The sequence below is a fragment of the Lissotriton helveticus genome, chromosome 3_2 (genome assembly GCF_964261635.1).
Source record: "Lissotriton helveticus chromosome 3_2, aLisHel1.1, whole genome shotgun sequence".
NCBI classification, from domain to species: domain Eukaryota; kingdom Metazoa; phylum Chordata; class Amphibia; order Caudata; family Salamandridae; genus Lissotriton; species Lissotriton helveticus.
The window spans coordinates 397805303-397877391 of NC_136062.1; positions in this window are offsets into that span (position 1 = coordinate 397805303).

A 72089-nucleotide genomic window follows, 5' to 3' on the forward strand; every position below is an offset into this window, starting at 1 on the left:
AGGCCCAGCCCCAAAGTTGGCTGAGTCCTCACGAAGAGATGACAGGTGCAACGGGCGGAGTGGCACGGTGGAGGCTTTGTCGAAGTCAAACCCAGCTTTGGTGCTTGAAACCTTTGTCAGCATAAAGCTCAGGCTAGGAGCATGGCAGGTGCGGTAGTGGTCCGGCAAGGTCCATGGTGCAGCTTGCTGTTTGCTGTGTTCTCCCTCACCCTGGTCCTCGCAAGCAGAATTAAACCCCCTCTGCAGGCTGAACTTCTCTCCCGTCAAGGGTAATCCAACAAAAAGATTTTATACCAACAGGGAAAGAAAAACTCAGGAGGCTTGATACATTCAACCCAAACAAAACCATTTTAAGAGTTGCTACAGATCAGTCAATGAGCAAATATCAAACATCTAGCGATGGTAACACACTTGGTGTCACCGAATCAGAGGACATAAGAACAGGAAATATAGAGGTGGGTCCAATAAACACGAGGCGCAAACAGAAACATGCCTGTGATGGAGTAAGGACTTGTACAAAAGAGACTTGCTCTGAAGCAATCCGCTCCTTTAACTCACTAACAAGTTATTAGGAATGTTTGGTGTACAACTAATGCGCATCACATTAAGATGCGAGTTAGTGAAGCTTGCTTATGTGTTTACTAACGTGAATAACATGAACGAAGGACTAAAGCCGCTGTAAACGGGTAATCTTTACTGCGCATGCATCAACTGCATCTACGTAGTATGACGAGCTATCGCTTGGAGGGAAATACTTGCGCATCAGCAGAAGACACAAAAATGGAGTCTTAAAGACCCGTGTGCATGGCACCTGCTTAGCTGAAACAAAACGAGCAATTTTAATAACGTTAATGCTGGGAAAGTATTAATAAGTAAAGGGGAATAGAGTAGAGATGGGTGGTATACTGTGATACCATTTTGTCTGTAAAATTAATATTTGTCTTTCTGACTTTATCACTAGTGCACATTTCGGCCTCTCATGTATAACTGTAGTAAGCTGAATAGAGGGAAGACTGCGCATGTTCATTGAAAGTTAACCCGGAAGTCAAGTCAAGTCAGAGATATTTGTATCGCGCACATATCACGTCCAAAGTGTCTCATGGCGCTTGCAGACGGAATGATGACTTAAGATGTTGAATGGGAGCCAAGGTCGCAAGTGTTACACCCTAGTAACTGATGGTGAAGAGTTCAACGAAGTGTACTCGCATTCATACTGTATAAAAATTGTTGAAAATAAGATGTGAATGAGTGTGTGTGTACTAAAATTTGGAATACAAATTAAGGGGATGGTAAACAACAGTTAAACTGATTTAAGTGACATGTACGCATGGTGTGATGATCTTCCCCCCTTGCCTGACCAATTAGATTAAGTATTTTTATGATATTGAAACCTTAGTGGGTGGAACATGAAGAACGAAAGGTATAATTGAGATTGTTTTAGTTAGAAGAACAGAGGCTGCTGAGAGCTTGGAGCGGGAGTAGCTGATGCTGGGGGAGATGCTGTGAGATGCTGATGAAGAGCCGAATGCAGAACCTTCTATCCTAATTTATTTGGGTAAGAAGATCGCAGAAGAATCTCAAGGAGGAAGAGAGTGTCAGAGAAGGGTGTGATGCAATTGTCAGTATTCTAAAGAGGTCATCTATCCTGTCCTCATTCCTGTCCTGAAGTCTTTGTCTCCTGCCTTATCCCAGGGGACCCCTACCAGCCCTTTGGGCAGGGGGTTCGTCTTCACACCATTCTTGGTAATTATATTTCCACGTTATTTGCAGACATTCTTTTCTCTCTATTCTCTCTTTTTCTTAGACATTGATCATTGAGTAAGTCAGTGTTATATTTGTTTGATGCTTTAATTGAATTTTCTCTCCTAAGAACGATGGTGATTGCACTGTGTATTTGAGATGGTTTACATGCGTTTGAAATTTAGAAAAAGTTTTAAACCTTCTTGAGTTTGTGATTATTTGACGTAAAATTAGAAAAGTTAGAGTAATGTACATTGTCACAGTACAACTAATGGTCCATCGACCAGGGGAAAGAACTATTAGATCAGTGAAAGGGTGTGTTTGAGATGTACAGAGGTACCAAATAACTATTCATGATTTAGAGTGGAAATTATAGAAAATATATATTAACTTTGGCTCCAGCGGTTTACTCAACCATGTGTGTTTATGGACCAAGGTGAGTATATGGTAGTGTAGTATCTGTTGTTGGTACGCCGCTGGATCAGTTTCCTGCGTACTAAAAAGTAGCAACCTATCTGAGCCCACCATGCAAACTGCTTAGCAGGCTCAGCAGGAAGTCAGTCTTCACTTATCCCAGGGCCAAGCACTTTCAACAATTTAATTTCTTTTAAAAACCAAATGGATGCATTGTTTTCAGTAAACAAGGATACAAGTAAGTAAGTAAGTGTAGTGTCCCTTGCCTAGGCAATACAGGGACACGAGGCTAGGTAGGTAGAGCTCTCTATTCACATCTGTAAGTATACCTCCTTTCACTTGCCCACTCTACCCTAAACTGACTCCCCTCCATTCGAATCCTCCCTTTCCCTTTCCCATTTCCTCCTGCCAGGTTCCCGTCCCCAGGTCCTAGCATCCGTGGCTCTCCATCTGCCACAATACAGTAAGTAGGGTATTTGTGGAGCGCACATATGCCGAGGTAACTTGGCGCTGAGAGTAACATGTGTCGTATGTGCACCAGGCCAGTAGCAGAATTATTTAAGGGGTAATAGCCATGTATTAACCATTATCCTAAACTGAGGTCTATTAGGCTGTAGCCTAATAGTGGCAGGCAGGTTGTTCCAAAGTTAGGCTACATGGTGTGATAGGCTTCTCCCTCCCATCTAGCTCTTTGAGTTTTGGGGACCTGAACTAGTCCTGTGTTGGCTGATCTGAGATCCTGCCATGGGGAGTACCAAAAAAGAATTTCTACATGTCCAATGCTCCACCACCATACAGTGCCATATGTACCAGGCAGAGGGCTTTAAATTTGACAAGCTGTTGGACCGGAAACCAGTGAAGCTAGCTTGCCTGATGCTCCCAAAGATGGAGTGGTATTTAGGAATGTTGAGCAACATGCGCGCTGCGGCATTCTGTAAAGACTGTAGTTTACCTAGCTGGCACTTGTCAATGCCCAGAAACAATGTATTACCATAATCTATTTTTGAGAGAATTATCTTCTTATATCCTGGGGAATGAAAGGCAGAATCTTACGCAGGTTCTTCAATACTAAAAAACATTTGGAGGTTGATCTGTCCTGAAAAGTTTAATGGGTTGTCGAACATCACTCCCAAATTCCTAGCCTTAGCTTACGGGAGTGGACAGCTACCTGCCTCAGTTGGCCACCATGCTTGATCTCATATAGATGGACCTTTCACAAACTCCATGACCTCTGTTTTATTTGTTTCTGTTTGAGAAAATGTATATATTTATCCATCTCACAATGCACTTCAGACAGTTATGGTAGCTGCCGGCCATGATTTCAACACTCGAAGAGATGGATACAACTATCTGAGAGTCATCAGCGTAAGAGACCCACGAGAAACCATGCACTCTGATTAGTTTGGCCAGAGCGGTGGCGTAGATGTTAAATTAGGTCAGCGACAGTGCTGTACCTTGCAGTACCCTGCATGTGAGGCAATGTCTCTGATTACAAATTGTACCAGCAGACCCTCTGCTCCCTTGATGTGAGGAAAGAATAGAGTAGGGTTACAGCCATCTCTTTAATACCATTGCCTTCAGCCGCCGCGTTTGCACCGAATGGTTGATGGTGTCAAACACTGTTGATAAATCAAGTAGGATAAGGACGCCACCCCCCATCCAACTGTTTTCATATCTCCTCTGTGGCCATGATAAGAGTAGATTCTGTGGAGTGATGTGGTCGGAAGCCATGTTGGGTGGAGTCTAGGAGGTAATGTGTATCTAGATGGTAAGTTAGTTCAGTATTGACTGATTTTTCTAAAATTTTAGCTGTGAATGATATCGGCCAGTAGTTTTTTACATCGGTGGGGTCTAAAGAGGGTTTCTTCAGGATAGGCCTTTTACATACTTTCTTCCATGACATAGGGAAAATCACAGAACTGACCACCTTATTTAGGAGGGGGGTTAAATAGGTACTTTTCTTCTCTGATACCAGATGTAGTATAGCAGGGGGACACGAGTCAGTGGGAGAACCTGACTGTGTCAATACATCAAGTCATTTACTTTCCCTACTGTTAGGGGGGATAAACTGGACAAATGGCAAGGGGTTGGATTTTCATGAGTAATTTTGTCAATAAGTGTATTTTTAGTTGAGTTCAGGGCTGTCCCTAAAAGTTTATTGTAGACTGATTGTACTGTGATTTGGATGAAGTTTGCCATCTTATTGCAGAAAGCTTGATCTGGTATAAACTGGTACTCCCGTTGCAGCTTAGACAGGACGACGACTGTCTTAAAAAGCTCTCTCGACGACTTCTTATCCGCCTCTATTTTGTTTGTGAAATAGTTCATATTTGCATTTTTTATCGTTTCCTTGTATTCCTTTAGGACTAATTCATAGGGAAGTTTGCCTTCCTTGCTGTAGTCAACTATTCATGTATGTTCTTGTTGTCTATATTTTCATTTACTGATTTTAGAGGCCTAAACTCTTCTATACAGCTGCACTACTCTCCTACAACAGTCAACAACTAACAGGCACCAAAGATGACCCAGAGCTGAACAAAAAAGGTATCTTTTCAGTGGGAAGTGGGGAATTAGGAGGAAAGTTGCTAACCCTGGTAGCAGACAACCAAATGGTGACTGCCTCTGTAGTGAAAATACCGGGGTCTGGCTCTTCACAGGTAAATGTGGAAAACTTTACAGAAACAACTACACTTGCCACTCTGCTAAAGTGAATATGTTTCCGTAAAGTTTTCCACAGACACCTGCGAAGAGCCAGACCCCGTAATTTTCCCTACTGTGACAGTCACCATTGGGTGTCTGCTACCAGGCCAAGTCAAATGTCCTGTAGAAAGAAAGGGTCTCATAGTTATCGCTGAGCTGCACCATGCTCCAACACAAATAATACCAGCCACAGAACCCTTTAACTCTTCACTTGACAATGCGGGAAATGACAGTGGCTTCCCTCTCACAGGTCCACTGATCAGTCCCCTATTAAAACAGTAGCAGACTTCAGTCAGCAAAGGAGTTGGTCTCCCCTCCTATAAAGGCCATCAAACTTAGCAATATAAGCTACTCCCTCACTCCAGAAAAGAAGCCCGCCAGTATTCGATCCAAATGGGCTCCCAGTGAACCCTCACTCTTCTCCTCTCCCTAACTTTGACCTGCTTAGAATCAATTTGGAAGACTCCCATAGCTCGCCAGCATGATAAAAAGAGGGGCAATGTACACTTGGGATGTGCTGCTACACTCGTTCCAATTAGTAGACAACACACTAACATACCAGTCAAATAAGCAAGACTCGCAGGTTGACCTCCTACACACCATGGCAATTTATGTCATGGGAATTGAGAATTAATTGAGTATTAAGACTGCTCTCAACTCATGCTCGCTGGCATCTGTGAATCTTTGGCATCAAATGGTTTAAGCGGGATTGCTTTAGCCACCACACACATGATGTCTACAAATTCATGGTTACACTCCTCATCCCATACAAATGTATCACCTTTTTTGAGGAGAGCACACAAAGCATATGTTCTCTCTGCACATCTTCGAATGAAGCGCGCATGTAATTCCATAAGGCCCAAAAAGGATTGCAAGTGGTCCTTGCCTTCAGGAACAGGAGCTTGAACGATGGCCTTCACCAAAGTATCCTTTGGTTCCACTCCTTGCACAGACAACTTGGACCCTAAACACTCCACATTTTCTGCTCCAAATGTATATTTTTCTGCCTTCAAGGTAACACCCATCTCTTCCATATTAGTTAATACCTGAGCCAGCGTCCTGTCATGCTTAGTTCTGTTCTCCGCATATACCAGTAGATCGTTTTGGAAACAGGTAACTCCCCCCACTCCTCTAAAAATAGCATCCATTTAGTGCTGGATAACAGCAGTAGCGGAGGCCATATTAAGTGTATCAAGCTGACTCCAGTTGGCAATCTGGCAATGGCAAGTGGTACAGCTCGCTACGTGCACTGTGACGTGCACATATCACAGTGGTTGCCATCCTATGCACCAGGCCCAGGCAGCGGCATGGCTGTTTGTTGGCATATTGGACTCCACGGGAGCCTTACTGATAAACAGTTTTTTTTATTTTACATCCAACATCCAGTCTAAACCATTTAGCGATGAAACTTCTATGTTTTCCTTGATAAATCAGTTGCAATGCTCCACCAGACCATTGCTCCTGGGGTGATATAATTACGTTCTAATGTTCTTAATCCCAAACCCTTTGAGGAATTCTACAAACTCCATGGAGACAAATTGTGACCCATTGTTGGAGATGATTTCATCTAGCACACCTTCTCTCAAAAATACATTTTCCAATATACTCTTCACTGCACATAATGTGTTGTTATTTACAAACTCAACAGTGCCATACTTGACCTGACTGTTCCCTACACCTAAAAGGACCAATTTTAGCTAAGGTCAACTTGGACCATGCTTTATCAAGCAGAGGAACAGCACTCACGCCACTAGGAATTGTTATCTGTGGTTTTTCACTGGACACACAATCCATACATTCCCTGACAAAATGTTCCACCTCCCTTTCCATTCCAGGCCACCAATTAAATGTTTAGAGTTCTGATTCAAGACAACCTGGTGGTTAGCAGATGCCATATCCAAGGAAAAAATACTTTGGCTTCTTTTAAAAGGGAGAGCATCTAAGTGATGTTGGGTAAGAGATGTCAGTCAACCCAATCCCGTAATACACATACATGCAATCTGCCATTGGATTTACGAGCTAACACAACAGGAGACAACCACTCTGAACCCTCACTGGGCTCAATTATGCCCTGTGTGCATAAAATGTCCGACTCTTTCTTTATTTCCGGTCTAACCACCAATCGAACTCTTCCAATATTATACACTAGGGGGCAGATTTATGAAGGCCCTGCGCCGCCAGTGCGTCACTTTTTTCCATGTTAAAAGTGACGCACCGGCGGCGCAAGGCCTTCATAAATCTGCACCTAGAGGTTTTGCTTGTTCCTCGAGTTGTATCTTGTGACTGAACGCTTTAAGCTTTCCCAACTTGTCTGTGAACACTTTATGGATTCTTGGGTCCCATTCATTGGTAAATCATTGCATGGGACCAGTTGAATGTTAACAAACCAACATTACATATGGTACCTTTTTTTCTTCGTGTTCTTCAGCCTACCTCCTAATTGGTACACCAATTTTTACCAGTTTATGTGTGCATTTAAGTGCCATTTTTTGCCCATACACACGTGTCCCATTCACACTCTTCCAAAGCCAACATAGCCATATACTCCTTCTTCAAAGGCACCTGTTCAGACTTATTTAGATCCAAAATAATTTCCAAGCTTTCTTGTTCTAACCAACCCTGTAAAGATGGCCCATTCTTAGCTACATACACAGAGGCACTCAACATGACTCCTTTGAAAGATACTATTGTATCAAACTCCCCTATGGGCTTTCCACTTTACACTACTGGTATGATGTCAGGTTTTCCTATTACAAGATCCTTGTTCTGAAACTTTTTTACGTCTTTTTCTCCAATCAACGTAAAAGGTGCCCCTGATTCAGCCATCATGTTCATATACACAGACACCTCGAACATCCACCAGACAATAAGGTCTCCTGACCCCGGAGAAATCTGCAGAGACATTCTTAAACTGTTCTTTGATGTACAGAAGGGCAATTTCAACACTCGATTCCGAGGATTTAGATTCATCCACAGCACTGACAACTTTTTCTTCCTTCTTTTCCTTCTCCTTCCTTTTAGACTTGCATACTTTGGCGAAGTGCTATTTTCTGATATAAATGGCACCCAATTTGCCAATAGTAGGCCAAAACGTTGCATTTCCCAAATGGTTGGCACTCCCACACCAGTAAAATTTGAAATTCTTATACTTGACAATGCTCTTCTTACTGTGTTTGGTGCACAACTCAGCCACTACTACTTTAGATGAGTGGGATACAGACATTGGCGCCATATAGGACGCAGTGCTTTCAATGCCTCCAGCTAATTCTATAGCCTTGTTCAAGATTAAATTGGGCGTGGTTAGTAAAACTTCTGGAACCTTCCTGTTATTAGCAGTTTCACAGCAACTGGCACATATTCCAATGATAACATTCCACAGCCCATACTATGATGTAACAATTCCATACACAACATGTACATTCCAACTGAGAACCCAACACATATGTTCATCTAACTGCCAATACGAACACATTCGCTGCTCTCTACAACTGCCATGAAAGGACCATATGATATACAGTCAGCAGAGGTTCACCTATACTCCCTCTGCTATTTACATTACCTACTCTTTCATACCCTCTGTGTTTTGATTAACCAAGGTATAATAAATCCATATGCAGTATTCACAGTTCAATATCCTATTTTCATAGGACCTCAAATTTTGCCTGTCCGGTCATCCGAGTCAGGACTCCATTTTCTTTTGACTATTACCCTGTTTTGATGGACATCTTCCTTATCACAGATGGAGGTTGTTTAACTCTAAACAGGGCCATCTGCAATCAATGGATCCTGGCCCTGGTTTGCGCACCTGTCTGCACTTGGCTATGATTGCACTGGCACCAATCGGAAGCTGACACCCAATGAGCAAGCATACAATGTATTGGGGCCACGCTTTGATCAAACTATCGCAGCCGCCCATCAGAGCCACAGCAATGACACCTAGCAATCGCTGACTCGCCATGTGGGTGCGACCTAACCATTTGGAATATCACCACAACTACGGGGCACACTAATCCCCCAACATGTCGCATATTTTACGCTTTCTTACGGCTGGTCTAATCACCATCAGCCCAACATCAGAAACCAGCAAACCTGTGATTGCTCCAGACCACACACCTGTTACCAATCCTGACTCATTCATAAACCCTCTCTCTGACTACAATCACTACCTTCAGGCTGGCAGAGGAGGTTAGGTCACGGGTAAATTGAGTACTAAGAAACCAATACTACATATGTCGCCTTTTTTTCTTCGTGTTCTTCAGCCTACCTCCTAATTGGTACACCTATTTTTTACCAGTTTATGTGTGCAACTAAGTGCCATCCTCTGCCCATACCTAAGGAGCACAGTTACCATTCTAGTAGGGTGAGATCCCAATTCCTTAATTTTTGAAAAGGCACATTGTACAATGCACTATATATGTGTTTGGTGTTTTGTTTTGTGATATGCTATGTTTTCCACGTATGTCCATGCCTATTTGGCTGCTTTTATGTGTACACTTCACAACGGGGCAGCAAGGCATCCTCGGCATGTTTTTTAACTCAAATAAAGGCATACTACATGTACTAAAGGAGTGTCAGCCCATTCAGTCAGTGGTGACACCACCGATTAGTTGGCTCTTTTCTCTCTTATAGGTCAGAACTTCGCTGTCCTGTACAGTAGCAGTTATAGTTGAAAAATATTGATTTGGCACAATTACTTAACATGCCTTCTCTCCCAATCAGTTATAGGGTAGGTATCAACTATTTGGACCAAAAAAAAGCCCAAGATCCAATTGGGCTAAAAGGCATGTAGCATGTTGACCCTACGTCACATATTTTGAGCTGTCAAAGTTCATTGGCATCTGTGACAGCGCTCTTTTGTTTCTACTACGGTCAAGTGGCCCACCCTATTAAAACCATTAGAAGTACCCCTTAGACAGTTTTAAATCACTGAGCACCCCACCCTACACTCACTAAATCCTCACTAACATTCTTCATTGCGGATACATATCTGAAGATATCCAATAAAGAGCCCTGCATTACAGTGCTGGCCCAAAGAGAAGCCCAATGATGTAGCATGTCACCCTTCTGGTTGTGTAAGGGCAATCACTTCTAATCACACAGATCCACCATGTGAGCCGTTCAGTCCCTCTCCTGTTCCCGACTGACAGCTTCTCATTTCTTTCGTATGCCTTTTTTGGAGGAACAGCATCCTTCTTTTGTTTAACTATGATATTTAAGGAGCGTGGGTGCTGGAACTGCAAATCAGCTCCTAGGGCCAGATGTACGACCATGACAATTTGCAACTCGCAAATTACGCTCAATTGTGAGTCCCAAAATGCCATGTACAACAGTGTCTTAGACACTGTCTGCCATTCCCAATGGGGTCGCAAATTGCATGCCTCATAAATATTCATGAGGCACTCGCAATTTGCAAACCCATTGGGAATGGCAGGCCCTCCCAGGGATGGCAGCCTGCTGGGCTCAGCAGACCTCCATGTATGGGACTGCTTTTAAATAAAGCAGTTTTTTTTAAATGCAGCCCGCTTTCCTTAAAGGAAAATGGGATGAATGAAAAAAAAATATATATATATATTTTTTTAGAGGCAGGTAGTTGTAGTTCCTGGGAGCACTGCCTGCCCCCCAAAAATATTTTCCCCTGCATTTGCGAGTGCATTACCACCCTCTTGAAGAGGGCAGTTAATTGCAAGTGTTTTGCTACCGCAATAGCGGTTGCAAAACATTCATACATGGGGTAGCGAGTCACTATTAGGAAGGGATGCCCTTGAAACGCCCCTGCCTAATAGCGAGTCGCAATTCCTACTTAGTGAGTCGCAAAAAGATTGTGACTCGCTAAATAGGAATTGCACATGGCCCTATTTGTTTTTGCATGCGTAAACAGGTTGCTAACCATTTTGCGCATGCGATTTAGGGTCGTACATCTGGCGTCTAGTCCCTCTTTTGGTTTAGAGTCTTTTCAGCTGCACAGCATTTTTTCCTGGCAAAATCTTCCACAGGTCTAGAAGAGTACTGAAGAGTTGGTGTCTACGGTCTAAAATGTATACCTTGCACCTTCTTTGAAGTGGGAGAAGCTACTGGAGGTTTCCCTTTAAATTGTTCCAGTTTCCTGCTTGCCATTGCCCCAGACTAACAACAGGGGGTATGCAATCCCTTTGAGTGAAGGCAGGACACAGACTATTCAGGTGTAAGTGGGGCTGTGCACAGCTACATCCCCTCAAATCTGCCAGTGATGGCTTATCCAGGCACACCTTACTCTCAATTGTGTGGGGTTGTCTGGGAGGAATACACAAAGACCAACTGCCAACTACACCTAGCTAAGTGACCCAGAGACAGGCTAGGCTGCAGGCCCTAAATGGGTAAGTCAGGAAAATGGCAACTTTCTAAAAGTGGTATTTTAAAAATGGTATTACAAAATCCGACTTTACCATGAAAGAGGATTTTTCATTACAGTTCCAAAGACATCAAAAATGAACTGTTCACCTGTTTCCATTGGGAAGTTATCCTTACTAGACATAATGAAGTAATACCAATATTATCCTATGGGGATGATAAACCATGCAATAGAGAAAGATGAATTTAAGATATTTTTATTATCAGGATATGTAAAACTTAAAAGTACATGTCCTACGTTTTAAATACATGTTATCCTGCCCTATGGGCTATGTATGTCCAACCCAATGGTTGACTTATATGTATTTGAAATGAAAGTTTAGGACTAGTAAAAAGTTGAAATAGCAGTTTACAATTGCATACATAGGCTGCAATAGGCAGGCCTGAGACAGGTTTGCAAGGATACTTAAGTGGGTGGTACAAGTGCTGCAGGCCCACTAGTAGCATTTTATTTATAGATCATGTATACATATAACTCCACTTTTCTAGGGACTTATAAGTCAATTAATTTTGTAAATTGCAGGATAAGCCAATGTTACAATGTTTTAAGGAGTCAGCACTGGTTAGCCAACAGAAACAAGATGAGAAAAATATGGGGGAGAGGGTAAAACGTTTGGGGGTAAAGCAGGCTAAGGCCGACAGATTTAACATGTAGTAAGCACAGTACTTAATTCAGCGTGTCGATATATAGCCATTTTGAAGAAGGTACCTTTACAAGCAAAGGGCAACATTTTATAAGAGGGTTTTAACCTAAAATGGCAAGTGCATGTTTTTTGGAAGACCCTATTTTGAGGAAATAACATGCTAATGTTAAGAAAACAAAATGATTAAAAATACAAACCCTATGTAAGCTGCTCTATGAATCACTGTTAGAACCAAATTATAGGTTTTAGTATTTTCATAGGGGACCCCTACTATTGTGGTTGTCATTTTATTTGGCATCTGGAGGCATCTTATTATGATTCATTGTTTAATTACATTGCTGTTAGCTAACCCTTCTTATGCATCGGGTGGATGGTGTGCTACTAGAATGTCAATATACAAATACCATCCAGTCAACATAATGTATCAAGAATACAGACTAACAAAAAATCATGAGCATAAGTATATAATGGTAAGTCTAGTTTTATTTACGTTGTTATGTCCACATCTGTTTATCTGAAAGATATATAGAATTCCAAGATACGCAGTATTGGAGTTTAGCATACAGCTCTGTCACACATTAAGTGTTAGACTTACGCATTTTTGTTCTGGTGTACGCATCACAGCAATAAAATGCATTAGTCAGGCATTTAGGATTATGTGGGGATCATATGCTGTTAAATAATAGAAGTCCGGAAGCGCTTTGGCACTTGTGCAGAGGTGCGGTGCGTCCATTGGGGCGTAGGGGCGTAGCCCCACAGACCATGGACCCACGGCTGCAAGTAAAATAAATGTCACTGTACTTTTCAAATTAATTATCAGGATTATCCGAGCGCCGCCGGGAATCCGGGCAGCACCCCACTGAAACGGGAGTGTGCTGCGCAGGGGGGCGGGCGGGCCTGGTCTGAGTGACAGCAGGACGAGTCCACGAGACGTACATTTGTCAGACACTGCAGGCAGACCTAACGCGCAACTGCTGCTTGGGGCTGAAACTGGCCCGAGCATGCGCATGAAAGTTCCCCCATTACAGCTAGTGACCAGGGGGGTGCTGGTTAAACCGAGCGGTAGCCCCCGGCGTTAAAAAGGGCAACAGGGCGAGCAGTTAGTGTGCCCCCAAGCCAATCCTGGCGCTGCATGCAGTGCCAGGATTGGCCGGTCACCGCGCAGCAGGGCAGGGCAATCCATTATTGGATGCCGCGCGTGGGTGGCTCAGCCGCACTGCAAAATGGCCAATCCCTGTGTCTGACTTCATGTAGTCATGCAGTGATTGGTCATTCGCGGCGCTGGTGATGTTGGATCCGGTTCTGGGGCCCTGGGACTCGCCTCGTGGTGTGTGGAGTGGAGTGTGCTCATCACCAGCCTGTGCTTTGCTTTCTCGAGTCTTCTCGTCGTCATCACCACTACTTACAGTAGACAGACAGTACATAGTCCTAGTAGTCTCTTCTTTTAGTGAGTATCTTAGTTGTACTTGTTTTTTAGGAGGATAAATGTCATTAGAGGCCGGGGCCCGGGGTGTATGCAGTTCCGTCCTAAACTTCGGTCGTATATATATTGCGGTGCTATGGGGTTTTAATAGTGGAGTTCCACATGGTTTTGTGTCTAAATGTAATAACAGTCCGGTTTCAGATTTCACCCGGCAACAAGATCATGGTTCGTGTTCGGGCGAGGAGGTGAGCGGACTGAGGACCTACAGGGACAGGGGAGAGTGGTACAAACAACAGGCAGCACGCAGACACTTGTCATTTGTGCCGTGTTTAGTTTACTTTTTGTTCTAGTTTTCGTTTGCTTTGTTTGGTCGTTCATGTGTTGCGAATTAGTGTTTTTTTTTTTTAATAGCACACACTACGAACCGTACCGCATCTAAGCACCCTTTATTTAAGCGGTATAGTCATGTGTGTCGCCTTTCGGTTACAGAAGACACAAGTACAGCTTGATGAGAAGAAGAAGGGAAAGTTTAAAGTCCATATTTTATAGGAAATCTAGAAAACGTGAATGCAAAACTGTTAAAGTACAAAAATGGAGAAACAATGCCATGATATTTCCAAAAGCAAACACAACTCCTAAAATGTTTGCTCGGAAAGAGACTGAATTCGAATGAATGGCTGCCGCTTCAGGGTGGTGTTAATTATGTTCAACACAAACCCATTTAGAATACGGGGACTTTGGAAACGGAGTAAAATACACGAGCAGGGATAGTGAAATTATGGCTGTATTTTAACAGCACTCTTCGCTGCCTCTCTGGCCCACGAGGCCAGCCATTTGTAAGAGAGGGGGGCCGTGCCAGCTCCGTAGACAGGCAGAGAGAAAGGAAGGGCGGCAGAGCGGGAGGGGGCACAGTCAGTCACAATAACGCATAATGATGTTAGGCACTCTGCATGCTTAATAGCTGCGATGTGCTGCGCCGCACAATATCAGAGTGTGGGCAAGGGGCGTCGAGGATGGAGCTCGTCTGATTTTTACCCATGGTTAAGACTACACGCTGCAAAAAAAGATGTTTCTGTGCTACAGACATATGCTCGAGCGGGGCTAATTTGTGTAATGACCAACTGTGGATAATATTTTTAGTTGCGACCCCACACAGTATGGTCAAGTGGGAGAGCTGGGACTCCCCCTCCCCACAGCCGGTCCGACTTAATTGGCAGGGCTGTTTTGCATTCCCAGTTCGGTCGTAAGCATGTATGGCAGGATTGGGTACTTGTTGGCAGCATGGTTTCTCCCATGGGTCCGGTTTTTGATGTGTAGCTCCTCAGTGCACTCCTTACAGCCAATAATTTGGTTCAGTGTATCTCCAAAGGGATACTTGACCCAGCGTTAGAAGCGCGGCCCTTATCCCATCCTGGGGAGATCAGAGTGGCAGTATGAGCGCAGTGAGAGCAGATCCGCATTCACTCTTAAACATGGACCAGCCCTATTGCTGGCTGGCTGTCCTGATGTCTACATGGCACCTTGTTTTCAAGCTTTGCTAGTGGATATCCTTCTTAAACTCTTGCAGGTTAGCAAAAGTTTCTCAGGCATGGCTTATTAGATGTAAGACTGCTTGTCACCATCGAAAATGACATGAAAATTCTACCAGTCAAGTTCCATTAGCATTGGACCTAAGATTCATCATTACACATCACTTAAAGATAATAGCAACATGTTACATCAATCCGTCCAAACAAGTTACTCATTTACCCACTTCATCTCACCCATCCACCCACCCCAGACATCGACCCAACTCATTCATCCACCTATTCAACCCTCCTATCCACCGAGTCACCAATTCAACCAACTCATTCATTCATCCATCCTTCCAAATCATCTAACCACCCAACTCATCCAACCATCTATCCATCCATCATTCATCCATCCATCAACCCCCCCAGAGTTCAGTCTAACCACTCATTCATTCACATCCAACCTATCATCCACCAACCCATCCATAAAGTGTGTGTACATAGATAAACATGGATCTAATGACTACCAAAAGATTCAGTTAATCTTGTGCTCTGTCTCGGATATAAATTGTGGTGGTCTTGATACCCTTTATGCAGTGATTCATTTATATATATTAAAACAAAATAAGTGCAAGGGCCCAAATGTTTTCTAAGGAGTCCAACACTGGTGGTTTCTGAATGCCCGAGTTGCTGATTATCAAGACTGCCTATTCATGATTCCACTTCATGCCTCTTTTGTACACCTGCCATCTCCTTATCTCACACTTGGGGGTTCGTTTGCATCCCTGCGTTTTACCTTTGTTGCCAGTTTTCTAACTCTCTCTGCCTCAATCTACTGATTGAGGTACTCAGAAATGCATTGTTATCTCTGTTTTTAAAAGTTATGTAGTGTTTGTTCTATTTGGAGACTACACAGAATTTACTGATCAAATGGCATATTAAGTACACTTTGTTTCACCTTAACACTATCATCTGTGTGGAAAGACATGCGTGATAGTCACATGCGTTCTAATGGTAAAGGTAAGGCGTGGTTCCCAATGCTTTGTGAAGGCTGTTTCCCAACTGCTGTGCAACTTCTTCTACTCTGAGAGCTGAGATTTTCTCGAAAGTCTTATAGTCTGAATTCAGCACCTGAGCGTAATAGGACGGAATGTATGAAGCTCTGTGGTTATACTGAATAAGCAGCTACCTATGTTATGCCATCTATTAATGTAATAACTGCACTTTCACAATTGCTTTATTAATCTTCCTGCTTTCTCAAATTTGCTTGAAAATGAATGATTTTTCTTCTTTATTTTTCAAAATTTTCTTGGGGGGGTTACCCCCCAAAAAAAAACATATTGGGTTCGGGCTCGCTCGCTGCGCTCGCTCTCTACGGTGCAGTATGCAAATCACTTTGAGCCCCACCACTTTTAAATGTCACCAGCCACCCCTGCTTGTGTAGTGCTGCTCTGTCTGCCTCAGGCATGTGCTAGCCTGTTGGCGTTCCATCCTGGGCACATTGGTTGCTATGGTGACTGAGACTCTTCTTGAGTCTTGATGTTAAAACATAGTTTCTGGGAAGAACCAATAAATTTGATCTCTGGCAGCCTCTCACTCTAGGAGACAGCTGTAGATCTGGAAGCGGGCGGGACGGCTCTCTCAGGGAGAGAGAGAGAGAGAGAGAGAGAGGGAGTGTGCTCAACATAAACAATAGCGAGCACCGGGACCGAGTTCACGTGGATTCGTTGTTTTCAAGCACGCCACTGCAGGTCACTGGTCAAGGCTGCAGCTCTAGTGTGCTACAGCTGACACCTGACTGTGGACACTGACTCACTGATCAGAGCTTGCAGAAGGCGCTGGTAGGCCCAGCGCAGGACGTTTATAGGCACCAGGTAGAGGAGTCACTGGTTCTACCCGCTCTCTGCTCTCCCGACCTTTCCCCCAGATTTTACTGGCCTTAGCGTAAATCAACTAGACATCCTGTCTGCCGTTGTAGCAGTCCGGTGGCACCCCTGTTCAGCCCACCTGTTCAGCCCACCCAAAGTAATTGGGGTGGCGGAGTGAGCTAAAGAATGATGATAGATTAAACCCAGATTTTTTGCAAAGTAATTGGAAGATACTCTCAAGACAAGTGCTCAGCCTGCCACAAACACACCTCAGACACCTCTGGACTGCATGTCTGGTCAGGTGAGTCACACACACTTTATAACTCTACATTGAAGTACGCTTGTCTGATTTCTGCAGCATGTGTATTGATCTACTATGCCGTCCTTCCCATTAGGAACATTGTTAACCAGAGGCATGTTTTAAAGTTACTCACAAATGATCTAAAATCATGGAAATGTCACACATAAGCAATCTTAAAACTTGCCACCTATGAGCCCGCTTTCATTTCTGGCGCTTTGCAGCAGTTTTAAGATCTTCTTAGAGTTTCTCGTTGTTCAAGAGGGTGTATTATCTGATATTTATATGTTTATTTACCTCATCTTCATGGATTGATTTTGCTCGAGAGAAAGTGGCACTCATAGTCATTGAATTTCATTCATAAATACACTGAAAAATCACACATAAGAAATCTGGAACCTAGGCAGTTATGAGCATAGTAAATCTATACTTACCTGTATTTGTACCTCCACAGTGTTATATCAGTCAGCATTCTTGAAAGTATATTTTGGCATCGCACAATATGCTGATATGCCGCTGGGTGGTCAGTACTAACGATCTTGCAAGGTGTAGCCACTAATGTGATTGAAAATGGTTGCAATAGTGGCCACATCAGAGACAAAGTTAGTTGCTCAGGCCTATTTTCATCTATTTGAAGTAGCTCTTGTTACAGAGAAGGTTCTAGGTCCTTGTATTCCACGGCAGTGGCGTCAGCTTGCTTGTTGCCTGGTAATTTCGACCCACAACCAATAACAGTTCTGTGTGTACAGCCCTCTGCAGGGCATTCAGACTGGGAAGGTGGCTTCTAAAAAGTAAAATGAAATGGAGATATCTTGCCTGAGCAGACACGTACACGCCCACCTAGGCAGTAGCACCGTACACAAATCCTACATGTTTACAAAACGCTGTGATTGCTGGGTTTGTGTGCCCTAATCCTTCCTGTGCAACGTCTTCTGTGTCTGCAGGAATTACATCACTCGTGTTTACTTACCATGAGGCTGCCACGGTCAGCTTCTTCAACAAAAAAGAGGCAGGCAGAGGAGATTGAAGTTATGTGCACAGGAGGAACTGCATTACTACTTACCTTGCCTTTTTCAGGAAATCCAAGGTAACCAATACACATCTCTGGTATTTTTTTATTCTTTTGAAAACAACCTTTACAGTGTGGTACCTCTGTTAACTTTATGCCCTGCACCCCTCCTTTCGCGCATTCTAGTTGACAGCATAAAAGGGGCATTTTAGGCTTAGCGCAAGACCTCGCTGTTTGTCATTTCCCTCCTGAGGCGGAAGCCAGGAGGTTGCTGTGTTGTGCTACTATCCTTCGTGTGTCATCTCCCTGTTGTGTCACGGACCTGAAACCTTGTTTTTACTCACTTTGCACTTTGTTGAATAGTCAGCAATTTTAATTCCTAATATCTTTTCCCCGCACTCTGGGCCAGCCTCAGCCGAGTTAGGCGCTGAGTCCTTCGGTCCCAGGCAGCCAACTTTCGTAGCAGCCATCTTGGGTGGGAGGAAGCGCTTTCGCACATTCTAATTGACAGCATAAAAGGGGACGGGCATGCCTCCACGCAGCGGACGCGATCAGCGGACGCACCATACCTGCGCCGGAGTCGCGCCTGAGTCCAGCCCGTCTGCGCCCGTCAGCGCCATGGAAACGCCAGGAGCCAGGGAGGCTGGTGCTCCTTACACCCAGGTTCTAGTAAGTCCCCTTTACTCCCTATGCGCCCTTCAAGCACTGAGGCCATCCTGGCAGCCCTGTCACCACAGGTCTTTACCCGAGAGACTGCTGGGTACCTTTGAGTGCCGATGCATCGAGGGGGTAAATAATTCCACCTGCTCTGATTCTCTAGGTAATCCGGCTATGACTAAGGGACAAAACTCTCCTTCACTTAGTAAGTAAACGGGGTTTCCTATTAATGCCCGGTCCCTAGTTAAGAATAACATAGCATTTAGTGATTTCATCTTGGATAAGAAACCCTCATGGGCCTTTGTCACTGAAACATGGGCCCCAGAATCCACCGGGCCCGAATTTGTCAATGCCATCCCGAGGGATATGCTCTCTCAAGAATAGATAGAGTGGGTCGCAGGGGGGGTTATCCGCATACTACACAAAAGCTGCATAAGATGCCGGACCGAGCATCTCCCTTCCTCGCGGGATTCCTTCCAGGCCATGCACTTCATCTTAAATCCCTCCCCCACGGTGTCCTTTGCAGGTATTCTGATTTATAGAACTCCTGGCCCTAGGTCTGCTTTTAGCTGTGACCTTTTGGAAGTTTTGGAACCATATATTGATAAGCCAAATTTGACCATCCTTGGTGATTTTAACTTCCATTTGGAAAACCCGAACTCGGTTGACACAGTATCTTTGTTAGACTTGCTGGCATCTTGCGGCCTGTCGCAAAGAGTTGAAAGTTCCACACACTCTGCTGGCCATACCTTGGATGGGGTATTTACCCACGACCCCGGTAATAGATTCCCCTATCCTCCTATCCTGGTCAGACCATATGGCCGTCCCATTTGAGTTCACACCACAACCCCTTTTTGTGCCCATAGAGATCACCAACAACTGGGTTCTGAAAAGAAATTACAGGGGCCTGAATAATGAGTCCCTTGGCCCTGTGTTGGCCAACCTTAACCCCCCCCCCGACAATGGACATCGACACGGCTGCCCTTGATCTCACCAACACTATCTCGAATGCCGTGAGTCTGTTAGCCCCGGCTAAACCTCACTACTCCGCTAGGAAACAAACATCTGCCCCTTGGTATTCAGACTCCCTTAGACTGCTAAGGCAGCAGTGCAGGAAATAGGAGAGATTTTGGAGGTCTCATTTTGATCTGAATGAAAGGACTAAACATAAAAGTCTGCTTAAGGGATATAAAGCCGCGGTATTGGCAGACAAGAAAGCATATTTCACCAAATTGACTGCCTCCCTTAGCTCCCCCAGAGAATTATTTAAAATTGTAGATTCTCTGACCCTTTCGCAACCACCCGACCCTATTGTGGCATCCCAAGAACTGTGTGATCAGATTTCCAGCTTCTTTCATTTCAAGATTATGGATATTCACACAGCCCTGGAAGCCCTTAACCTAGATTTAGAGGTTGCGTCGCCCTCAGTCACACCTCCTATGCAGAGCCCGGCTAATGGACCTAGCGGTGACTTCTCTAGTTTCCCCTCTCTCACTCTTCAACATCTTAATTAACTCCTGGATAAGCTTAAATCCGGATCCCCTTTGGACCCGTGTCCTCTAAAGACTTTGAAGGAGTGTAGGGACGTCCTGCTACCTCCGTTTCTGGAGGTGATGAACCTGGCGATCTCCGAAGGTATCTTCCCTGCGTTATGGAAGATGGCGATTGTTAAGCCCCTTTTGAAGAAGGCTACTCTAGATCCTGCAATCTTAAAAAAATTTCGCCCCATTTCCCTGCTTCCTGCTCCTGCTAAGATGCTCGAGGCCCACCTCAACCACCACCTGAGCACCTTCCTGGACAACTCCAGCTTGCTTGATACTTCCCAACATGGCTTCAGGAAGGCGCATAGTACTGAGTCTGCCCTCACAGTGGTGGTCAATAACATCCGCGCTAAGGTCGACAGTGGCCAGATTACCCTTCTGGTCCTGCTCGACCTTACAGCGCATTTGACACCCAGTCCCCCACCATTCTGGCTACTCGCCTTAGTGAGATGGGAGTGGACGGGCCAGCGCTGAGCCTCCTGACGTCCTTTCTCAACCAGCGTAAGCAAAGGGTCAAGCTGGGTGACTTCCTCTCCCTCGTTAAGCCTGTGCAGTGTGGGGTTCCTCAGGGCTCATCCCTGAGCCCCGCACTTTTTAACATCTATGTGGCCCCACTTGCCCGGCTAGTAAGATCGTTTGGACTGGAAGTTTTGTCGTATGCCGATGACACCCAGATTATTGTATCCTTATCTCAATCAGTGAACATCACAGCCTTAAATTTCAGGAATTGCATGGAAGCAGTGGCGTGCTGGATGATTAAGAACTTCCTGAAATTAAATGGGGAAAAGACCGAGGTTCTCATCTTCAGAGCTAAACAAGAGGTCTGGTCGGTCGACTGGTGGCCTCCTGCTCTAGGAACTTGCCCCACGCCCTCTCATGCTGCCCGTAACCTGGGGGTTATTCTTGACACCACTCTCCCCTTTGACAAACAAGTCAACAGGACGGTCTCCACCTGTTGTGGTGTCCTAAGAATTCTGAGAAAAATCACGCATTACCTTTTCCCGGAAGCCCGGAAACAGGTCATGGTGGCCCTTATCTCTTCGCGTTTGGACTATTGCAACGCACTATATTTAGGAATAAATAAAAGACTAGTTCAACGTCTACAAATAGTGCAGAACGCGACAGCCAGGTTTGTTGCGGATGCCCCTAGACGTTCATCAGGCTCAATTAGAAAATACCTGCATTGGCTGCCCATGCAGTCTAGGATAAACTTTAAGGTTCTATGCCTTACCCACTGTGCCCTATATGGGTCTGGAGCAGAAGACATCAGGTCCCTTGTGTCTTTCTATGCTCCTAGCAGGGCATTGCGTTCTGCCAACAAGAACCTCTTGTCTGTTCCTCGATCTGCTAAGGCTAGATGGGGAGGGAGGGCCTTTTTCTCCCTTGCCCTGCGACTGGGGAACATGCTTCCCGCTGAGCTCAAGGGCCAGGCATCGCTCGCATTTTCCGTAAAGCCTTGAAGACCTGGCTATACACAGAAGCCTACCTGTAGTCGACACATGTTCTATATCTCATTCAGCTGTACCATCTTGATGCGCCTTGATGCCCTCGGGCTAAGTTCGCGCTTTATAAATCCTAGTTCATTCATTCATTCATTCAAATTTAAACTAGTTCAGCACCTTTCCTTTCTAGCCCAGTAGTTTTCAGTGCAGCACGTCCATTTTCTATTTCTAGTTTCGGATATTAAAAAGGGTTCATTGTCCACTATTAAGGGCAGAGCTATTCCCGAGTTTTCTCTGTTCTAGTGCATAGGTTGATCTGGCCTTACATTTTCTCAGCCTTACTCTTGCAGGCTTCTTCAGGACACTTGACCTCCACGGCTAGCTGTCAATAGAAGTTTTTATTCACTTCTTTAAACTTGTTTGTGCTTTTTAGATATGGATTGATCAACTGATGGTACTCCTTCTCTAGAAGACAACAGGGCCTAGAGGGCCAACTACCTCTTTCCCTCTAGCATTTAGAGGAAGAATTTTCCCCAACGTCCTGAGTAGTATAGAGCTAATTGACACTACTTAATTAACTTGCAAATTAACTATAATTCTGCATCAAAGGTAAACACCTAGAGATTGGAATTTCTGACATGAGATTAGGAATGTCCGACATAGATTATGTGCATCAAGGAGTGCATCCCACAAATGTCCTTTTGAACATTTAACGTGAGAGGGCTTCAGTTCTGACTACACTATTTTGGCTATATGTCAGTGCTTCTTCTTATTTTACCTTGACATGGTGATAAATAGAGATTTCTCACAGCCTGAGATCGCAACAGGTGTGATATCTGTGTCATTAGCCGAATTTCCTGACACTTTCGCCATTCTTAGAAAGAATAGGTCAGAAGACATCTGCGTCAAATGGCAGACATGACCATGATTATGCATAAATTGAAAAAGATGGAAACCTCCGTTGTCTAAAATGGGGCATTCCACTGTCTAAAATGGTCCGGGTACTTTTTAAAATGAGTAGAACTAGTTGAAACTTAGGGGCTTTGTGTCAGAATACTATAATTCATGTTTTTGTTTTACAAAAATTAATTTGTTGGCAAACAAGAATGCAGTGTGTTTGATGAAATATATACATTTTCAACAAGTTTAAGGAATATGCTTAATATAATAGCACAAATTAATTATAGATTCACTGATAGAATATCGATGGTAAAAGCATTGATGGTAAAAATATCCCTATACTTAAACAGCTAAGTACAAAAATATTGAATCAAATATATCAAAGTAAAAAACTAGATGTAAAAAATATCGATGAAAAAATATAAATAAGATAGGATAATATATATTAAAAATATAAAATATTAATATTATCTTTAACAAAATAAATTAAATATAATATACATTTTACCTAAATCTAAAAATGAAACTCAATAAAAAAAAACACACAAACATAATAATTTATACATATACATTTATTTCACTCAGCCCAACCCTCTTCAACGTCTACATGAGCCCTCTGGCAGCCATCGCCCGCCGACGCAACCGCAACATCATCTCCTACGCCGACGACACCCAGCTGATCCTCTTCCTCACCAACGACCCCACCACCACCAAAGCCAACCTCCAGGAAGGAATGAGAGACGTCGCAGAATGGATGAAGATCAGCCGCCTGAAACTGAACTCAGACAAGACGGAAGTCCTCATCCTCGGACCATCTCCCTCCACGTGGGCCGACTCCTGGTGGCCCCCTGCCCTGGGCAGCGCACCCAAACCTACGGACCACACACACAACCTGGGTTTCATCCTGGACTCCTCACGATGACCAAGCTAGTGAACGCAATCTCATCATCCTGCTTCAACACCCTGCTCATGCTCCGAAAGATCTTCCGATGGATTCCCACAGAAACCAGGAAGACGGTCACCCAGGCCCTCGTCACCAGCCGTCTGGACTACGGGAACACCCTCTACGCTGGAACCACAGCCAAACTCCAGAAAAGACTCCAGCGCATTCAGAACACCTCAGCACGACTCATCCTGGACATCCCTCGCCACAGCCACATCTCTACCCACCTGAGAGACCTGCACTGGCTCCCCGTCAACAAGAGGATCACGTTCAGATTCCTCACCCACGCATGCAAGGCTCTCCACGACATGGGCCGGAAGTACCTCAACAGCCGCCTCACTTTCTACACACCACCCGCCAGCTCCGATCCGCAAACCTCGCCCTCGCCTCCGTCCCAAGAATTCGGAAATCCACCGTCGGAGGAAGATCCTTCTCCTACCTGGCAGCCAAAACATGGAACTCCCTCCCCACTCACCTACGGCTGACCCTGGATCACCTCTCTTTCAGGAAACAACTCAAGACCTGGCTGTTCGAGCAATAGCGACTCCCCTCCCCCCCTCAGCGCCTTGAGACCATTACGGGTGAGTAGCGCGCTATACAAATTCTTGTGATTGATTGATTGATTGATTTACTTTAAAATAATTTCTTAACTACTATCTTTATTTAATTTTTTTACTTTTAAATAATATAAAAATAAAAATAAAATATATACATATATCAATAATTTAAACTAAAAAACATTCTATAATTAATTAAAACATTAAACTATTAAAAGAAAATTAAAATGTACATTTTGCAACACAATAAATACAATAGTAGGGAAAATGTGGGATAGCGAAACAAATACATTTAGTATTCTAACTGCAATAAGTGCAACAGTAGGGATAGTGCTGGATAGCGGAGGGGCAAAAATTACTATTCCCACTCCAAAGAGTGCAACAGTAGGGAAACTGTTGGATAGCGGAGGGGTAAAATGTACTATTCCCACTCCATTGAATGCAAAAGTATGGTAAATGTTGGACAGTAGAAGAATTAGATTTACTATTCCAACTCCAGTGATTGCAACAGTAGGGTAAAGTTTGGATAGCAGAGGGGTAAAAATTACTATTCCCACTCCAGTGAGTGCAACAGTAGGGAAAGTGTTCGATAGCTGAGGGGTAAAATTACTATTCCCACTCCATTTAATGCAAAAGTAGGGTAAATGTTAGATAGTACAAGAATTAAATTTACTAGTGCAACTCCAGTGATTGCAACAGTAGGTTAAATGCTGCCTAGTGTGGGGGGGGAGGGGGGGGAGAAGGGGTAAAAATTACTATTCCCACTCCAGTGTGTGCAACAGTAGGGAAAGTATTGGATAGCGGAGGGGTAAATATTACTATTCCCACTCCAATGAGTGCAACTGTAGGGAAAGTGCTGGATAGCGAAGCGGTAAAAATTACTATTCCACTCCAGTGAGTACAACAGTAGAGATAGTATTGAATAGCGGCGGGGTAAAAATTGCTATTCCTACTCCAATGAGTGCAACTGTAGAGAAAGCATTGGATTGTAGAAAAACAAAAATTAGTAATAACATTTAAACAATTAAAAAAAATTACATAATCTTAAAAACACATAAACAATATTTGAAAAATATACAATTAAATATATTAAACATATAAGAGCACATATTATACTGTTAATTACATATTATAAAAACCTACAAATATGATATAAAAAACAATAAATACATTTGTAAATAATATTCATTTAAAAGGCACTAATATTCACAAACAACTTATTTAAAACATAAATGTATTTTATTTCCTACCCTATAACAAAACACCAATAAAAAAGACATCAACATTTTTAGTGAAATTTATTTCCATAATTAACATAATTAAAAAGGAATTTAAAATATAATATTAATACAAAAAGATAATTAACAATCATTTAGTACACATACTTTAACACTATAATATAAACAACATACACCTAAAATTAATTACACAATTATGATTATTAATGACTAATTAATTAATTTAAATGAATTAACAAATAATAATAAATCATCAATAAAAAATAAATTACTTCCCACCCTTCACACCATTTATACCTATAAACCCCACAACACACTTACATTTAATTACACCATTACCATAATGAATTACTAATTAACAAATTCAAATAAATTTACAACTAATTAATAATTCATCAATAAAAATAAATTACTTCCCACCATTTACACCTATAAGTACGACAACACACACCTAAAACTAACTACACAATTACTATAAATATTTTTTCATTTTAATTAATTAACAACTAATCATTAATTCATCAATTAAAAAATTACTTCCCATCATTTACACCGATAAACACCACAATACACACCTAAAAAAATACACATTTACCATAATTAATTACTAATGTATTAATTTAAATTAATTAACAACTAAATAATAATTCATCAATAAAAAATAAATTGCTTCCCACCCTTCACATTATTAACACCTATAAATTAATTACACAATTACCATAATTATTTACTAATTAATTAATTTAAATTATTTAACAACTAATTACTAAACAATTAATAATAAATGTGTTTACACATTTAACAATATACCATCACAATTAAACAAATATTAATAAATATAAATTATTTAATACATTTTACATAATTAAATTACTTCCTAACCTATTCCCTATAAACCCACACACCGCTACGGCACTAAAAAGGCAAAATTCTAATAAAACATTTTTTTATAACTACTATAAATAACCAATACATTTTATATAATTAAATTACTTCCCACCCTTTTCCCTCATAAACCCACAACCTTCAACAGAGCTAAGAATGCAAAATTCAATTAAATGAAATTATTAACCCGTTCGGTGCGTCAGACGAAGTCACAGTGGGGGTGGGCGGAGGATGGCCAAAGGCCGTCCAAAACACGCCCACTCATTAAATCACCCGCACCGCAGCAGAATTCGCGCTGTGGTCAACAGATTAACTACTAAAACTTTTACACATATAATAAAAATACAAACAATTCCAATACAAAAAAACAAACATCACACAAATATAAAATATATACTAAAATACTTAACATTAATAAAAAATCGATATTTTTAACAACTATATTTATACAAATGATATCAAACACTTCAATATTTTTTAAATTGATATTACATACCTAAAATCGATATTCTTGATCACAAGGAATTTACTGTCAATATTCCTGACCCACGATATTTTTACCACAATATTTGTGCAATTCGATATTTTTACCTTAATATTCTTTATCTGCACCTTAAATATATTAACCCTAATTGTATCGACAACTACATCCTGTTGATAAATCCGTTACCATCCTTCATCCGATCCGTGAGCCCACCAGGCTTAAAATTATTAAAGAAAAACAGACGGTAAGAGAGGGGGTGGAGAAGCACTATTTGTTAATTGGATTTTAACTTTGTGGAAGTACCAGAAAATGTTCACTTTTCAAGTGTGTGCCACTATGAAGCACAGTAAACCCAATTAGTTCTATTATGACTACCAATATCTACCGTCCTTGATGTTACAACCTTACTTTTCTGATAATAATTATTGTTCTGGTATTCCAACTGCAGACCAAAGCTCTATCTTGCTGACAGTAGGCTACAATTTAGGGTCAACATATTTCAATTTAAGGGTCAACCCTCCTGACTTAAAACTAGCTGTGGACCTAAGAAAGTTGAGCCGGGATTTAGCCAACTAGTCATTTGAACCTACATGCTTGACATGCCACCCATACTAGTATTCACTTTCAATGTAAAAACATATGTGCACACAGTTTTGCAATTGCAAATCTAGTCAGATCAATCTTTAATCACCTTCCTTCTCTAAACTAAAAAGTATAGAAACCAGGCACCTACTGGACAGATGCAATAACAATATGAACAAGGAAGACTCACGGAAAATACACACAAATGGAAAATTGGCCCACAAAATATTATGCCCTGAAGTCCAACTAAAGCTCTCGCATGTGAAACTGGCTATTACCCTTGTCAGTATAACCACTCCCTTAAAAGATAAAGCCACACACCAGACTGAATTGAAGCAGTGGTTCAATGGAGGAGAGGCAACCCTGAAAGAAGAATGGCATTATCTGGGTTGCCATTGACAGAACTCATTGTTGAAGAGGGCTGTGCTGAGATAAAAAGTTACTTCAATGGAAGAGATAGGTTCTCCTGCTAAAGTAGTATGATGCAGTAACCCAGTTAGAGATTAATTTATAAAATTTGATATGATACAGAAGAATAATTCAGAGTGGCAAGTAGCTGGAGGGCCTTGTGTGGAGGAATCATCAATCAACACACACATACTAAATAGGTCTTTACACAATATTCAAGAAATTCCAATAAATTGATTAGGTGATTAGGAAATAGGGTAAAGGTACACAATGTCTGTATTTACATATTGTCAAATAAAGACAAGTACATAATAACAAAGACAGATTAGTATTCAAAACAATGAAAACAAACAATAAAGATGTATTTCATAAAATGTGAACTTTCGAAACTTTTATTCAAGAACCAAACATGATAAATAGAATACATAATGTTATGACAAAGCTCACAGTGAACATATAACAGGACACCACTGTCAAAAACACATACAACTACGTGCTAAATACTACTATGCATGTACCTGTCCTCTAACTACTACTCATGCTCTTGCAATTGAGCGTGGAGGGTTGTTCAGGCAGCTTTTTTGACCTACCGTATATTACTGTTATGCAAGAGTGCTGTGTATTTGCCTGGGAGGACGAGTCCATAATGTTCTGGGCCTTGATAAGGGACCAAGAAGCAGGTGCTGAGAGGATTATCATTGGGTTCCTATGCTCTTGCGAGTGTTAGATATGGGGGTCTCTAGTTGGCAGAGACATGCACCTTGTCCAATTAGGGACCCTCCCTTCTAGTCAGGATAAGGGGATCATATGTCTAAATTTACCTCTGCTCTTGGTATCTTGGCACAAGCAGTCAGGCAAATCTCAGAGTTAATGTGTGAAGCATTTGTACATAACATATAGTAATACAATGAAAAACCTACAAAAGAACACCAAACCAGTTTTAGAAATAGAGGCAATATGTATCTGCGTAAAACAAGAGCAAAACGAAGAAGCACCGACATATAATAATCAAAGGCCGCAAAAATAGACTTAAAATACAGTTCCTTGAAGTTGATAGCTCTATAATAGGCTTTCTTTTTTTTTTTTTTTTTTTTTTATTAAGACCAAACAATGGCCTGCATAGTCACACACAAGGGCCACAGAGACGCACAAAAGATCATACAGGGAGTACATCTTTACATCAAAGTCATGGCAAAAAGACAGCAATACGGTAAATCACTTATACCTCTACCTCAAGTACCGATTGTCGAGGCTGAGGGGGTTCACAGATGATTCCACTATAGTCGTTCCATTTGTTCCAGACCTCCCCCCATTTTTTGGGGCACCCCCGGGCTGCATATACCGTTCTTTCTTGGAGCATGCACCAGTCCATGTCCCGTTTCCATTCGGTGAGTCGTGGAGGTGGGACTGCCCCCCAGTGTCGTGCAATATTGTGCTTAGCTACCACTTGACCAAGCGTTACCCAGAGCCTTCCCCTCGCTTGTAGGTCCGTTGGCTCCCAGATGTTCAAAATGCAGCGTTTCGCCTCAGGGCGCAACTCTACCCCCCAAACCTCCTGCATACATCGTACCACCTTTTTCCAATAAGTCTTCAGTATCAGACATTCCCATACCATGTGAAAGAAGGAACCAACCATCCCGCACCCCCTCTTACAGCAGTCCTCCTCACTCCTACCAATTCTTTTCAGCCTGGTGCTTGACATGTACACTCTGTGTAAAATTTTCAGTTGGATGAGCCGTAGTCTGGATGAGATAGCCACTTCCTTAGGGGCGGCCAGCGCACACCTCCACTCCTCCTCATCGATTACCAGACCGCCCGCCTCCCACCTCCCTTTAGGGCCCAGGAGTAAGTCAGGGAGGTTATTGATCCGTTTTTTATAAGTGAGTGAGATAGCGTGTTCCTGTATATGACCATCTAGCAGCCTATCCTCCAGGGGGGAGGCTTGTGGGGCCATCGTACCATGTGGAATGTTCTTTTGAAGGGAGTGTCTGAATTGCAGGTACCTGAAATACTCAGTGTTTGCAAGGTCAAATATGTTCTGTAGGTATGTGAAGGATTTAACCCTGCCAGAGTCCCAGAGGTCTTTGACCTGAGAGATACCAATGAGGTCCCAGTTCCGGAACCCCTTAGTATGACCCAAGAGGCCCAGCCGCTCTGAGGCCCAGAGTGGGGTGGCCATTGTGAGAGTATTAAGCCAACCCATCTTACGTTGAACAATGTGCCACAATTGCACCGAGTGACGAGTCGGCCCCGTAAGTTCGTATCTGGCGGGCCTTGAGTAAAGTGCTGCTTCAAAGTTTCCCCCTGGGAGGAGCCACCTATCCATTCCGTATCCAGGATCATTGCCGTCACAGTATGTGCCTTGATTAATAGCCGAGAGGTGTAGTACCTGCAGATTTCGGGTAGAGCAATCCCTCCATCGTACCACCCAAGAGTTCGTTTCTGCAAGGCTATCAGGGGAGCACCAGACCACAATAGGTTTCTCTGCGCCGCCTCAACTGCTGCGAAGTATGATGATGGAACAAGATCAGGGTAGTTTTGCAGGGCGTAGAGGAACATGGGCAGCGCCATCATTTTAAAAAGTGCCGCCCGGCCCAGCAGGGACACTGGGCGCTTTTGCCAGGTAGTGGAGTCACGCCGGAGCCACTGAAGGGGCGGGAGGAGGTTCCTTTCGTACATGGTGGCCTTGTCCTTGGAGATAAAAACGCCCAGATATGTGAACCCCTCAGTGACCACCTTTATGGGACAATCTCGGGGAAGCACCGGGGGGCCACCGTGGAGGACGTAGAGGAGTGACTTACTCCAGTTGATGCTGTACCCGGAGTTCCTACCAAAGTTTGTAAAAATGTCAAGCGCTACAATCAGTGACCTCCGGGGCGGTGAGAGGTAGAGGAGGATGTCGTCGGCGTACAACGAGATCTTGTCCTCCCAGCAGTCCGCCCACCGGAGCCCCCTTAGAGAAATGTCCTGTCTAATCCAGGTGGCCAAAGGCTCAAGGGATTGGGCAAACAAAAGGGGCGAGAGCGGGCGCCCCTGGCGTGTCCCCCTCTCGAGGCTGAAGGCCTCCGAGACTCAGTTGTTTACGACCACCTGGGCAAGGGGCTCCGAATAGAGTAGTCTCACCCAGGAGATGAAGCTTGGGCCGAAACCCATTTTGCGAAGGACCGCCATCATGTATGGCCATTCAAGGGTATCAAAAGCCATTGTGGCATCAAGCGATACCACAGCTGCATCTTTGCGTAACGTATGGCATCTCCCCATCACACCATTAAGGCGACGGAGATTAAGTGCCGTGTTCCGGTGGGGCATAAATCCCGATTGGTCCGGATGTACCAGTGTGGTGGGGACCGGCTGGAGTCTGTTGGCCAAGACTTTCGCTAGTATCTTGGGTTCTGCATTCAACAGGGAGATAGGCCTATATGAGGCACAAAACTCCCTGGGTTTCCCTTCTTTAGGAATTGCCACGATCGTGGCCAGGCGTTGATCATGAGGCAGTATCCCCTTGGATTTGCTTTAGTCGAACATTCGCTTAAGATAGGGGCTGATGCCACCAGATTTGAGCTTGTTTAGCTCAATCGGAAGGCCGTTGGGCCCAAGCGCCTTACCGGGACGAGATCTCTGATATCTCGCTCCACCTCTGCCGTGGTGAGCGGCGCCTCCAGGAGTTCGCGTTCTACATCGGAGAGGGCAGGCATCCTGAGGTCAGCTAAAAATTCAATTGAGTCTTCCTCCGGGCGATCAGACCCCCTGCTATATACTGTCTGGAAATGACGGGCAAATTCAGCGACAATGTCATGCGGTTCAGTGACCGTGGTGCCCGCTGCTGTCTGAAGCTCGGCCACAACCTAACTGGCATGTTGCTTTTTGTCAAGCCAAGCCAGAAGCTTACCCGCTTTATCGCCCTGATCGTATATCCTGCCCTCCCTAGTGGTGGCCATCTTTTTAGCTGCCTCAGTCACAATGGCCTGGTACTCCGCGGTCTTGAGGGACAGCCGATGGCGCGCCCCAGGTGTGTCCTCTCTGCGCACCACCTCCTCCAGCGTCCCAAGGTCTGCCTCAACCGTAGCCAACCGCGCCTCCCTGTACTTGCGCCGGCTAGCAATTGCCGAGAGGGCCTCTCCTCTGAGGACCGTTTTAAAGGCCTCCCATATTGTCACAGCCGATTCCACCGACCCGTCATTACTTTCGAAATACCTGTCTATCGAGAGGGTAAGCACCTTTCGGAGGTCCTCATTTCGGAGATACCAAGCATTGATAGGCGCAATGCACCCCTCTTGTCTATTCCCGACGGTGAGGTGGGCTATAACCGGTGAGTGGTCAGAAATCCCCCTTGCCAGATGTGTGACGTTACGCACCTCAGTGTCGCGGTATAGGGGGGTGAGAATATAATCCAGTCGGGAGAAAGAGTGGTGCGGCCCCGAAAAGAATGTATACTGTGCGTCCGTCGGGTGTGCCAGACCTTTGTGAGGCCAAATGTCTCAAGGAAGTCCCCCAGCCATCTCTGCCCCCGAGGTATGTCCCTGGGTGGGTACCTGTCCAGTTTGCCAGAAGCTACCGTGTTGAAGTCACCCCCAACGAGTAACTGCCTGTCTGGGAGGGAAAGGAGGAGTTTACCCAGGTCAGTGTATGCCTGCGTCTGGAGACCCGGCGGGATATATGTGGAGACTAGAGTCAACCTGTGCCCCTCCCATTTCCCCGAGATTGCTGCAAAGCGACCCTGTGGATCTGTTTCAGTATGATCTAGAAGGAAGGGGAAGGTACGTCGGAGAAAGATCCCCACTCCCCGGGACCCCGAAGTGAAGCCTGAGTGTACTGTCAAAGAGTAACCACACCTATTTAGGGCATGGCAGGTGTTGCCTAGTAAGTGTGTCTCCTGTAGCAATACTGCATCAGGCAGGTGGTGCTTTACGAACTGTAGTACCATAGTTCATTTGAGCTTGTCCCCCGGCCCATTTACGTTCCAGCTCAGTATCTTGAGGCTCTTGTCCCATCTCTTAGCCATATCCACGTTTCACTGCTGGCTTTGTCCCTTGAACTCCTGCACGCCCCACGACCCTCCTTGAACCACTCAAGTGCGACCAGAAAAACAGTTCCCCCCCTCCCCAACTCCCCTCCAACCTCTTCCCTCCCCCCACATGACATTAATAGAAACAATCAGACGGTGTAGGTGTATCTGGTCAAATTCTCCCCCCCAACCCTAACTCGCCACCCGCCCTCCCCCCTCCAGTCCCACCCCCCTGCCCTCCCCAATCCCAACCAACCAATTCTCGAAGTCCTTCTCTATACCAAAGGGACTCATCCCCCCCAACAGTTCTCCTCCACCCTGCTCCGTAGGTTTCAAACTACCCACAACCCCAATTAGCAGAGCGCCTTTAGCCCTACCCCAACCCGGGAGTGAGGAAAACCACCCCCTCCCGAAAAACTCTGTTAGGGGAAACGTGTGCCGGCCCCAACTCCAGCCGCCGCACCAGCACCACCCCCTCTCCAGCATGTTACCCTCAGCCTTGGAGCACCCATAGCATAGCAGCAAAGTTAAATAGTCACTGGGCAGATATTTGTGCCACCCCCAAGTCGAGTCAAAGTTTTACAATCAGCACCAGTACAATATACATTACAGTTCAGCAAGGTCTGGTCCCGTAGCCTTCGTCTTCAGCGTGCAGCTGTGTCATAGAGAGTTTCCCACCTCGGACTGGCGGATCTGGAACGCCATGAACGCTGGCTCTGCATGTCCACTTCCGATTTGTCCGCCACGTACCCAGGGGATGTGGCCCGGTCGGTACCTCCATGAGCCATGATCTTGCCGTGCTTGTTCGGCTGGAGCTGCTGTGTCCAGCCAGTTCCGGACCTCCGCCGGCGTGGTGAAGAACAGGGACTTGCCCCCCGAGATGACCTTCAGCTTGGCCGGAAAGAACATCATGTATTTTATCCCTTTGTCTCGAAGCGCCGCCTTTACGCCCGAGAAGGATCTCCGTTCCTGTTGGACCTGCAGTGTGAAGTCAGGGAAAAACCGGATCGTGGCTCCCTCGTGCTGCAGGTCTCCCTTTTGCCTTGCCGCCTGCAGAATGACGTCGCGGTCCCTGTAGTTCAGTATTTTTGCAATGATGGTCCTGGGCGGCTCCCCCGGCTTGGGTCTAGGAATCGGTGCGCAGTGAGCCCGCTCAACCGTGATGTTATTGGACAGTCTTTTCGGCTTCAAGTGGGTGAGTATAAGGTCCTCCAGGAACAGTTCTATGCTGTGCCCTTCCATTCACTCCGGCACACCTACCAGGCGAATATTGCTTCTTCGGGCCCGTCCTTCCTGGTCCTCGAGCCGAAGGGCCATTTGGCGGTACTGGTGCACCAGGTCATTGATCCGACTTTCAAGCTTCTTTTCCGAGGCCTGCAGTGCTGCAATGTCCGTTGCGTTGGCCTTAGATCTCTCTGTGGTCTTACCCATATCCGCTCACAGCAGGTTCACTTCTATGGAGATTTTGTCCATTTTAGTCTCTAGGTTCGTGCCCAGCGTCTGGATCACGGTCATTATGGAAGTCAGGGACGGCTCCTACTGTCCCGCCTGGTCCTTAGCCGCCGCGCCTGCCTGTCCTTGCCCCAGAGGAACTGCGTATTTATCCAATTTGTTGGTCTGGGTGTTGGCTCCCCCTTTAGGCCTCATGGAGAAAGGATTTGCCACTCCTGTGGACCACCACCCGGCTGCAGGGCCCACAGGCCTGTTGGACAGGGTAGGTAAGTCACTCGCCTGTTTGCCGGCACCTTGAAAGGCCTGGCCCTTCCCTCAGCAGGGAGGCCCCCCACGCACTGCCCTCACTCGGTACCTGCGGGCGTGTGCACACCACCACTGGGTCCCGTTCCGCCCGCTGCTGCCGCTCAAGTTCAGGGAGCCTCACCAGGTTCGCCACTTTCGGGGCCCAAAGCATCTGTAAGTACGCACTGTGCGCCTCCGCTCCAGGGAGAGCCCAGGGCTCCCTCTGGGGGCCTGTGACCACTCTGCAAATGCGGGATTGCGAGCGCCGCCTCCTCTGGCCTTCCGCTCCTTCTGGGTTCCAGGTTCCAGATCTGGTACAGTCCAGCACCCCGCCGGGGTCCCCCACCTCACCTCCTGCTACGGATGTTGGGCTCTGGGTCCGCCTGTCCGGGCTCCACGGTGCCGGGGCACGGTCTCCCCAGGGCACCTCTGCGGAGGCCACGCTCTCCTGCCCAAGGCTATTTTTCGGCCCTCACCACTGCCGCGGGCACACGGCTGTCATCTGCACACCGCTACAAGCCCCACACTCGACCAGGGGCGCTTGCACTGGTCGTTGAGCCCCAATGGGTGCGCGGTTTAGCTCCTCACATCCGGCCTCAGTCCCTTTGGAGCCGCAGCAAAATGGCACTATGTCGTCGCGTTGCGCACTTTTCCAGGCTCTCGATGGTCCCGGGGGAGCATGCGCGACCCCCCCGCTCAGCCGGTCGCTTTTCTGGCGTCCCTCTAGGTGCCAAACTAGCAGCAGGCCCTCCGGCCGATAGGCCCCCCTAGGCGGGCTGCACGCAGTCTAGGCCCCAAGCCGGGGCCTCAGGTCTGTGGGCGCCCGACCCCAGGGCTCCGGGCAGATCACCTCTTGAGGCCGCTGTAGATCCGGAGGGCCACGACTCGGCTTCCAGGCGACGGCGAGCTCCGCTACTTGTGCCAGCCGAGAGCGCTCCTTAGCAGGGCTCCAGGGCGCTGGTGGAGAGGCGCCCTGATACGGATTGTGGCCGGATAGTCGCAGGGACGGCGTCAGTCCCGGCGCCTGGCCACGCCCCCGTCATAGGCTATCTTGACATAGTGAAGAAACAAATCCAAATGTTCAGGCTGACAGTGGTGTAAAGGGCCAGAAAAGGTGTAGAGAAGACCTGGAAACAGTACCTTGGAAATGCAGGGTGCTGTGGACCTGGCGATGAGATACAAAGAGACGGAGCCAACAGGCGTCAGTCTCTGTTGGGCCCTTGAAGTCACAAGAGTTGCAGATCAAACTCCATGAGGTTACAGACAGGAGCGCTGGCATCGATGGCATCAGCGTGATGATACCACGTGTGGTGCCCACAAGTCATGGTGCAAGTAGCAGCTCAGTGACACAGTCCGTCATTTTCAGTGAAACCAGGGCTGCGGTATGGGGTGGGGTGATGTGACATACGGATGTTCACAAGTGGTAGTGCAGGTAGTGATGTCATCTTTGCTGAAGCACTGTCATCAGTAGACCCAAGTTTGTGAAGCATAGCGGTGCAATGCTTTGTGAGGTGCCCACTGGTTGCTGTGTGAGCAGCAGAGTTGTTTGATGATGCTGGAGTTGATGGCGCCGATGTCGGTGGGCTAGGGCTGCTGTGTGGTTCAGGACGATGCTTCGTTGACCTAACAAGTGGTGTCCAGAGGCCAGAGTCCAGGCAGCTGCGCCAATGTCAGTGTGTAGCAGGGCAGAGATATCGAGCAAGGCGATGCGAAGTGCAATGCCCGCATGTCACGGTGCAAGCAGCAGCGAGGTGGCAGAGTCGGGGGGCGTTGTTGGTGAGACCAGGTTGCGAAGCGGGGCGGTGCTCTATGCGGTGCCAACAGATCACAGAGCCAGCAGCGGCATTGTTACGGCATCAGATAGCTTTTTCTTCTGTTGCAGCACAAAACCTAAAGTTCCCAGTTCTAGTAGGAAATTATCTTGAACTATTTGCTTATTTGCTATTCCTGAGACTTCTTGAATAGAGGCCAAGCTCTACCACACGCCCTTGGAGAACCTCAAGAAAATAAGTATCAGGGAGTCCAATCTAGTCCTTTTATGGCCTAAGACAGAAGCAACAACTGCAGGCTAACCCAACAAAGCAACAAACAGCAATGAGTCAGTACTCCTCCTGGCAGGTTCCTTAGTCCAAAAGAGTTCTAAAGTTATGGGGTCAGGGCCCCAATATTTATACTACTTTTCCCTTTGAGGTTTTAGGCTGCAGGTCTCTTGCTGTGTCGAAACCAGTTCTGTCCTCTCAAGTCCAGCTACACTACAGGAGCAAAGCGTAGTGGGCATATTTTGCTTGCTTGCAGTCCTCAATTTTAAGTTGGCAACCGCGAGCAAGCAAAATGACATCCCGGCAAGATTCTCAACGCAGGGAGGTCAGTTTTCTCACTGCGAGTGGTTGCATATGCTGGCGACCGCCCATGATGAGAAACTACCAGTCCATGTTGAGAAGACTGCTGCTCGAGTATAAATCTACTCGAGCGGCAGAAAACGACCGCTTGCACTGTGCAAGATGCCGTTTGCAATGAATGCACAGTGTAGACAAGCATCCGGCACTGTGCAATCAGTGAGAACAGCATTTTTCCTACCTCACTACGCAGTACGAGTAGCTTGCGTAGTGCGATGTGCACTTCGCGTAGCTACGCATAGCGCGACTACGCAAACTACATCCAGGGTTACTCTAAATGCAGCCTGCTTATGAGTCAACCAGGAAAGGCAGGACACACCTCAACCCACCTTGGAACTTTCTAGTGTGAAAGCATATCTCCAGTACCTGTCACTCTAGATGGTGAATACACAACCGGGAAGAGGCACACAGGATGGTAAAATAAAAACATGCCCACTTTCTAAGGGGCTCCTGCATATGCAAATATTTTTATGGCGCAATTTGAGGCAGAACATGTGTGTGAGACAGCAGCATGGACACAAATCAAGATGTATTGTCGTTTTAAGTTTTCAGACCACCCGGTGTAAGCAGGAGGATGTGGTTTTGATCCGACTGTTTAAAGCATTGGCGACGCTTTGTTCAGGTCAGGAAATAGTACTCATAAGATTGGAATAGTCTACACAGATCAGGGTATTAAACCTCAGATACACCTAGTTCACTCAACAGACTTATTTCCACTAGAGATCAGCCCCTGATGAAGGCACACTTTTGTGCCGAAATGCATTGGCCATGACATGAAAATTAAGTGCTATGTATTCTGAGTGATGATAACATGAATTTAAAATGTTTTCTGTAAAAAATTGAGAATCAAAAGATAATGAGTTCAATTGAATTATAATTGTACCTGGTCATAACATTATGATGATTAGGGATGCATCAGTTTATGAATTAAAATAACTGAAGTCTCATAATGCTATTTTGTTTATATTGATTATGATTTGGAGTGTTGTACAACACACAGTGAACAGTGCGCAACTAGATGAGATTTTTCTCACCTAAACTAGTATTTGTAGGTATACAGGCGTGACACACCTGATTAGTTGCAGCACCGATTGTACAGGTTGAATATTTAGTTTAAAACGGAGTGCTCCCCACAAACCCCTTAAACCTCACTTTCTAAAAGTGGCATTTTCAAACACACAATTTAAAAAACAACTTCACTAAAAGATGTATTATTAAATTCTGAGCTGAGGGAGCCTAAACTTCATATCTCTGTCTTTTACCCAAATGAAAGTTACACTTGTAAAATGATCAACAATGGGAAGCGCAGCCTTTCAATAGTGAAAAATAAAATGCCCAGTATTTCATTATAAGGACATGTAACACACTCTGATACATGTCCTACCTTTCACATACACCCCAACTTGTCCATGGGGCTATCTTGAGCTTACCTTAGGGGTGACTTATATGTAAGTAAAGGGAAGGTTAGGGCCTGGCAAGTGGGTGCACTTGCAGGAGTGACAGGGCAGTAAAAAGGGCATGCAGGCACTGCAGTGGCAGGTCTAAGACAATTTTGAAAGGATACTTGTGTGGGTGGTAAAACCAGTGTTGCAGGCCAACTAGTAGCATTTGATTTACAGGCCCTGGGTGCAAACAGTTTACTGTACTAGGGACTTATTAGTAAATCAAATAAACCAATCATAGAAAACCAATCATAACACTATTTACAGTAGACGCATCTACACTTTAGCACATAATAGCAGTGAACAAAGTGTGCAGAGACACTATACCAGCAAAAATAAAGAAAGCAAAAAGACTGGGGAAACACACCAAACGATGCCAGGTATAAGAGTGAGCAAACATTAACAAGTTCATGAAATTCTTTAATCAGGCTTACTTATTACTTCATACTATCTAGTTTCCTTTCTAAGTTTGTTTTGTATTATTTTACATTGATTGTTGTAGTTTGTAACACACAATCACTGTAGACCAATTTAATTAATAGGTGCAAAAATAAAGGATCAACCCAAAAAAACAGACTGAAATCGTCAAAGAAACAGTGACTATTGAATGGTTTTCTGAAGAGCAAGCTCGATAGTCGAGAAGTTGAGATACACACAGAGGAAGAGCATTCTGCAAAAAGACAACAGCCATCCGAGAATCTCTGAATTTTAATTTCTAAGGAGGCAAACTATGAGTTGCAGATCAGCAGAAAAGGAGGCACAACTATGAGATGCAGATCAGCAGACATCAAATTCTTAGGGTAGATGAATGGACTACTCTTTTCCTGCAGACCCAGCTGACATTTCTTGTAGGTCAGTTAAATCTCTATGATATGATTATAGGAATATTGATGCTGCTTGCTCAAGTGCCCTCTTTTTTAGTCCAATATTGGGATGAACTTCCTATGTTTGAACATGCTAATGGGTAATGAATAATTTCAGTTAGAATAATGTATTTTGTCTATTTGGCTTAGACCAAACTATGACCAAACATGGTGAGAGGCCCAGGGACAGCAGAAGGCCAGGGAGATAATTGTGGTGCTCTTAGAAAGCAAACTGTATTTCCTACATTCATTTTCAAGTACTTCGCTCCCCTTCTGCTGCTCACCCGCTGGACATTCTCCAACACTCTAGCCAGACTCTGTGTAGAACATTTGCCTATACACTCACCTGTGTATCATCTGCCTTAACATGATGGCATTACTCTTGGACTTTAAGGGGATCTACAGTTATTGTTATATTACAAGCAGTATTGTAATATACCAATAACTGTAGATCACCTTAAAGCTACTTACCAATACGCCAGAACCTATTTCATCGTAGACAAAGGGCATTTATTATAGTCCTATGTTTTGTTCACAAAAGGTTCCACAAATACATTATACTACCTAGATACAACCGGAGAAAACGTAGAAACCTCATTGTTAAAGGTATATACAACAAGGTCATTATATCCAACTTAGTATTAATAACATATCATTTACCTGTGTCATTGGACTGTCATTACAAGTCCAGCCGGTGGTACTTTGGATGGTTGTTACCTAGCCTGGCCACCATTAGTCGCGATGGAATCCCTCTGGTGACACTGATCACTCTTTAAAGATGAAATATAATATATGACTTTCATTCACCAAGGTACACTGGCTTTATCCAAAACAATCAAAGCAGACTCATGTACACCATTTAGCAATTACATTGCTTTATATTTGGGTCTACATTAACAAGTTATTAATTATGAGTTGTTTCTGAGTCATATCTTTATGCTGTAATAGGCGGCATTAGTCATGCCTGGTGATGCCGTCAGGTAGGCATTGCTAGCACAAGCAAAGACATTACTGTTAAAGAGCTGAGAGAGAGCCTAGAAATACTTACTGTATGAATTATGCAGATAGCGTTTAAAGGTTCCACCAAATTCTCCCATGAGTGGATTTTTCCTGACCATAAGTGACTCATAAAACCTGATTTTCCTCAATGGGGTCCTTACCAACGTTTGATTAAACAATTCCCATCTTTAAGTCAAACTGATGTGTTACCTCTTTGGCATTGTGCCAGCTCCTAGGTCACACACCATCTTACAAGATAGTTAAGAATAGTTTTGTGATAATGTGTCCTGGTTCCATGCCTTTGTTCTAGCATGGAACCAGGCTAATGTGATGTTCTGTTACCGACAGTTGATGATACTGAACTGTTGGGTGAGGTTGTATAATAAATACCTCTTACCTACTTGACATCTGCCTAGATCCCGCTTTATTACACTGGCGACGTATGGTTGGGAGGACCCATTACGTGAAAGATACAACCTCAACAACAGTGTCTTGCAGCACGAGAAAGAAATGTAAAAAAAGTCTTCGTATTCCATTTTGAATTTAAAGGTATAGCGCACTGAGGAGATCGGAGAAGTTATTTGAGATTGTGAAATCAACGGAGGTGAGGCAGTGTGTCTTCCGAGTTGTGGTTGTGACTGCAGTCTGGAAAACACGCTGAAATGCAAAGGCATAACATGCTTTCCACTGGAAGTAGCAGTTGGAAATCACGGGCGAGCCTGTTAGCGTAACAGGACGTATCTCCAAAAGAGAATGTGCTGAATGTGAGTAACGATCAGGATTGGCTGTGCGTGGGAGAAGAAGGTCAATCGGTTTTAGAAACAGCGCTGATGGTTGGAATACAAGCACAATTCACTAAGGAAAACTGATTAAATGTTTGATGATGTCACGCGGCGACCATCTCAAGTAGGAATTCGTGCCTCGAAATTTCTATCGGAAGGTGAAGCAATTAAAGCTTGTCTTAACGGTGACTAGCACACCTCCTCAGTGTTTTTTATTAATTTCTATCGGAAGGTGAAGCAATTATAGCTTGTCTTTACGGTGACAAGCACACCTTAACAGTCGTGTGCTTAGCGTGAGGTTGTGCAGGTATTTGTGAATTAGCCTGTCTTCTCGGTGTCAAGTGCACAATCACCAAGAAGTAGAGCAAGTATTCTTCAAGCAAATAAAAGACTATTTATCTACTTTCAGGGGAGAAAAGGAAAAAGGAACAAATTGGTGGTAACTGTATTTTTGTATAAATATTATCATTTTTTTTTTCTTTTCTCTCTTTTACTGAATGTGCTTGGATTCTCGGTGACAAGCACACCTCTTTTAAGCTTCATGAAAATGATTTTTTTTTTATTTGAACTCTGTTCAAAAATAATATCTTGAAAGGACATATTATGAGAGTTTATAACATGTGCATGCTCTGAGTAAGTTAGTAGGTTTGGGTGGTAATTTCACAGGTGGTCAATAATTTACAGCTTGATAAATTCTTTTAGTGTCAAATGATGCAAAATGTAACGTCTCCCCCGTCTTTTTATCTGATCCCGGGGAGCCAACCATCAAATGGAAAAAATGGAGGAAAAAAATTGGAAAATTACGCAAGGGTGTGTGGAACAAACCTGAGTGCGGAGAGGAAACAAGCACTTTTGTTACATTGTTTAGGGGGGAAGGACAAGAGGTTTTAGAGAATTTACCACAGGTCAGCTAAACAGTCCAAAGAGGTCTAAACGAATATGAAATTTGCATAAAACAGCTAGATATACATTATTTACCAAAAGTGAGTACCATCATAGAGAGGTATTATTTTGGTCTGAGAGAACAAGGGAAAGATGAAAGTGTTGAAGAGTTTGTTACAGCTCTACACAAATTGGCATCCAGTTGTAAATTTGGAGAGTTAGTAGAGGAGAGGATTAGGGACCAATTTGTTCTCAGATGTTCTAGCGACAAGATAAGAGAAGAACTCTGGCTGAAAGACGAGACACCTTTGGACGAGGTTATGAGTATTGCCAAACGGGTTGAGCACATGCTCAAGTGTGTTGGTGAGTTAAGCAAAGTGAGTAAACAAAATGTGGATAATAGAAAAAACGAGAAAGCTGAGTGTCATGTAGTACAAAAGGTTGACTGTAAAAAAAACATGAAGAAAATGCTCAGGCAAAAGGAGTTGAGAGTGAAGATAAGACGGATAATTTCCAACAGGGAAGAAGAATGTCTTAACTTTTCAAGGTAATTGTTACAGATGTGGCAAATTTGGGCACATGGCAAATGCAGAAGAGTGCCCAGCACTCAGGATTAATTGTAGTGTGTGTGGGAAAAGGGGACATTACGGGAAGAATTGTCGTTTACGGAACAGAAGAGACTTTCAGACTGAGATAAAAGGGGTCAGTTTCCAAGTAAGTAAAGTTGGGCTTGAACATCCTTTAGAGTGGGTTTTGGTAGGTGATGTCCAAGTCAAAATGAAGTTTGATTCTTGCTCTCACATTACCTTCATTTCAAAAGAGATTTTTATGAAAGAGTTTTCTCACAGGATTAAATTGTTGAAACCTGATATTAGGCCTACAGGTTATGGAGGATTACCCATTAAAGTTTTAGGTTATTTTGTTGAATGCATTGAGTGTAATGGGAGACTTACAGATGGCAAGATTTATGTCGCGGAAAGAGGTGATAATTTATTGAGCTGGGCTCACCAGGCGCTATTAGACATCATTATAATTCCGAATGCAGAGCCTTCTGTTCAAGTACAGTCTGTAGGAAGTGGAGAAAATAAATTTGTGAAGGAATTTGAAGCCTTGTTCAGCGAGACGTTGGGTTGTTTAAAAGGTTATAATCACCACGTCAAATTGAAGCTTGGTGCAAAACCAGTTGCTGCTAAAGTTAGAGGCATTCCTATTTGTGTACAAGAAGCAGTACAAAAGGAGATTGATGAGTTGTTAGCCACAGGTGTTATACAGCCTGTAGAGGCGACTGAATGGTGGGCCCCATTTTAGTAGCGCGCAAGGCGATAATGAAATTCGTTTGTGTGTGGACCTTAGGGCTCTCAACAAAGAAGTGGTGGTTGATAAGTTCCCTCTTCCCAATATTGAGGAATTAGTGTCAACTTTGGATGGGGCAAGTTATTTCACCACATTAGACATGGCGTCAGCTTACCACCAGGTGCCACTCAGTAAAGAGTCACAGGAGTTGACAGCTTTTATAACACCCATGGGTGCTTTCAAGTTTTTGAGAATGCCATTCGGGCTAGTTTCCGCAGCGTCCGCGTTCCAAAGAATAATGAGTCACTTGTTCAAGGATGTACCTGGAGTTAGATGTTCTCTAGACGATGTGTTAATCTGTGGGAAGGATATAAAGGAACATGATGCTAGGGTAACTCAAGTGCTACAAAAGATGCTTAGAGCAGGTCTATCTTTGAGACGAGATAAATGCAAGTTTGGCGTTACGGAGCTTGACTATTTGGGTCATCATATTTTGAGGCTGGGTGTCAGACCAAAGAAGGAACTTGTTGAGGCTATTGAGTTGTTAAAAGAACCTTGTTCGAAAGAAGAAGTTGCTTCATTTTTGGGGATGGCTGAATTTTATGATAAGTATGTCAGGAATTTTGCTGACAAAACCATTCACCTCAGGAGTTTAATGGGCAAGAATACAGAGTTTGTGTGGACCAATGATTGTGGTGCAGAGTTCGAACAGATTAAAAAAGATCTTAAGAATGCACCTAATTTGCAAAGTTTTAAACCGGGTGATCCTAACTTCATAGTCACGGATGCGAGTAAAAAGGGTCTTAGGCCACTGCTTTACCAAATAGATGGTGGTCAGGAGAAGTTGATTGCATGTGCCTCGAGGTGCTTAAAAGGCGCAGAATTAAACTACTCCGTGATAGAAAAAGAAGAGTTGGCCATCTTTTGGGCTGTTAACAAATTTGAGAAATTTGTGTGGGGCAAGTCACAAAGATCATAAACCACTTAAGGAAATTTTGGAAAAAAAAGTTTATATTCCATCTCTTCAAGAATCAGAAGATGGGTGATATCCTTACAGGAATTCTACTTTATGTTTGAAAATATTCCTGGTAGTACAAACATATCTGCAGACTGCCTGACACGTTTAGTTGATGTAGTAGAAACTGGGGGTGATTCTGATGAAGATGTACAGTATAATGAAGAGCTAGAAATAGGTGTGTGTGATGTGCCATTAGGAGCTATAAAAGAGGATGACTGGAAGGAGAAATTAAAAAAAGATGTTGAATTAGTGTCAGTTATGAGTTTTTTAACTCAAAACAAAACCTACTGCCTTATCAAACCTTGGTCCTTAGTAGCTCATGAGTTAGCCATTGTGGACGGTATTTTAACAAGAGGCACTAGAATGATTCCACCATTGAATTTGAGAAACCAAATTGTTAAGATGGCACATGAAGGCCATATGGGTATTTCTAAAACAAAGGAGCACATCCGGCAAGATCTTTGGGGGCCAGGTTTAGACCTAATGGTGGAACGTGCTGTTCGAGAGTCTGTCTCTTGTCAATTAAGTGACAAAATACTAAAACCATGATATCCACCAATGGTGTGTAGAAAATTACCGATCTGTCCATGGGATGAAGTAGCTATTGACATAGTGGGACCATTACATGGGGAACAACAAACTCCCTATTTAATTGTTTTATTGGATTTATATTCTCGATGGGTTGAAGTCAGTTCTGTGAGGAAAATAACAACCCAAGCTGTTATCAAATTTTTAGATTCAATATTTAAACGTGAGACCTTTCCTAGTTTGTTACTGTCGGACAATGGTCCCCAGTTTTGTTCAGGAGTAATGGAAGAATATCTTGTCAGGTGTGGTGTTGTACATAAAAAATGTCATTGTATCAACCAGAAGCTAATGGTGCACTGGAAAGGTTCAACAAAACATTGAAAGAGTCCATTCAATTGGCAAGAGTTAACTGTCTTGATTGGAGAAAGAAGTTACAGAATCGCATTTCCGCATACAGATTCACTCCACATTCCTCAACAGGTAAAACACCATTTGAACTTTTCAAGTGAAGGTCTGCCAATACATCTTTGGGTCCAGTTTGGATGGTTTTAGATAACGGTTTGAGAAACAATGACATTGGGGCTTGGAGGGACAAAGAACTTGATCTTCAACAGAAAAGGAAAGCCTATGTTGATATTCATAGGTCTAGTAAAGTTTGTCAGTTCAAGATTGGTGACAAGGTTAAAATTAAAGCTCCGGTGGGTTGTCAGAGTTGGTCCAAATTTACTAATAAAAAATCCTTCGTTAAACTTTTTAAGAATGCTGTAAAAATTAACGATGGTCGCATTTGGAACCTTAGTCGTGTGGTACATGTTGGCGATTATAGTGTGTTGGATCCTGACCATGTTACCTCCACTCACACTTCTTCTGATATTGGTTTGAAAGCTGGGCCAACTCGCAAGAGTGTTAGGGTTCGCAAACTTCCTAGTTATTTGTATGATTATGTGAAGTAGGGTTTACTTTGACTTTCCTAAAAATGTTAGTTTGTTGCTCTTCTCATCTTTATTTACTTAAATATTTCATTGTAAAATGTAAGGGGAAAGGAGTGTGATGATGTGTCCTGGTTCCATGCCTGTGTTCTAGCATGGAACCAGGCTGATGTGATGTTCTGTTACCGACAGTTGATGATACTGAACTGTTGGGTGAGGTTGTATAATAAATACCTCTTACCTAGTTCACATATGCCTGGATCCCGCTTTACTACAAGTTTTTAGTCATTGAGCCACCTTAAGTCTTTTTAGACCAAGATTTGTTATGTTTTCCAGATCACTCTCGTCCTCAAAGGCAAGCTATCCATAAATTACGTTCATGTTAAGAAATGATAAACGGGAAAAAACAAAGAAGGGCAGCTAGACAGAGTAACGTAAGGTCTAAGTGGTGGGCACCAATGACACCACATCTGTAAAGGGACACTTGAGGTTCAGATATGAAACAGAGCACAGAGTAACTGTGAAGAAAATATATACAGTCTAAAAAAAAAATAGCAGTTGAGGATCCTCAAAGTAATGTTTTCTTTATGGTTAGCCCAAGACATTCCTTGAAAGGTTTCTAGTAGTTAGTTGTACTCGAAGGGCAAAGTTACATTCTCACTATGGTAGAAGGAAGAGAGGAGCAACTCGCATTATCCATGACAGAAGTGCCTTTGCGAAATAGTGCTCGGTATGCAGACAGAAGGCCAACGTATGAGGATGCATGACTAACAGGATGGGAAACAAGCTATACAATATTTTAGAGGCCCTACTGATGTAGAAATTCATGGAAGGGGAGGCAATCACCAGATGAATTTGAAGGAAAGTATAAGATCTGAGGGTGAAACCAGTTGGACGGACAGAGAAGAACTGTTACTCAGTAGACTTGGGACAAGATGTACAACCCTTTTTAGAGTGCGCAAACGTTTGTTAGACCCGTTTGTTCACGCGAAAAAGCATGTGACCCATGTACAAACAGTATTTTGTGACTCACAAATAAATTGCGACTCGCAAAATACTGTTTTGCGCCACGCTATTAGGAAAGGCTGTTCCCTTCCTAATAGCGACCGCAAAGCTATGTACCAATGTAAAAACACTTGAAAATTACCACCTACTTCAAGTAGGTGGTAATGCATACGCAAATGGGGACCCCTTCCCCTTTGCAAATGCATGCAATATTATTTTTTAAGGGCAGGCAGTGGTACCAGGGACCATTGCCTGCCCTCAAAAGATTGAACAAAAAGTTTTTTTTTAATTTAAATGCATCCTGTTTTCCTTTAAGGAAAATGGGCTGCATTTAAAAAAATCTGCTTTTATTAAAAAGCAGTCCCAAACATGGTGGTCTGCTGAGCCCAGCATGCCACCATCCTTGGGAGGGCCTGTCATTACCAATGGGCTCGCAAATTGCGAGAGGCTCATTGACATTCATGAGCCTCTCAATTTGCGACCCCATTGGGAGTCGCAAACAGTGTTAAACACACTGTTATACATGTGAAATAGTGCCTACCAAATTGTGAGTCGCCATTGTGACGTAATTTGCGAGGCGCTATTTGGCAGATCGTACATCTGGCCCTAAGTGCTTACATTTTCAAAACATACAGCAGACCTGAAGAAGATACTAGATATAAAGACTGTTGGGGTTATTTACAAAAGTAACTCACACTTGTGGGTACATTTTTAATTGTAATGTATTTTTACACTTTTGCATAACTTTACTATTATTAATTATTAACAACATTTTAGAAAAAGGTACTCAAAAAAATTAGACTTACATTTCTTCACTACTCAGTTTAGGGTGCTCAGTCACAATATTTGTAATGTAAAATCATAGAGTTACTGTATGCAACTTGCAACTGTATTTTGTATCTGGTGGAATCCTCACACTCTGCATAGAGATGCAGCCCCGAGTACGGAGACACCTCATGGTTGCTGAGATTCTGCATGGTAGTAAATAGGAAATACACTCGAGTCGATTCCATGTGGTCTTTATTTTGATTATTCAATCATAAAAGACAGGATCATGCAATAATTAAAATATATATAAACATATTCATCTCATAGCAATATTCCAATAAACATTCATTAATAAGACTAACAATAATCATAATTGCTCATAAAATAATTAATAAATATATGTCCATTATTAAAACACATGTTTGTACGTAATCAAAAATAAAATGTGATATTAAAATGCAGCATGACATTCAACAATCAACGTATCATATTAGCTAAAACTGAGATAACACCATTTATACAAAAGCCGTAGCTCGTCGGAAAGTCAATTTCTGAAACTGGTATATGGTCCCTCTTTACAGTAAAGGTTACTCAGCCCCCATTTTCTTGGTTCAGATGGCCCACACCCATCTCAGAAATGTTTCCATACGGATTACAATGAGGTCCGTAGTATCTGACCTCAGAATCCTTAAAGCTTCCTTTGCGGTCCTTATACCCAAGGCCTTACAAACGGGTTTAAACCATTTTTCCTTAGAGGATGATAAGCTGAACAGACAAAAAGAATGTGGGCTATGGTCTCAATACGGACATGGCAAAAGATACATTTATCATTTACTGATGAGAGTCATCTACTTGTAAATGCTCTTGTTGTTAGAGAACCTACTCTGAATTGGTGGTAAAATTTCCGATCAAGTGGCCTATCAATAAGGTCCCAATAGGCTTCCAATTTGACCTCATCTTTTACTTCTAGGAATTCCCTAAACAATATCGACCTTGTAATAGATGAGAACTTCTTGGTTTTAACCATATCTTAGTAAGCATCTTGTAGATCTTCTTGGGGGGAAATGCCATAGCATCTGTGTCCTCCCACAGAGTGCTCATCCCCATGTCGGACAAAATGATTTTAATGTTGTTCAACCATGGGATCGCATGTAGACGACTCAGCCTCCTTACTTCTAGTAGAGCCTCGGCGTACAAGGAAAGCTCTGGAGTAGTTCAAACTCGCCTCCAGAATGCCAATGGTCTAAAGCATGCTGCATCCTCGATATTGTGGCAGCCCATATCTAAATAGAGGGGCATCAGAGGGGAAGATTGCGGAAGGCCAACTAGTGATCTGACAAACTAGTTTTGTGCTAATGCAAGGGCAGTTACATTATCAAAGCCCCACAATTCAGCGCCATATAATATTGCTGGGCTAATTTTTGTATTATATATTTGCAGAACAGGGGCGAATAAGCTTAGTTTGAGAAAGCCTATGCTCCTTGACCAGAGCACCTGCTAATTGCGGATGTATGACATTACAACGCATGCTTTTACCACGCATGCCTTTACAACGCAGTTTTTACAACGCATGCCTTTACAACGCATAGCTCTTAGGGGTGCTGGATAGTGAATAGTTTAATTTACTATTCCAACTCCAGTCCCCGTGGATAGTAGGGAAGGTGTTGGATAGTAAATTAAATCTATTCCCTATCCTAGAGCGCCCCCGGGCGCTATGCATTGTAATGACATGCGTTGTAATAGTTGCGTCGTAAAGGCACTGCGTGGTAAAAGTTGCGTTGTAAAGGATGTTTCCCGCTAATTGCACATGCTTTAGGGCCAAAATGTCAACTTGGGACTTCCACCTTAGCTTTCTACTTAGTGTAATACCCAAATAGGTGAATACGTCAGTCTGGTCCAAGAGCACATTGTTCATGTATACTCTCCCAGTAATGGTATTCAATTAATGGAGCACCATGAACTTTGTTTTCTCCACATTAACCATTAGCTCATGATCTCGGCAGAACACCTCAAACCGTGACAGAGTGGCCTGCAACCCCTGTCTTGTCTTAGATATTATCAATGTGTCATCTGCGAACATGAGCGAAGGTATTTTCATACCTGCTAATGTTGGAGCATCAGTGCTCCAACAGTGATCCAATGCTGTGCTACAACTCCAGAACTAGCACCACACAGCAGACGGATGGTACACATTGGTAAATAGAATGTTTGCTGTTTTTCATTGGGAGATAATGTTTTTATTAATGGCAGGCAGCATAGCTGTATTTTGTGACATATATTCATGTTGGCAACATGCTCTGTTTTTGAGCATTTTTATGTTCATATTTTTATGTCATCCAAATAGGCCTTGAGATAGGACTTGAGATTTGGTCATGTAGGGCTAGTTAGGCCTTGTTTTAAACATCAGAAAATCAATGTGTGTGTCATTCATAATGACTATTGATGATAGTTAGCTAGCATCACCTTCTTTGACTTACTCCCTTATATATGTCTCACTAACCAGTCAATGTCAGTCATTCAGCAGCCCCTGGTGTCAAACTTAAGTAAACCCTCAACTTAGACACCAGAGTATATCCGGCTACAGCAACACCTGCATCTACTAAAAAAATACAGGATGTGGAAATACATGGGTTATTTAACACATTAATTTTCCAAGTATAGTATTACTTACGCAGGTGTAGGTATTTACTTTGTCAGCACTCTTCCTGTATGAGTCTCGTGTAAAGAGGCGTCTTAAGGATGCTAGATGTAAGAGGCAAATAATTAACATCCTCCTTATCTACATCTGTTTTCTGTGTCTGAGAAACATCAATTAATTGTATGCTTGGGAAGAGTTTCCTTGGATGTATGCCCGTACTGAGTTTCAAATTAATTGGATTTTCCCTTAGTCAAATTTCTTTGTAAGTGCAGGCTAAAAGCGCAAATATTTACATCCATTAAAAACGCGCTTGCTGCATGAAATCTAATATCTGTATGCATAAGTTTAACTATCTTTTGGGCTATATATAAACTGTACGAAAGCAAGGATGGTGGGACCCACTCAAACAATTAATTATGGCCGAGGAACAGAGGGGCAGAGAAAGTTAGCACTAAGAAAGAGTGTTCCACATGGGCCGTATTATTTTAACACCGATATAAATCTCAAATTTAATTTTAGAAGAGGTGACAGATACACAACATACTATTTAATGATTCTTCAAAGATAAGAAGTTTATTATTTTCATCATTTTCATCTTATAGATACTTTTATATTTTTCAGTATAATTTCATTTTTTAGAGAAGTCATTTTATCACAAATACAATACAATTTTATAATGATATATACAATTTCACAGAAAAGAAAGGAACAATCTATATAGTCATGTAAATGCAAAAAAGTGACACAGAATACATTAAATAAATAAATAGACCCCTGGAAAAACAAACTCAAGCATACAACAACTCACACTATCATACACATACTTCATCCACTACAAAAGCGACTGAAAAAAGGAAAACTGGAAACTAAATGGCAGAATAGTCGTGCCAGGTAATCGGTCCCAAAGGATGAGAACCCACACTGGGTCGACGCGCGTTTCGGCGGCTAGGGGCCACCTTCATCAGAACCTCTATCAGACGATACAATCCACTTAACCAGGGGACAGTTAAAACAGAAGCCCACTCATGGATCCTGATTCATAGGGTTCTAAAATGGAGATAACATGACCATGTGGTTGTGATATTTTGGATACAAAGGACCACATGTATAAATAACAAGTCAAGTCAAGTCAAGTCAAAGAATTTATATAGCGCGCTACATACCCATAGGGTCTCAAGGCGCTTGAAGAAGGGTGGGGAGTTACTTGTCGAATATCCAGGTTTTAAGTTGCTTTCTGAATGCTAGGTGGTTCTGAGTGAGGCGAAGGTGAATGGGGAGTGAGTTCCAGGTTTTAGCTGCCAGGTAGGAGAAGGATCTTCCTCCCATGGTGGTTTTGTTGATGCGAGGTACAGCAGCAAGGGCTTGATTGGAAGAGCGTAACTGGCGGGGGGGGTGTAGAAGGAAAGTCGTGTGTTGAGGCATTCGGGTCCAAGATCGTAAAGTGATTTGTGTGCGTGGGTTAGGAGGCGAAAAGTTATTCTCTTATTGACGGGGAGCCAGTGGAGGTCTTTCAGGTGACCAGAGATGTGGTCTTTACGCGGGATGTCTAGTATGAGTCTGGCTGATGCGTTCTGGATGCGTTGTAGTTTTTTCTGAATTTTTGCGGTGGTACCGGCGTATAGGGTGTTTCCGTAGTCCAGCCGGCTTGTGACCAGTGCGTGGGTGACCGTTTTTCTAGTTTCAGTGGGGATCCAGCGAAATGTTTTTTTGAGCATGCGAAGAATGTTGAAGCAAGACGAAGAAACGGCGTTGACTTGTCTGGTCATCGAGAGTGAGGAGTCCAGGATGACGCCCAGGTTCCGTGCGTGGTCCGTCGGGATGGGTGCTTTTCCAAGGGCCTCTGGCCACCAAGAATCGTCCCAGGCGGAGGGGGAGGTACCTAAGATAAGGACTTCTGTTTTGTTTGAATTCAGTTTCAGACGGCTGTGCTTCATCCACTCGGCTACTTCTTTCATTCCTTCATGTAGGTTGGTTTTGGCGGTGTTAGGGTCTTTGGTGAGTGAGAGGATCAGTTGAGTGTCATCAGCGTAGGAGATGATGTTGAGGTTGTGTTGGCGTGCGATGGCTGCGAGGGGGCTCATGTATACGTTGAAGAGGGTGGGGCTGAGTGAAGATCCTTGTGGCACGCCGCAAGTGACTTCAGTGGCCTCTGACTTGAATGGTGGGAGTCGAACTCTCTGAGTTCTTCCGGCAAGGAACGAGGTGATCCATTCCAGTGCTTTTCCTTGAATTCCGATGTTTCTGAGGCGTTGTAACAGGGTGCTATGACAGACTGTGTCGAAGGCTGCGGAGAGGTCGAGGAGGATGAGGGTGACTGTGTCTCCATTGTCCAGTAGAGTTCGAATGTCGTCTGTTGCAGCGATGAGAGCGGTCTCGGTGCTGTGTTTGGCTCGGAAGCCGGACTGTGAGGAGTCGAGGGATTTGTTGGTTTCGAGGAAGGCGGCGAGTTGGTTGTTGACAGCTTTTTCAATGACTTTGGCCGGGAATGGAAGGAGCGAGATGGGGCGGTAGTTTTTGAGTTCGGTGGGGTCAGCTGTGGGTTTTTTCAGAAGGGCGTTAAGTTCGGCGTGTTTCCAGCTTTCCGGGAAGGTGGCGGAGTTGAGGGAACAGTTGATGACGTCTCGGAGGTGTGGTGCTATGATGGAGTCTGCTTTGTTGAAGATGTGGTGGGGACATGGGTCTGTGGGGGATCCTGAGTGGATGGTGTTCATCAGGCGGATGGTGTCCTCAGTGGAGATTGGGTTCCAGTTGTTAAGGATGTTCAAGGGGGGTGAAGGTACGGCAGGCGGTTGGGTGGGTTGGACTTCGAGTTGGTTGTCGAAGCTGTTATGGATGTCTGCGATTTTGTCGTGGAAGAACGAAGCTAGGGAGTCGCAAAGGGTTTGAGAGGGAGTGATGTCGTTGGAGTTGGCAGTGGGGTTGGTAAACTCTTTGAGGATGTTGAATAGTTCCTTGCTGTTGTGGGCGTTGTTGTCTAGTCGGTCTTTGAGTGCGGCTTTCTTGGCAGTCCGGATCAGTTGGTGGTGTATGCGGGTGGCGTTTTTGAAGGCGTCTCTGGTGCTGGTGTTTGGGTCTTTTTTACAGGTCGTCTCAAGGGAGCGACAGAGTTTCTTGGATTTTTTAAGATCGTCATTGAACCAGGGGGCGTTTTTGCTGCCTGGTTTGATTTGAAGTTTTTTCAGGGGTGCTAGGCTGTCGGCGCTGTTGGTTAGCCATTGAGTGAAGTTAATGGCTGCTTGGTTGGGGTTCGAAGAGTGGGCAGGGGGGTTTTGAAGAAGCGATCAGGAGATCTGGTCGATTGTGATTTTGTTCCATTTTCTTCGCAGAGTAGGTTGAGGAAGGTTGTGGGTTGTGGTCTTTTTGTAGATAAAGTGAACGCAGCTGTGGTCTGTCCAATGGAGAGCTGTGGTGTGACTGAAGGAGATATGTTTGCTGGAGGTGAAGATGGGGTCGAGTGTGTGACCTGCGTGGTGAGTGGGGGTATTAACAAGTTGTTTGAGTCCGAGGTTGGCGAGATTGTCCAGCAGGGTGGTGGTGTTGCTGTCGTTGCTCTTTTCCAGGTGGAAATTGAGGTCTCCCAATAGAATGTAGTTCTCGGAGGGGAGGGCGTGTGGGGTGATGAAGTCAGTTATGTCTTCTCTGAATTGTGCACGGGGTCCTGGTGGCCTGTAGAGAAGGGTGCCTCGGAGTGTGGTCTTGGGGTCGGTGTGGATCTGGAAGTGAAGGTGTTCGGCGCTAGCGAGGTTGGCGTCTGAGCTGGTTGAAATGCGGATGGAATTCTTATGGATGATTGCGATGCCTCCTCCTGTTTGTTTGATGCGGTCCTTACGGATGATCTTGTAGCCTTCCGGGATGGCAATGGTGATGTCTGGGGCTGAGGAGGCGTTCATCCATGTTTCTGTTAGGAAGGCGACGTCCGGACAGATGGTGTCTAGTAGATTCCAGAGGTCGATGGCGTGTCTGTGGACCGAACGGGTGTTGAGCAGGATGCATTTTAGGTGGTTGGGGTCAGATCTCTGTTTGGTGTTAGTGGATGGGGAGTGGGTCTTGGTGCCGTCATACTTGCAGGAGTAGCATGTGAAGGGTCCATGGGTGTGTCCAGGAGTGGCTTGGGCGCAGTTGGGGAGGCGGCCGGTGTTAAGGGCTAAGAGGGTGGAGGCGGTGTAGGTAATGCGGGTGGGGTGGGTAGTACGGGGGCCAGGGGGTCTGGCGCTGGGCGCGGTCCAGGCGCGGACGGGTGTAGACGGGCTTACCTTTGGCGCACCTTTGGCGCGACCGCTGCACGTGAACGCTGCGCGCAAAAGCATCTGTCATATGTGGATGGTGGAGGGGGAGGGGCGAGGGAGGAGCAGCTGGTAGTATCTTCTTCCAAGTACAGGGATTCGTGGGGGGCGAGCAAAATAGTTAGCATAGAGGACTGTGCAGGATATTCACCTTTTAACATAGTCGAGACGATATAAATTTATATATTTTCTCGTTGCTGCAGTAAGAAAAAATCCGTTGGAATGAATGCCAATATCCGGGTATTTATCATAAGTATAGACCACAAGTAGCAGACCGATGGTCTCGCCTGTCCGCTGTCCTCAATGCCTGCCTGCCTATATAAACTGTATCCAGGACAGGGACTAAAAAAGGGAAAGAGCCAAAACATTTTGAGTACCGAAGACCACAGTGTGCACTCACCCCACAGTACTGCCGTTCATGTGTAGTATACTGCGGTGGATATATAAAGTTCAATCAGTTTAGTATAGATAAAAACTTCTTTAGTCCATGTACAACTGGAAAATCAAAGCTGGTCATATCTTCTACTTTACTGAAATGCCTGCAGCGTGCAGGTGGGATCCGTCTACTTATTCCCAGCGCGAGGGAGAATGAGAAATGTATTCTTCCCCTGCACAGTTCTTGAGCTGTGCTTGTGAAATCTATTGTTTTTCATGTAAACTTTAAAGTGGCTTACATCTCGCCTCCTCTCTTTCCTGGCCTGTCATCGGTTCCTGTGCTTGCCACTTACTTACCCTCCATTTCTATTGGGTGTAGAATATTTTCCTGAATGTACTATGGCATGTTCCTCATCTGCTTGTCTAATCACTTTCCCGTAGCCGAAATACTGTTAACATTCGCTTTGGTGGAACTATTTTTTCCAAAACGTTTTCTCTCTTTCATCTCTTTCGTCTTGCAGCAGATTTATATAGCACAACTTATTCCCCAGAGAGATTAAGTGAGGTGTCCAGACTCATAGAATGTTGTGCCGCCAAGACTCACCCCAGGAACCTCAGCTATCAAGTCAGCAGCTCTGCCCGCTGCTCCACGTCCTCTCCACTCCTTTGCTAATTGTAAATGTAGTTTTCCCTACAGACTCTCCTTCCTATGTCTTCGGTTGGATCCACGATACAGAAAAGGGGGTGGTGATGAACAGAGTGTCTGAATTAAGCAGACCACTCTTACCCAGTCCAAAGATCAGGGCTTGATCCATCACCGTTATTTATCTCACTGCCCCATCCCAGCTCAGAACCTGGCTATATGCAAATTAGTCTGTCCCTGGCCCAGTGCATCATGGGAACAGGGCAGACCAAACTACCAAGCCAATTCTTCACCAGAAAGGAGACAAGCTACCGGGGACCGGTTTCTGGCATTTCAGCCTCTTCGGCCCGGATTGCTTGAATCCTGATGGAGCAGTGAGAAAGGGACTCATGTCTGAGTATACCCTGCCACACCTATAGTGGCCAAAAACGATACAGAAAAGGGGGTGGTGATGAACAGAGTGTCTGAATTAAGCAGACCACTCTTACCCAGTCCAAAGATCAGGGCTTGATCCATCACCGTTATTTATCTCACTGCCCCATCCCAGCTCAGAACCTGGCTATATGGAAATTAGTCTGTCCCTGGCCCAGTGCATCATGGGAACAGGGCAGACCAAACTACCAAGCCAATTCTTCACCAGAAAGGAGACAAGCTACCGGGGACCGGTTTCTGGCATTTCAGCCTCTTCGGCCCGGCTTGCTTGAATTCTGATGGAGCAGTGAGAAAGGGACTCATGTCTGAGTATACCCTGCCACACCTATAGTGGCCAAAAACGATACAGAAAAGGGGGTGGTGATGAACAGAGTGCCGGGCCGACGACGGCTGAAATGCCAGAAACCGGTCCCCGGAAGCTTGTTTCCTTCCCAGTGTAAGAATTGGCTTGGTAGTTTGGTTTGCCCTGTTCCCATCATGCACTGGGACGGGAACAGACTAATTTGCATATAGCCAGGTTCTGAACTGGGATGGTGCAGTGAGCTAAAAAACGGTGTTGGATCTAGCCCTGATCTCCTGACTGGGTGAGAGTATTCTGCTTAATTCAGAAACTCTGTCCATCACCACCCCTTGTTGTTAAATATTCGGTTGGATCCAGGCATCGTTTTGATGTGATATCATTTCAAACCTTTTCCGCGACCCTGTTCAGCACAAGAATTTTCCTAAATGCAAATTTGCTTCATTGTTCATCAGAAGTGTTGCACTACCATAGGGGGCTACATTCACTTTGCTACTTTGCTGGCATTTCTTTCTTACTTAGGGGTATATCAGCAAGGGCCGGAGTTAAAATTATCGCTGCTTTAGCGTCCGTTTTCGGACGAAAACCGGCGATAATTTTAATGCCCTATTAGCAAGGACACGCTAACCAGAGACGTTTTAATGCATGGGCAAAGTGGGCTCTGGCCCAGGGCCCCAACCTTCCAGGGGGCCCCCTTACAGAGTCTGCTCTGTTCTCCAGAGTTTTGGCCTAATGACCTTGAATATTGCTTAAACAGATCGTTTTAAGTACAGTTTTCCTTTAACTTATTTTTGATGTACCTGATGTTTGAGAGTCTAGTACAGCCATTTTACAGAGAAATGTTGGTGCAGATATACAAGGAAGTGCCTCAGCGTGGCACTGCAAGCCCATTGGCTGCGCCACTCTGTGGCACTTCCAAAGCACAGGGATGCGACATATTTACAAGAATATGTTGCATCTCTGTGCTTCCCCCTGCGCTGGAGCACAAACTGCATCCATGCGCCGGCGCAGGTACCCTTGCACCATGGTGCAAGGATGCCTGCGTCGTGGGGAGATTGTTTTTGTGCAGGAAGGGGCACCTTCCTTCACAAAAACAATCACTACAGTCTTTTTCCTCTTTCAATGCATGCTGTACAATGCAGCACGCATTAAAAGAGGGAAAAACAAGGAGTAATGAAAACATTTCCCCTCATTTCACCTCGCTACGCCACCTCTAGGGTAGCGTAGCATTCAGACGCATCTCCATATTTACGATTTCTCATAAATCTGGAGATGTGTCTTGTTCCATGGGTGTTGCGTGGGAACACCCATAGCAACACCCATGGAACACCCCTTCAATGCAAAGTGCTGCGTGTGAAAGGGCCGTATTTACAAGGAGAGGAAAAGTAATGCATTGTGGCTATTCCTGTCCTTGTAAATATGGAGGAGCCCCCTGTGCAACTAGTACGTCATGAAAAGTGACGTGCTGGTGGCACAGGGGGCTTGTAAATCTGCCCGTTGAGTTGATGATTCATGCAATTTCCATATAAAAAGATTCTTTTAGATCAAAGCAAGGCCTAACATATAAGAAATGGGAGGGCATCACAGATTATTTCCAGTAATATTGGTGTGCTGCTGCTGTGTTACAATATTGAGAACACACATAACTATCCCTGAATATTAGATGTAAACACATTTAGGGCCTTATTTATGAGAAGTGATGCATCGCTGTGTGAAATCAGGGATGCGTCACTTCTTAGTGCACCCTCCTTGTGACATGATGGATGTGTCATATTTACTGTATGATGCATCATGTTGCAAGGAGTTACAGATACGTCAGTATTTCTTATGTATCTGTCGCGCAAAAGTGATGCATTGCTGGGGTGTGTCTGAAAATACACATGGGGCAAACCCCATGTGAAAGGGCCTGCATCAGTCTTACGCCTGCTGTGAGGCAGGTGTAAGATATTGACGCAAGGGCGTCCTAGAAGGGGCGCACTGAGTTCTCATAGACAGATGCGCCACTTCTACGAGGCTTTTTGTGAGGCAACACCAACCCTGCATACATTTTACCTGGCGCAGGTATAATGTGGTGCAGGGGTTTACAAAGTGACGCATCTGCCTAGATGTATTCTAGCGCGCAGCTACACAGACTAGGGTGTCCTGGCGCGTGACAGTGGTTGGAAAAAGTGCATAAAAGACAAATCAGTTATTAAAAAGCCAGGTTTTTAAGTTTTTCCTGAAAGAGAGTAGGTCTGTGGTTAGTCTTAAAGACTCAGGCACCTAGAAAGCTAAGGGATCTGCCTCCAGTGGGGGCACGGCATATTTTAGGCAGGATGGCCAGGTTGACATTGGAAGATCTTAGAGGTCTAGATGTTTTGTAGCAATTAATGCGCTTATTTAGGTAGCCAGCTCCTAAGCAAGGGAAAGCTTTAAAGAAGATGGTCATCGCTTTGAAGTCGATCCGTTCTTTTATGCGGCGCAAGTGTAGAGACTTAAGAATAGGGGCCATACTAGATCTGAGTTTAGGTCTCAGGATGGCTCTGGCTGCCAAATTTTGTACCACTTGTAGGCACTGAATAAGGGAATTGGGAAGACCCAGGTACAAGTTGTTGACATAGTCAAGCATTGATGTCACCAGAACCTGCACCTCGATCTTTCTGCTCTCAAGCGGTAACAGTGGCAGGAATTTTTTTAGCATCCAGTGAATACCAAAGCAAGTGCCATTTAGATTTTGGATTTGAATGCGCATGGAGAGTGTCTTGTCTATGACAATTCCTACGTTTTTTACTTTCTCTTTTTCCGCCACCAAGAGCTACAGTCAGGTGTTTCTGGATTACCAAAGAAAACAACTTCAGTTTTGTCAGGATTGCACTTCAGGTGATTGATCATAAGCCAGTTAAAAACCTTTGTGAGGCAAGACCTAATCATTGCCCCGTCAAAATCGGTTCCTTCACACGTAAAAATCAGCTGAGGGTTATCAGCATAGGAAACAATTTTAGCGCCCTTTTCCTCTAGAAAAATGCAAGGGGGGATAGATATATATTAAAAAGGGTAGGACTAAGAATGGAGCCCTGAGGGACACAAACATTCATGGCCGGAACCGGGGAGGAGAAAAGGGGGAGCCAGATGTCCTGAAATCTATTTGCCAAGAAGGATGACATCCATGTTAAGGCAGTCCCCCCCAGGCCGATGTTAGCAAGTCTCTCCAGGAGCCTCTAATGTGGAACCGTACCGAAGGCCACCGTCAGATCGAGCAGTATCAGAACAGCCTTGCCTCCCTGGTCCAGCTTACCCTTGAGAAATTCAGTCACTTCCAGCAGAGCGGACTCCGTACTGTAGTTAGCCCTAAAACTGGATTGCAACTCATGAAGGATCTTCCCATTTTCAATATGTTTTTGGAGGGCCTTCTTTACATGCTCTAATACTTTGGAGAGGGCCGGAAGAAGGGAGATTGCCCTGTAGGTGGCAGGGTCAGTCGGTTTGGCGTTAGCCTTTTTTATCAGTGGAAGAATCTTAGCATTCTTCCATAATTTCGGCATTTTGCCTAAGGAGAGGGACACATTAAAGAGCTGGTTTACCGTGAGGTTTGTGGTGGGAGCTAATAGGTTCAGGATATTCGCTGGACATGGGTCGGTAGGAGAGCCAGACTTAATGCTTTGGAGAATGGTCAGTGACTCTTTAACCCCTTCGACGCTGATGACGAGCTGGGCTCGTCATGAGGTAGCCTCCTCGCACGCTCATGACGAGCCCAGCTCGTCATGTAAAGTGCACTTTACAAATTCTCAGCGTACGGGCGGAATTCCGCCCGCACGCATCAGGTTAATCTGAAACTCAGGGAAAGCTAGTTAAGATGGAGAATCCAAGAGGTGGAATATGCTATTGGAACCTAGGTAGACGGTCAGTTCTTCCTCTGAGTTGTTAGTGAAGGCTTGTTGGATCACAGAGATCTTTCTGTGGAAGAATTGAGCTATTTGCTTAGACCATTCTTCCGTGTATGTCCCTTCCTTTGTGCCGGCTTTTGGGGCGGTAAAGGATTGTACTATGCTAAAGATTTCCTTACTCTTATTTTGGGCATTTTCCATCTTGGTTTGAATGAAGTTTTCTTGGCTGCCTTCACATGAATGTAATGAGTTTTTAAGCTCTCTTTATAAACCTTCCTGTCCTCAGGTGGATGGGATTTACACCATTTTAGTTCCATTTTTCTACAATTTCTTTTGCTAGATCTGAGGGAATCGTTAAACCATGGCACTGGTGGGGCTGAACTTTTTGAGAAGCCGTAAACAACCGGTACCATTGCATAACTGTTGGTTCGAAGACATGAATCTATTGAGAGGCAGCAAGACAGCTCCGGTGAGGAATGACCGAGGGTGTCTGCTAACATCGGGATGGATATTCTATGGAATGTCCTGTAATTAGGGACCCTCTGCCCTGCGTTAGCCCTAGGGGCTGCGGCAGAGTTGGAAATGACTAATTTTAATAGGAGGTGGTCAGACCAGATAATGGGAAGAGGTAGGGTTCTGATATGTCAAAGTTGTGGAATATTTGGTCTTGGGTATGGCCCTTCTCATGGGTGCCGGAAGAAATAGATTGAAACATGTTGCAGGCCTGCAGCGTCTCCACCAAGGAAATTGTTTGAGGGTCTTTTCCATTATCCATATGTATATTGAAATCTCCCAGAATAAGGCAATTGTTGTATTTTACGGCCAGGGAGGTGGTGGCTGTATTAAGCATAGTAATAACATTACCAATTGCACTGAGAGGTCTGTAAATCAGAAAACCAGCTATGCTATGATTGGGGGATAAGGTACAGCGGAAGCCTAAGGACTCTGCGCCCTTGATGTTTTCCATCGGAATGGGAGAGCAGACTCTTTTTTTATTGTAAATGATGGCGACATTGCCCCCACTTCCCACTTGGTCGGTCCCTCCAAAGGATTTTAGACCCCCTAGGGATGGGTGAGGTGATAGTAGGGTTGGAGGCTTCAGACAGCCAGGTCTAAGTGAGAAATAAAAAATCAGGCTGTTCATCTAAAGGTAGGCCATAAATGTGTAGTTCATGCTTTTGCATAGAGCGACAATTTAAAAGGGTGGCCTTTAATTCCTCTATTTTCTTATTGTTTTTACACTTATTGTTGCATGGGAGGATCTTGAGTACGAGATTCCTGGGCTGGAGGAGAGACCAGTTGCACTTATTGCATAGAAAATCTATCTCAAAGCTCGGATCAGCCGCTGTACACTAGCATAATGGTAGCTGCCTAAGGCTAAGCAGTTTTTCCCTATTGTAATATAGTGGAAGAAACTCACCGGAGGGGAACAGGGCAGCATGGCCGGCACCGGACGCCTCCGGGACGCCTCCTTGTGCAGAAGGGCTTGCCTTTGGCGCCATCGGCACGCCCGTTGTGCACGTCCGTTTGCGTCAGAAATATATAGGCTAAAGCCTATGATGCAAACTGGATTGCTAACGCAGCTGAGGAAGTGGAAACTGCGTGGGCGGAATTGAGGAGCCCGATAGTAGCCCCAATCAGCGTATCAGCCACGGCGGACCAGGACTGGAGGAAAAGCGAGATGTAAATTGAAGCAGCTAAGGAGGTATAGGCAAGCAGAATCAAGTGAAGTGCAAGTGCGCGTGGGTAGGGGAAATTGTTAAGAAGCACAGAGTAATTCATCCACACATATGCAATTTGAAAAGTATTTAAAACCTAGTAGCAGGGCAGGAAACACTAAATCCTACCGCTGTCAGCTGAGCTCGTCAATTTACCTCGGGAATATATAGGCCAATGCCTATGATGCAAACTGGATCGCTAACGCAGCTGCTGAAGTGGAAACTACGTGGGAAACAGGGGCTCAAATTGGATCATAAATTCAAAACTGTTCTGAACAGGGGCCCCCAAAATATGTTTGGCCCAGGGCCCCCAAAATCCTTAAGATGTCCCTGACGCTAACGTGTGAATCCATGCTTCTACGCCCTTTCCCTCAACGCCCAGCTTTGCATTTCTAATGAGATGCAAAGTGGGTGTTCCTCCCCAGGATAATGGGAGAAATGTCGCTAAGCGACATTTCTCCTATTCTCAAGCCTCACGCACAGAAGCATAGTGACAAGAAAAGTAGAGGTAACCTCTGTTATCGCTGCCTTCCTTACGCCTGCTTTGACACTGACTTAGCCATGATATCCTATGGAAGGTGGATATCATGGCTAAGTATGTGTAGCCCATTCAGCAAGCTAGCACCCAAAGTTGTGCGATTATCGTTGGATTTCCAGCGATAATTTTCCTAGCGCTAAGTGCCCTTAGCGATAATTATCACCGGCCCTTGCTGATATGCCCCTTAGTCATTATCATTTATAAAGAGGAGAAAACAATCTCCCTAAATGTGGATGCAATGTGCCGATCGATGCGAAAGAGCATAAAGCGAAGACGCTGGTTGGGACCTGGCGGCAGTTGTGTCATTTGTGATCCATGGGACATTCATGAAAGGAAGATTCATTATGAAATAGTCTGTCCTTTGTAGTTTGCTCCCTTGTCAAAACAAGCACTGGATTCACCTTGTGGTCATGGGCTGATGTATTAAGAATTCGAACAGACATTACTGTCGCTGCATAAATGTACCAGCAAAAAGTATAAGAATGTATGTAAAGCTGTGCTAATGATGAAGCAATAACTAGTTCATGCATTTGTAATTTGTTTCACCACTTACTCATTATTTGTTACTTTTCTTATTATTTCTGTTAAGATACCTTAATACTTGCTTGTTACGAGAAAGGTTTATTTCAACAAAACCTTTGTTTTAAGGTTTTTTACTAAGCACTGTTGATCTACATTTATTTTTATAGTATAAATGGCACGATCAAAGTAGCTTGTCGATTTCTATTGCAATTAGCTGGCATACTGTCACGTGACACGGATTAATCAGTCGTTTCCATTTAAAAGCACTGGTTACACTCGCATTCACTAACAGTGTATTCACTAACGGATACCCTCGTCTTGGTTTTACTCACTGTTGCAGGTAATGGTGCGTTTTTTGTGTTCCATGATAACTGATTTTAGATTTTGTTCGATACACTGCGGTCTAGAGAAGGCACATCTCTCTCGGGCATAATTCTGTTTTGGGGTTTCTGCCACAGAGCATGTTTTTAGCATATGGATAAACACGAGGGCACTTCAACTGTTTGTTGATAAAAGAAATGTTTTGTCATAATTGGTGATAAGATATTCAGGTTAATTTTCTGTGACACTTGTTGGAAGTTTTTTAATTAATTTATTTCATAACACAGTTGTTTCCCTTGTTATGACAACATCCACTGAATGTATTTTCTGAAAAAGGATCAATGTAAATTAAAACGTTTTGGGAAAAGAAGAAAGGCGCCTTTTTTCAAAGACTCTACAGGCCTTATTACGAGTCTGGTGGTCTGAGGACTGCTAGAATCGTGGTGGCGTGACGGTGGCAGATCTAGCCACCGCTGCACCGGCAGTCCAACCGCCCAATTAGGAGTTGGCTGGTTAGACCACACTGGAACACCAGCTCTGCCAGGGCACTTCCGTTTCCTGGCGTTGGTGTGGCAGTTAGAGGCTGCAATATGCTTGCCGGGACCACAGTGGTCTCGCCAAGCATATTATGAGTTTCCTCTCCTCCAGGGTTACATGGATGTTCTTCCTCCATTTAACCCCTTCGATGCTGATGACGGCCCCCAGCCGTCATGCATCACGGGGCTCGTGTGCTGATGACGGCTGGAGGCCGTCATGAACCCGCCCACTACGGAAAACGCCGCACAGGCGCAGAATCGCGGCCGCGCCCAAGGGGTTAAACTGTGGAGGAGAGTAAACAAAGGGATTCCTACAGGCTCCCCTGTACCTCAACCTCATGTGGAAGCACACAAAGGGGGCATAACAGGTGGCCCCCTGTGTTCATGTGCGTAGGTACCTGCACGGCATGGACTTACGAGTCCATGCCATGCAGGAACGTGCAGTCCCATACTGGTACCATTTTCAAAGTCACTGTGGTCTTTCACAGAGGCTCCGCCAAGGGACTGCCCCCCTGCCAAACAACTAAACAGTCATAATCTGGCAGGCAGGTGGTGGCAACCGTTGGCAGAGCACTGGGCTGGCGATTTGTACCGCTGCCCCACCGCTGCAAGACAAAGTTGTAATCAGGGCCTATGTGTGCACACCATGGTCCGCCCTTGTAATTTACAGGGGGGCATAAACCGTTGTGGCCTCGTGAATAAATCAATTGTCAAATACAAAAGCCATGAAGGATGTAACATCATGTTTTACTCTTACAGCAAACCGTTAACCCATAAAATCATATGGTTATGAGAGGGTATGCAGAAAATAATGCAGCCTTCGTATAGTCTGACATATAGTCTCGTCACTATCATAAATGCATGTAAACAACAATAGTACTTTTGTATCAAGCTCACACATAAGAGCTGAGAATAGTAGGGAATGCATAAAACATAATTTTTTACTCATACAGCAAACCGTTAACCCATTAAATGATGTGTCAGCACATGCAGATCAGCATCTAGTAGGTAAATTAAAGCCTTGAATTCTCCCTGCTACAAGAAGGGAATGATGTCTGATAAAGTTGCCATCTTGTTTACCTGGTATGCAATGTATATACTGATATTCTTAAAGTCTAGAACTGGTTCCTTACTGATATTCTTTAAGTCTAGAATTGGTCTGAACCTTCCTGATAACTTTTATACCAGAAAGAATACAGAGTAACATTCAGTTCCCTTCTGACCTTATGGTTGTGGTGTTATCTCAGCATTTTTCAAAACAGCTTGAACTCCGTCTTGTCAGGCTGAATACATCTCTAGGTCTCATGACAAGGGGGTACACAGTAAAACGTCTTGTAGGTTCTGAGAACATTTCACCCGATACCCTTAAGATACAATCTCTGGGCCCATTTGCTTGAAATTTGTGTTTCCTAGATGTTACAAAATAGACCACCAATTGGTATCAGAACTGCTACTGCATAATCAGGACGGAGCACAGGTTGGCAGCATATTAGACATGGTTGATTTTATCCTGGATTTTTTGCTTCCCAGCCATGACCCCACCTTTGAAAAGGCTGAGATGTGTCTCTTGCCAAAGAAACATCCTCTTGCATGGGTCTCTTCTCCCTCTACATAGGCTTGAGCAACTTGCGAACCTCTGCTGTTTTTTAAACGAGTTACTTAAGCTGTGGATCAAAGAGTCTGGCTTGAAAAAGAGGAAATGCTTTCTGAAAGGAATCTGCCTCCCAAGAAGGCATCCATAAATGTCTACAGGCTACCACTACTGCTCCAGAAGATGAGGTGGCTGCTCCAAACAGATCAATAAAATCATCAGGTGGAAAACGTGTTTGTTGTTTTATATGGTCAGGCCTGGAGTCATATCTGAGTCCTTATGCATCCAATCCTCAAATGATTGTCTTTCAGGAGGGACTAAATTATATAGTATCGTAAGTGCTTGCTCTGATCAAAAATGTGAGCCTACTTCTCCCTTGCTTTCTCCTTTGTTTCTTTCTTCTCTTTCTTTCTTATATGTTTTCTTCAGATTATGTATATCCGATTCCTCTCTACCCTCTTATTCTGTTTTTTCAGAATCTTTCTCAATTTTATGCGTTACTTTTTCCTTCTGCCTCTTCTTTCATTCTTGCGTACCTCTTCCTCCATTACTTTTTCCTACTTGTCATTCAGTATTTCTCATCTCTCTTCTTCTTATTCATGGGTTGTTACTCTTGCTCCATTTACACTTTATTTATTGATTTAATGTTTATGCCATGTCCTTAAATATAATTTCATGGAATGTTAAGGGTATAAATTCCCCAATCAAACGTCAACGTATTTTGTCACACCTTGCCAAATTGAATGTCGATATTGCTTTTCTTCAAGAGACTCATCTCTCTGATGTGGAATCAGCTAAGCTTAAGAGGGGATGGGTGGGTGAAGCCTTTTATTCGCAAGGTGATGGCAGACGAAATGGTGTTGCAATTCTGTGCCGCAGATCTCTTCCTTTTACAGTCCTTTCCCAAGAATCTGATACTAATGGCAGATGGACCCATGTCAGACTATCTCTTAGAGGTGTTCCAATCTCGCTTCTTAATGTCTATGGACCCACCACGGGCGAACCCCTTTTTTGGGCTGATTTTTCTCCATGTATCACCCAATTTATGGATGATAATTTTATTCTCGCTGGGGATTGCAATCAACCCCTAGACCCGTTTATAGATAGGAACTCTACCGCCACCTACAATCCTACTAAATCACATAAGCTTTTCGCCCAAGCTATATCTCAACATAAACTTGTTGACTCCTGGAGAATATGTAACCCGACCCTAAAGGAGTTTACCTTATACTCTCCACTACATCGATCCCAATCACGATTGGACTACATATTTGTTTCTCATAATCTTGCCCAAACGCTTACTGCAGCTGAAATTGGTCCCATTTTACTTTCGGATCATGCCCCTGTTGTAGTCAGCTTGGATGTACTCCCCAAGATTGATGGACCTAGGAGATGGCGTTTTAATAATGCTCTTCTTTTGGATCCCAAATTTTCCACCTCCTTCATTGCCTTCTTCGATGAATTTTTTCTTTTAAATGAAGTTCCACCCATATCCAAACAAATAGTTTGGGACGCTTTTAAAGCAGCTGCGCGTGATTTTATTATTGGCTTTGTCACAAAAAAACGCAGAGCTGCTCGCCAATTCACTAAAAGCCTCCTTGATGACATTAAGCGATTGGAACATGCCTATTTCACCTCTCATTCCCAAGATAGTCTGACAGCTTTAGTTTCTGCTAAAATGAAATACAATACCAAATCCACGGAAGATGCTTCCCTTTATTTGCTTAAATCAAGTGCCAAGTTCTATGGGGGCAGGAATAGAGCTGGGAAAATCCTTGCTAACTATCTAAAGGTAAAACATAATAAAGTAAATATCGACTCTGTTTTTGACACTAACGCTCATTTGCAACACAAGGATGCTGATATCCTTGCTACATTTTCCAGCTTTTATGAAACTTTATACACTTCTGATACCCAACCTTCCCTCCAATCTCTTACACATTTTTTTCGAATATCCAAAAGCCTGCACACTTTCCTCTTGACCTTTCCTCTTTAGAAGCTGACCTTTCACAGAAAGAATTGTTTACTGCACTCCAGCGTCTCAAACTTAACAAAGCCCCTGGCCCTGATGGCTTTACTGTTGAGTTCTACCTTCATTTCTCTAAGATATTAATTCCCAAATTACATTCCCTTCTTAATACTTTCACTGCACTTGGTGCCTCGTCAGGGACCTTTTCCGATGCACATATTTGTTTAATACCTAAACCCGGGAAAGATGTGCAACACTGCAAAAACTATAGGCCCATTTCCCTTGTAAATATTGATTACAAACTCTTTGCTAAGTCATTGGCGATCAGACTAGATCATTTACTTCCTGATCTTTTAGGCGAAGAACAATCTGGTTTGTTAAAGGCCGATATATCACGGATAATACCAGACTTTTATTTAACATTTTATCGAAATCTTCCCATTTCCAACACTCCCTTGCAGCGATAGCCTTGGATGCAGAGAAGGCATTTGATAGGGTCGAAAGGCCTTATCTCTTCCACACTCTCGATTGGTTTGGTTTTGGCCCTAAATTTGTTTCTTTAGTTTCCTTGTTATATTCTCACCCTCAAGCCGCTGTTTATGCGAATGGCCAAATTTCTCCCTACTTTGACCTAGGTAGAGGAGTTCGTCAAGGCTGTCCCCTCTCCCTATTTCTTTTCAATCTTGCCCTAGAACCTTTCCTATCCAAACTTCGCCAAAACCCCAATATTCACGGATATCAGATTGCGGAGTCTTCTATTAAACTTGCGGCTTATGCAGACGATATCTTGCTCTTCATTTCCAATCCTGTTGTTTCCATTCCTGCCTTTTTAGAGGAAGTACGGTTTTACTCCTCTATTTCTGGTTATAAGCTTAATAATGATAAATGCGAAATTCTGCCCCTGACGAACTCTACTTTTAAGCCTGACTTTACTGCATCTAATTTTACTTGGAGTCCCTCTCACATTAAGTATTTAGGTTTGCACATTACCCCTTCCATCCCTGAAACTGTCTCTTTATGTTTGACTAAATGCATCCAGAAGATCTCTGATCTCACATCCAGGTGGCATCCCCTCTACTTGTCCTGGTGGGGCTGTTTAGACACTATTAAGATGATGTTGTCCCCCATTATTCTTTATACAATTTCCAATATCCCTGTCCCTATCCCAGCCAAATTTTTAAAGAAGATTAATTCTATCCTTTCCTCCTTTCTATGGCAAAACAAAAGATCTAGAATGTCTCTTGCTAGACTTATTCGCCCTGCTTCAGAAGGTGGGGTTAATTTTCCTGATTTCCCAGCTTATCAGAAGGCATTTTTGTTACGTCAAGCCTCCCTTTGGCTGCAGGACCCTACTTCACCCTGCCCCTTATGGACTAAGGTTGAGCGCCTCTTTCTCTCCCCCTTCTCCTTTGCTGAGTACATTTCTTTCTCCCGCAAACCCTCCTCTATTCCTACCCCTATTAATAAATTCACGGTCAAACTCCTCCTATCTTCTTGTCCTACACCTCCTACGACTGTTGCTGCCTTTCTCTCAACCACTGTCTGGCATAATAAATTTCTTCTGATTCATGGTAGACCCTTTTATTGGAAATCTTGGAGGTCCAAAGGTTTGATTTGGATTTCACAACTTTTTTCTCATTCTACCTTTCTACCTTTTCATACCTTACGCTCTACCTTTGCTTTACCCTTATCTTTTGCTCCTAAATACCTTTTACTTAAAGCGGCAGTCATGGAGGTCTACACACTTTCGCAGGCGCCACCTACATTTTCCCCTACTCCTCCTGATCCCTCACTTCAACTCCACTCTGCTTTGCGAGCTTCTCCTACAGCCTCTGCTTTATACAAGCATCTTCATGCACATACCATCCCCAGGCCTAAGTCTAAAGTGGAGGAGCAATGGGAACAGGATTTTTCCATTTCTTGGCCGGTTTCTTTTTGGGACAGGATCTGGACTAAGGTCCGTAAAACCTCCAGGGCAGCGTCTTTAACGCAATTCATGTTTTTTATTTACAATCGATTGCTCCATACACCTTCTACCCTCTATAAACGCTTCTCCTCTACTCCAGATGTCTGCTGGTCTTGTTCTCTGCCCAAAGCCACCCTGTTTCATATGTTATTTCTAAGCATGGGCGGATTTTGCGGATCCACGATTCACGAATTTGCGGATTCACGGATCGTGGATCCGCAAAATCCGCGGATTATGCGGATCGGCGGATTTGGGGGCGGGGCTTCCTCGAGTGTGTGGGCGGGGCCAATCGGACGGGGCTTCCATGCGAGCGCACATGCCGCTTGTGTGTATAAAAGGTCAGAGACCGATCAGAGCAGCAGATTAAGAGACAGAAGCCCCTGGTATATTTGGGAAGAAGGCACATCTGCCCAGCCTCCCAACGCTCACGATTGTTTTTAGGGCTGATGAATGAGTCACTGCATTTGCGCTTCAACTAGTTCCAGCGACCAAGTGTGTGTTACTATGCAATCGCGCCGAAGTGCGCAGGGGTCCCTTGAGTGAAATGTCCATCATAGTGGGTAAATGGCGGGAAGACGGTGCATGCCGCTTATGTGTATAAAAGGTCAGAGACCGATCAGAGCAGCAGATTAAGAGACAGAAGCCCCTGGTATATTTGGGAAGAAGGCACATCTGCCCAGCCTCCCAACGCTCACGATTGTTTTTAGGGCTGATGAATGAGTCACTGCATTTGCGCTTCAACTAGTTCCAGCGACCAAGTGTGTGTTACTATGCAATCGCGCCGAAGTGCGCAGGGGTCCCTTGAGTGAAATGTCCATCATAGTGGGTAAATGGCGGGAAGACGGTGCATGCCGCTTGTGTGTATAAAAGGTCAGAGACCGATCAGAGCAGCAGATTAAGAGACAGAAGCCCCTGGTCACAGGAACAGCACGGGGATTCCGCTCGTCAAAGTCAAAGATGCTAACGCCTCTGGCGAGCATCACAGCGGATTTTCGATGGTATATTTGGGAAGAAGGCACACCTGCCCAGCCCCCACAACGCTCACGATTGCAGTGTTTCCTGCTGAGGTTTATTTTTTGTGCCAGGACCGTCGTGCCCGAATGAACCCTGCCCTTCATATTTATTCAAGAAGACACCACCGTTTGAATAATTTACGATGGCGCCGGCAAGCTGCCAGCGCCATCCTGCAAAAGTTACTTAATTAGCTTCAACAGGAAGCTCCAACTGATAAAATAAAGCAGGCGCTCGAGCCCCTGCTTTATCTTATCTGTTAGAGCTTCCTGTCGAAGCTAATTAAGTAACCATTTGAGGATGGCGCTGGCAGCTTGCCGGCGCCATCGTAAATGATGTAGGCTTGAACTTTTGACCGCAAAATCCGCTCCGATCGCGGATTGCTGATTCTCGGTAAATTCGCGAGAGTTCGCGGATCGCGGATTTACCGAAAATCCGCAAAATCCGCGATCGGAGCGGATTTTGCGCTCATGCTTAGTTATTTCTCTGCAAAGATGTTCGTGCCTTTTGGTTGCAGGCGTGGGCTCAAATTAATGCTATCTTTCACACCTCTATTCCTTTTTCTTCCATTCATCTCTTTTTGGGAATACTTTCCCCTTGCTGGGACGGCACTGCTCTTAATGTCCGTATTGTTGATTTGTTATTGGCTGTTGCTTTTCAACAGATTACTATCAACTGGAAGTCTGCATCTACTATTTCTTTCAAAGCATGGTGGAATAATGTGTGTCACAATCACAGGCTGGACACTGCTTTTGTTTTTCCTGCTCAGATGGCAGCTAAACGTGTAGACTTATGGCTTCCTGTTATATTGTTTTTGGATACATGTGCATCTCGTTCATTTTCTCCACAGCCTGCTCAGCAGGAGGTTTCTAAACCTCCTTGATGCCCTTGTCATTCCTTTTCCTTTGTTTAACACTACTACTTGCATACCCATCTTTGCATTTGCTTTCATGTATAATTACTTTGTTCATACCTTTTGCTTACTATTGCCCATGATAAGTTTGTTGTATTTTCCTCACGTATATTATGTCTTCAGATGTTCCTTTCTCTCCTTTCCCCCTTTTTCCCCACCCATCCCCATAATTCTTTTGCTGTAGCATGTAATGATACCTTTTGTATTTTGCTTAATAAACTTTTATTGAACTTTAAAAAAATAATTTAAAAAAAAATGTGAGCCTACTAGCACTTAATCGCTACTTTCACCCTTTTAACTACTGTCTTAGGATGGACTGTCTCTGTTTAAATTACAACCCCCTAATTTGAAAGACCCACCATAAGTGAGTCCACTTTACCCATAAGTGTTCGCTACTCCGCATAGTTCTCTATGGGATATCTGTGTATCAAAAGTTTTAAAAAGTCTGGTAATTTGCAATATTTTGTATTGCATCATGCACTGAGAGAGTTTCAGGCTCTCTTCACTGGCAGTGACTGAGGAAATACACCTAATTAGATAGATCTGGGCCTTCCAGTAAAGCTGGGTTCTCTTTTTAAGTGTTTCAAAAACTATCATAGTTCTTGACCTGTAACCTAACCTCCCTGGGTATCCTGGTCAATGACAGAGTCCTTGGTGTCATCAATACAATCAGTAGGCCTTTTGAAGGATGAACATCTTCTCCGGCTGGTAATGCCGCCTCCACTCACCCCTCAATATTTTTCTGCCTGGCCTCTAAAGAAGTAGGTCCCTGTTGTAAAGAGGCTAAACATAACGCGTAGTACAAGAGAGATGCAAGCAGAGACAGTCCACCATGGCAAATCCATTTCAAATAATATTTTACCATGAATTTTAACATTTCTTGCTCCGTCTTGTTTATCGCAACTCACTATTGCAGGATACACCAGGAAGTAGCGGGTGGCCATGTTTGTAGTTTCCTTTGCTTGCACGCATTTGGGAAACAGGAGTGAACACCACCAGTAAGAACTGGTATGAGTAAGACAAGGAGGAAGATAATGGCGTCATTGAATGGAGTCACAGAGCTAAAATCAGGTGGAAAGGGTTGTGCAGCCCCAATAGGGTGTGAATTTTTTTATGCCAGAAGTGACCCAATGAAAATTGAGGAGACATTTTTCTAGCTCCTCGTAGCTTAGTTAGCATTTTAATGGTGTTGAA